We start from the raw sequence: 72,089 nt of genomic DNA on the forward strand, positions 1-72,089 counted from the left end.
TTGTGGTGAGAACATTCAAAGTCTCCCTTCTAGCTTTTTTGTAACATACAATATTTTCTGTTAAACACAATCACCCTACTGTGTACTAGAACACTATAATCTATTCCTCTCAGCTAATTGTAACTTTGTACCCATTGACCAACCTCTCCCCATCTTCTATCTCCTCTCCCTTCCCGAGCCCCTGGTAACCACTACTGTTCCACTCCCTGCTTATAGGATACTAACTTCAACAACTCCCCCCCCCTCCTCCCTCTTATCTTCCTCCTCCTCCTTCTCCTTATTTCTTTTCTTACCTTCTCTTTTCAATTCCACATATGAGTGAGATCCTGTGGTATTTACCTTTCTGTCTCTGGCTTATTTCACATAAGATGATGTCCTCCAGGTTCATCTATGTTGTTGCAAATGACAGGATTTCTTTCTTTTTATGATTAGTGTTCCATTGTATAGGGAGTGTCTAGAAAGTATCCAGCCATACAATATGAAAAATTATATTAACAATGGCTGGATACATTCCAGACTGCCCTTGTATACACCACATTTTCTTTCTTTATTCATCTGTTGATGGACATTATATATATATAAAAATAATTATATATTTGCACATACATATACTTATACACACACACACATATTCAAATAGAGTTTTAGCAAAAGTGAGAAGGCAATTCAATAGGGAAAGGAATATTTTATCAACAAACAATGCTGTATCAACTGTGTGTCTGTATGTAAAAAGAAAATGACTCTCAAGCCTACATTACATAAACAGTATTCTGAAAAATGTTTCATTGACCTAAAAGTAAAGTGTAAAACTATAAAACTTCTAGAAAAAATCATAGAGGAAAATCTTTGTGACCTGAGAGTAGGTGAAAATATCTTCAATATAACACAAGAAAGCACTAAGTTGTAAAAGAAAAATTGATAAAATCAGACTTCATTTAAAAATGTGATTAAATGTTATATCATTGTATTTACATAAAATTCTAGAAAAACGTAAATTAATTTTAGTGGCAGTAAGCTGATAAATGGGTTTCCTGGAGATAATAGTGGGCAGAGAACAGAGACATGGATTAAAAATGCACAAGAGAAAAATTTGGGGAGTGTTGGATTGTGTTAATGATTACACAGACACATGCATCTGTCAAAATTGATGATGTTGTATACTTTAAACATGTACCATTAACTGTATGACATTCTTTGAATAATAAAAGTTGTAAAAAGTGTGCATTATACCCTACTTCACCTCTAACCAAAAAGGATGGATGAAAGTGTCATTGGCAGGTCAAATAGCTACTCAGAAGACTGTGGGAAAACGATGTGAAATGCTTGACATGGAGCGGGAGGCAGAATGTTCAGCACTTATTCACTGAGCAGATCATCACTCCATTAAATAAATCGATTAAATAGTATAGAACATTTGGGAGCTAACAGAATAGTGATGATTTCCCAACATGGGTTTTTTTAATTTATTACATAACATATAAAGATGGGAATTAATGTATAAAATGGTGAAAATATCACAAATGTTTTGAAATTTATATTGTAATAAATGAAAGATTTATGCATATTTGTAGAAAAAAGAATGCATCAAAGTGATAATCTCTTACAATTTCTCCCCCAAAAGTAAAATAAAAAACAATTCTAAATGGATTTCATGTCTAAATATGAAAGAAAACAGTAAATAAGATAAACACATTCATAAACACAAAATAGGCATAGATTTCACAAATAAGGGATGGGAAGGACTAGTCCTTATTTAAATATTTGACAATTTGGATTATATTAAAATGAGACATTTGTTGTTCAAAGATATATCAAGAGTGTACTTCAAAGAAGTTGACTTTTTAATTTTTTTAATTTTATTTATTTTTAATTATTATGGGCACATAATAGTTGTATATCTTAATAGGGTACATGTGATATTTTAACACAGGCATACGATGTGAATTAATCAAATCAGGATAATTAATTCGGGTATCCATCACCTCAGGCTTTTATCATTTCTTTGTGTTGGAAACATTCCAATTCCACTGTTTTAGTTATTTTAAAGTATACCCTAACTTATTGTTGATTATAGTCACCTTGTTGTGCTATCAAATATTGTTCATTCTATCTAACTATCCTAACTGTATTTTTGCACCCATTTTTTAGTTGTATAGAAGAAAAAGATTACACTCAAAATATAAAGCTCTCTGATATAGTAATAAAAAATATAGATAATCCAGTAGAAAATGACAAGAATCTTTAACTTGTACAAAAGAATATTCAAATAGACCATAAACACATAAAAATTTGACTTAATCTCATTAATTATCAGGAAAATACCAATTAAGATTGCAAAGTACTACTACTATATAAGCATCACATGGCTAAAAGTACAAAGCACAGTATTAAGTATTAGAAACAATGTCAATTAAAAAAGATTCTTATATTTTGCCCCTGGTTTTAGTTGGTGCAAGCATTTCAGAAACATTAGGTGACATCCACTAATCTTGTAAGAGGTTATGAATTAGAAATTTGACTTTTAGGTACAGAAATCAGCATTCTAAGTGCACGAAGATACAATTATAAGAGTGTTCACAGATTTATTATTTGTAAGTGACCTTTCTCATTGCCCATCACCATAGGATGGTTAAACAAATTGTAATATATTTAAGTCATGGTACGTTAGTCAGGAAGAGAAATGAGCAAAAGAGAGATACAAACAATAACTTCTGTAAAATTCAAAAGAGCACGCATAAAATATATATTGTGTGATTTCATTTATATAAAATACCAAAACAAAACTAAAATATAAGACTTAGGAATGAATGCTTAGGTTCTCAAGTATACAGAAAAAAACAAAGAAAGCAGTAACTACTTCCGTCAGATGTTATAATAGAGATCACCTTTAGGGATAGGGAGAGAGTGAGATAATGAAGAAACACATACAGGGCTTTTGGGGAGTGAGCACTGATTGATTTCTTTATCTAGATCGCAGTTTCATGGTTGTTTTCTTTAAAAATTGTTTTTTCACTCTCTGCATGTGCATTATATTTTGAAAAGCAAAGGAAAAATACACCTGCATCAGTGGCTACATTACTTATTTGTTTCCCAATTACCTACATCAAAGATTAAATTGTAATTACTTATTCATAGGTAAGATAAATATACTACCTCACTTGTATTTTTTATTGAACTGTTCACTCTCACTAATTTTCCTGAGTCTAATCTTCTATTTTAGATACAGAAAATAATCCCTGTGTTATTACACACTGGAATTTTTTTCTACAATCTAATTATAACAAATTCTTCATTTAAAAACTTTTTTTTCCCATTTTATAATGTGTACTTTTAAGGCTTTACTGTTTGCCTTCCCTTATACTCCAGAGAATAAATGAAACCATGTATTTCTAAGGCTATACAATGTGCTTCTTTTTTTCTGAGAGACCTAGGTTGAATTTTTCTCTTTTCAGTTGATTTTTCCTAATATAAGTGTTTTGTCTCCTTTCATTTATGTAATTTGGTACATTTCTATACGTGATACCATAAAATGTGATCTTTAATTTACTCCTGATTAATCTGTGGCTATCATCATATTCTATTTGTTTTGGTTTCTTATTTGGGATTATCATATATGTATTATTTCCATTCATAGATGAGATATACTCATGTATGATAACCTCTCTTAAAGAATTCATATATTGACATTTTTTTCTTTTGGGCGGATGAAACCTCATCAGTTATTCATCCTGCACTATTGATGCCACAATTACTGAAATATTTAATGCTCTAATGCAGAGTTAAAATGTTTCTTCTATTATTAAATTTTTCTTATGTCATTCAGCATCTTTTTTATATGTGTTCTTATCAACTAGCATGTTTTATCTTTTGTCATTGTATTTTTCATTTCTTAAAAAACATAGTTCATGTTTACATAAACTTTATTAAAAACCAAACACATTGTGACTCAAATTTAATTCTGTATTGTGGACAAGGTTTTTTTTTCCAAAATTATATGTATCTATGTCTTTCTCTTGAATTATATTATTTTTGAATAGCAGAATGCTTTCTTGTATTATTTCTTTCGTTGACAACCTTTCTGTCCAAAAGTAATGATCCAGATGATTCTCCCTGTCTACCTGGTTCTTTTTTTAAAAAATCATTCTATTGGTTCTAATTCTTTAAGTTGAGTTGAAGAAATTTTAACATGATCGTTATTGCTGCAGCATCCTGAAAGAGGTTGAAGATGCAGGGGCAGAAAAACAAAAAACTGTCAAAAGAGATCTGAAGTCCCCGCTTTAGAAGGCAGTTTCTCATATGCTACTTATATGTTTGGCTCAAATATTATTTCAAGATTGCACATGATTCTTTTGTGTCCTCATCTTTCCTTTGTCCTAATAGTAAGAGACTGAAGTCTCCAGTGTGAAGATTGCCTGCATGAAGAGGTTGCATATTACCTTAGGGCCTCTAAATTTATTGCTTTTGAATATTTTGCTTAACAGCAAGAACATATTTAATGAATTCATCATTCAATGTCATTTTTACTGAAAATCTAAGGAATCTCAGGCACTGTCCACTCTATTGCTGATACAAGGGTAAATAAGATACGGTGTATTCAAGGTGCTTGTAGTGGGTCATAACTAACAGCAGTAGAGGTTGTCTATATGTTCAATTCTAGAACTTAAACCTGAAAATTTGAGTGAAACCCAAATTAGGAAAAAAAAAAGCAGCAAAATGTATGGTTCTAGAGGTATATTTAATACATAAATTCAGATCACTGTTTTTATTTTCCTAAAAACATGTACCTGTGATTATGCCCAATTATTCAAACTTTTTTTGCATTCTTTCCTGTGTGGATTCCTCAGTGTTTACAGTCTTTGTTTGCATTTCATAAGTTTTGTGTTACAGATATTGATATTAATGATTTTGTGTTATTTTTATATTGATAAGTATTTCAGAGAAAGTAAATATAAGACAGATACATGATTCATAATTTGTAAAAAGATGAATTCAAAAGAAAATATTAAAAAGGGGGATGTAGCCAGAATTGCAGGTATGAGATGGCTTAGCAGTTCAAAAATATTGATGTGTGATGTAGTTCTTTGACATTACCTGCAATCAAATGCTGTTTTCTGAAATTCTGTTTTCTACATGGGAGTAAGTGATGTGGAAAGCAATCTCTAAGTTTAAATGGATAGGTCAAAAAAGTAGAACACTAACTTCATATGAAATCTCAGTATAAGAGAATTGTTTTAAAAATATGAGTAGCCAACCAAGGTTATTGAGTGTTGAAGATGGTTGAGTGTCTCTTTTGATTATGAACATTTGAGATTTAAAGATTGTTTTAGACTTATATATTTTAGAACAATATCTTTCCATACATTCGAGTTGTTACTTAGAACCAATACAAAATCACTATAGAAAGAGTCACTAATGATCAAGTTACTTTTTGGAGAAAAACACTTTCACCACCTGGTCACGAATTTGTTTGGTCTTCACTCCATAGACAATAGGGTTGAGGAAAGGTGGGACTAACAGGTAAAGGTTTGACAAGAGGATATGAACATATGTTGGTATGTGAGAACCAAACCTGTGTGTGAAGAAAGAGAAGAAGGCAAGGAGGTAGAACTGTAGGAAAACACAAATGTGGGCAATGCAGGTATTGAGGGCCTTGGATCGTGCCTCCTTCTGGGGCAGCTGAAAGACAGTGATGAAGATTTGAACATAGGACAAGGTGATAAAGATTATGTCAAACCCTAGGATTGCAAAGGCAACGAATAGGCCAAGTATCTTGTTGACTCGGATATCTTCCATAGCCAGCTTCACAATGGCCATGTGCTCACAGTAAGAGTGAAAGACGACTTTAGTTCGGAAGAGTCTAAGACGACATTTGATAAGTACCAAGCAAGGTACTATAAGGACGGCAGCCCTGAATATTATCCCAACTCCAATATGAGTTAAGAGTTGTTGGGAAAAGATGGTGGCATGTCTCAAGGGGTCACAGATGGCCACATAGCGATCTAGGGCCATCGCCAGCAGGATCCCTGATTCAATTGCCTGGAGAGAATGAATAAGCCACACTTGCAGCAAGCAAGCATCAAAAGAAACCTCTTGTAAATGAAACCAGAAGATACCTAACATTTTGGGAAGAATAGAGGTGCTAAGTGCAATGTCTGTGGCTGCCAACATTGCCAAAAAAATGTACATGGGTATATGGAGGCTGTTTTCATATTTGATTATAATCAAAATCAGGGAATTTCCAATCACAGCAGTAAGGTACATGGCACAGAAGGGAATTCCAATCCAACACTGCACGGCCTCCAGGCCAGGAATCCCAATTAGTATAAAGACAGAGGGCATAAAGACTGAGCCATTGAATGTCAGCATGGTGATTCGTTCAGTAGAATACAGTAGTGGCATTGCTGTTTCATCTTCCATTCCCTGTCAAGATTAGATGAATTAAAAATAAGAAGACATTAATTTATTTTAGTTAAATTAGGAGTATACCACTTTACCTTTCTGTTCTACCCACTCCTCTCTAATTTTTTAACTCCTTTTCTGAAGTCACTGAGAGACCAACCAGCAGGTTCTATGTTCCTCCATGCCTTAATCATTTTCAGTGAGCAACATTAAATAGGGTAGATGGCTTTTTCTCTGATTCATGACTACTGGACCCAACAGATTCTGTTAATCTTATGTTTGCTACTCATCATCTGTGCTTTTCTTGTAACCTGACAAGTGGAATTTGGAAAAAATAATTTGATGCAGAGTAAAGATTTTCAAAAACTGGACTCCATCTACATTAGCATAAAGGATTCACAGTATTGGTAGACTATTCTGCCTTATAATCAGAAGATAATTTTTTTTTATCCTCTACTTTTTTTTTTCAGTTTAATTTTACAGAATCAAAGAGTCTAACAGTATATCTTGTTAGATACAGTATGTCCTCATAATGTATACATTATTTCTTGTACAATGATATGAAATAATATGGGAAATATTCATGATAAATTATTAAGTGAACAGTGCAAGTTAAAAACAATAGTTTCATATTTTTTCCCCACCCCCCCTTTCCTGAGTCAGCACCTTCAAGTGTTACCACTCCCCAAACGGTGCGCAATGCACTCATTGTGTAGGCATACCCCCATCCCCTCCCCCACCCCCCACCTCAGTCTGATGTCCAATTGGTGTCGTTCCCAGATTTGTATTTAGGTGATGATCAGGGAAACCAATTTTCTGGTGAGTACATGTGATGCTTGTTTTTCCATTCTTGGAATACTTCACTTAATATAATGGGTTCCAACTCTCTCCAGGAGAACCATAGAGATGTCGTATCTTCATCATTCCTTATAGCTGAGTAATATTCCATGGTATACATATACCACAGTTTACTAATCCAATCATGTATTGATGGGCATTTGGGTTGTTTCCACATCTTTGCTATTGTGAATTGTGCTGCTATAAACATTTGGGTACATGTGCCTTTGTTACAGAATGACCTTTTTTCCTTTGGGTAGAAGATAATTTGACTGGAATATGTTGCAGCCTTGGTAGCTCACTAGTTGGTTTAATTTCTCAGGTTAGTTTCTTCATAGTCTGATCCTTCTGACATAGACTCTGTCAATATTCTTACAACTTAATTTTCTAAAACTTTCAGTGTCTTTCCCAAAATGAGCCACATATTTTGCACCTTGTTCTTCTTATTGTTTGAGAAAATAAATGCAAATTACTAAATTCATGGGTCTTTCCCTCAGCAGTTCCTATTAGGGCTTCCGTGTCCTGCTGTTTGCACATCTCTTGTACTTAACATCAAGTACCAAACTATGATCTCTGTTTTTTTTGTTTCCCCAGAAATAGACATTGTTGTCCTCCTAAGGCTGAACAGTCATTTTTTTAACTGTTTGGAATTACATGTAACTCCCTATGAAATGTAATTCTTTTCTTTACATACGGTGTTATACATCTTCTATCTACTCAAAGTACAATGGCTTCCGCAGAGGTAAAGATGTTCTTTTGCACATTGTTTTGCATAGGACAATTTCCATCCTAGTCTCTTTCTCTGCCCTTCACCAGTCACTCCAACAAATGACACTACGGGCTTCCAGAGCCTCCTATCTCAGTTATAAGGGACATGTTTCAGTGTAGAGTGGCTTTGCCTTTTCATCGCCCCAAGCACAAGGGGCTCTTACTTGCTGCTGATTGCTTGCAATCTGAGCTCATCACTGCTCCAGGAAAATATTTCCACCATAGAATATACAAAATATTGATTAATTCAAAAATTACCCTTATTTTCTTTTGGTAATTGCCAAACTCATTTTCTGAAACTATTTAAACAGTATGAAGTAGGATCAGGAATAAAGACAGTAGGGGGGCTAAATCCACAGATTTGTAGCAGGAAAAATCTCACCATCATGCCTGTCCATCTCTCTTTGTTTGTTTTATTTTCCTCTGATACACTTAGATTGTCTCTGGGACATAAAAGGGCACCTATGACCCATCTCAGGTCAGTTGCAGGAGCATTTATTTCTTCCTTTTCTTAATACTTCTCCAAGTCTGAGGGAGGCTTTCCATTCTAAAACTCCTTGTTCACAAACTCTTCCTTTTGGAAAATATACAACATACTAAATTAGATTATCTTCCTCATATTAGATGGATGCATTACTATAAACAAATTACACGTTTATTTATTAATGATTTTATTCAACAAAGATTTATTAAACATCCACTATGTTCCATGTTCTATTTGAAGCAATTGAGGAACAAAGATAAATTTATTTATTTTATGTTTATGAAGTGTAAATTAATATGATATCAGCATTATTATCCAATTATATTAATGAAAAAACTAAGACTTATTGTTATAGGTAAATCTACTTGGAACTAAACTCTATGCTATCTTGACCGAAAAGAACCAAATAAAAAATTCGTGTCTTCTGAGATTTTGTAAGTACAATTCAGTAAATAAGAATAGGAGATATATATCAGAATGCAAGTAAATCAGTATGTATTTAGTATAACTCTATACTAAAGATTTTAATCAGGGTGTGCCTATTTATATTGTGGTAGAATTATTCCCAAATTACCTTAATTTACCAAATAGAAGCAGTACTTAGAGTATGGAACATGTTTATTATATGATAACTATCTGATATATGTCTACATTTTTTTTTTTTTTTTTTTTTTTTTTTTTTTTTTTTTTTTTTTTTTTGTTGAGACAGAGTCTCACTTTGTTGCCCAGGCTAGAGTGAGTGCCGTGGCGTCAGCTTAGCTCACAGCAACCTCAAACTCCTGGGCTTAAGCGATCCTACTGCCTCAGCCTCCCGAGTAGCTGGGACTACAGGCATGCGCCACTATGCCCGGCTAATTTTTTCTATATAGATTTTTAGGTGTCCATATAATGTCTTTCTATTTTTAGTAGAGACGGGGTCTCGCTCAGGCTGGTCTCGAACTCCTGACCTTGAGCAATCCACCCGCCTCGGCCTCCCAGAGTGCTAGGATTACAGGCGTGAGCCACCGCGCCCGGCCTATGTCTACATTTTTAACAGCATATTATCCTTATTACTGGCCAACAATCTCTGTGATTTGGCTTAAAAAGTATGTCATTGCTTTTCTCAGGAATATTAGTTTGGGAAATTTAACATGGCCCCATGAGTAATAGTTGACCTGGAAATTCCTTGAAAGGTAGCATACAAACTGAAACTCTGACAAAGCATATATTATGAGTAGTCAGAGGAAAGAGAGCAAAAAGAGAAGAATTAAACAAGTAAACAAAATGGCAAGTATATAAAGTAAAGCACGCCTTCAGTCTAAAAGACCATAGATCATTTTGAGAAAGCAGTTACCTTTCTTCCTGATAGTTTTCCATTTCCAACTCTCATGAGGCTTAACTGATATTTTTCTAGGGCAGGTTTTCTCAATCTCAGCACAGCTGAGTTTTAAGCCAAATAAATTCTTTGTTATGGGAGATATCATCTATATTGTAAAAGGTTTAGCAGAATCCCTGGCTCTTATCTATTAGATGCCAGTAGCACTTCCCCGTAGCAACAATAAAAAATGCCTTTAGGCATTGCCAAATGTCCCCTCAATGTGTGGGGAGGGACATGTCATTCCTGGTTGATAACCATTGTTTTAGGATCTCACATTGGAGGGGAAAATAAGTCCTTAATTCAATAAGGATTGAAGAGCTTAAGTACTCTTAATCTAATTGGGCAGAATAAGACTGGCTATCCAGCAGAATAATTCTTCAGTAGATTTTAGCCAGTTAAAGGAAATGGAAAAGAGAATTTCACAAAGAGGTCATGGTGTTTATCAAATCACAGATGTATGGAAAATATGCTGGAATTAGGAATCAATGCATATTTTACCATATAAATGAGTTCATTAGCAGAAATGATATTTGAACTAATGAAAAGGGAAGAAAAGTAAGTGTCAAGTTCCTATTTTAAGCTAAATAATGTAAAGTTTGTAGGTGGGAGGGCAGACCTTTCTCCTTTTAGAAATCCCACGTGCTAGCAGCTTGGTAATACCTTGAAAGACATGAAAGCTAGGGGTAGGAAGATCTTGTTAGAAAGCTATTTGCAGTAGTCCAGATGGGATATTATAAAGTGATGTGACAATAGTGAAGGGATAACAAGGAAGCAAAATCTGTGGGACTCACTGATGTGACATAGGGCAAATTGAGAGAAGGGACTAAGGTGTTCTTCGATTGAGAATTACTGTACTGGATGGCAAAAGGCACCGTGGGGAACAACTTGGTTTGCACAAATATGCAGGTGTTTAAAAGAGAGAGAAAGCTTTGTTAAGCCCTTGAAACCCCTGATCCAAGGTAAACAATCTGGAAATGTGTGTCTTCTCTTGTTTGAATAAACCCTGAATCATTAGTGATACCTACAACTGCAGTTCTCACACAGGCTGATACCCAGGATTAAAACGTTTTAAAGGATTTAGAGGTCTGAATCCACACTCCCTATTAGGTTAATCCACACTCCCTGCAATATCAGGAATCTCATCCCTCTATACCATCTCTGAAGTTCACCATTTGATCTCTACCTCAAACCATCCAGTAATAGAAAACTCTCATTTTTTTTTTTTCCTGAGGTAGTCTGCCACCTTGCAGGATAGCTCCAAAGTTCAAGTAAGTTTTCTTTATGTTGAGTCCCAAACTGGCCCTCTCCTAATTTATCAGAATGGTCCTAAATCTCCATTCCAATAATAGACATTGGCCATGGGTCACGGCTATTAAGAGTACAGAATGTGAAGCCAGTTGAGAGAGTTGAAATCCTGGATCTGCCATTGCTTTGTTTTGCATGCTCTTCAGCCAGTCGTACAACTTCTAAGTACGTCAATACATCAATTTCCCCACTGTTAAAATAAGGCTACTGGAAAGAGATACATCACAGAGTGACTGTGAAAATTAAATGACACAATCCATTTCAAGTATTTAGAAACAAAGATCAAATGTATTGATCTGCCAGCTAATAATCCATAGAAACTTACTCTTTCCTTCCCAGGAAACAACTTCAGATATTTGATGACACAGTGAGAATTTCCCCTAAATCTTCCCCAGCCTAAGCATGTATAATTTCTTGCCTTTTAGCAAATAAGCTTTCCATTTATTAATATTTATCAGTGCAGACAATCATTCTCTAGACTTCCTTCTACAAGGCAGTCTCAGTTTAAAATTTATCATCCAGCATTTCATTAACTGTTCCAGAAATATTCTGGAAACATGAGATACCACAAGATATAATCTTTCCAAACATTCAGCTGTTTTAAGATTCTGTTGCTTTTTTATATTCCTGGCATCCTATTGGATCACATGAGATATGTGTTCGCTTTAAAACAATTCCTCCATTTTCCCACATACGATGGAGAATCTCAAACCCAAAGACTTACCAGGTATCCTCCATGGGCATCTAAGTAGCAGCCATAGAGTGAGAATCTTTTTGATGTTTCAGGCAGTAAAGGATTAGTGTTTTGTACTATAGAATGCCCCCTTGGGATTGGGTTTCACCAGTCTCTGACCAGCCTTGAGTCCCACTTGGGGCAAGGGCAAAAAAGGAGGCATAATATGGTTCAGAACTTAAAAGATTAACTGTCTAATAGAAGTTCTGCATCTAGAAAAACAAACACAAAAACAAAATCCTCAATCTCTTTGGGATTTGGAATCAAAATGAACCCCCTTTTACAAATTAATAACAGATGACAGAGTTTCATGATGAAAATAAGTCATCATGGCACTTATTTACAAAAATAATGAAACAATAAAGGAAAATAGAAGCATCTTGAGATAGTCAGACTAATCAGCATATAGACACATGGTGACAGAGATGCTAGTATTTTATTGAAAATTTTTGCATCTATATTCATGAGAGAAATTGGTCTGTAGTTCTCTATTTTTGTTGCGTCCTTTCCTGGTTTTGGTATCAATGTTATATTGGCTTGGTAGAATGTGTTGGGGAGAATTCCATCCTTCTCAATATTGGAGAATAGTTTATGTAGGATGGGCACCAGTTCTTCTTTGTATGTATGGTAAAATTCAGGTGTGAACCCATCTGGACCAGGGCTTTTCTTTTTGGGAAGGTTTTTTAATGCTGTTTCGATTTCAGTTCTTGATATTGGTCTGTTCAGGTACTCTATTTCTTCCCGGTTGAGCCTGGGAAGACTATGTGTTTCTAAAAATTTGTCCATTTCCTCCGCATTCTCCAGTTTGTGTGCATAAAGATTTTTGTAGAATTCATAGATGATATCTTGTATCTCTGTGGCATCGGTTGTGATTTCTCCTTTCATCTTCCTAATGGAGGTTATTAGAGATTTTACTTTTGTTTTCTTGGTTAGTCTAGACAGAGGTGTGTCTATTTTGTTTATCTTTTCAAAGAACCAACTTTTTGTTTTATTAATTTCCCTTATAGTTTCTTTGTTGTCCTTTTCATTTAATTCTGATTTGATCTTAGTTATTTCTCGCCTTCTGCTGGGTTTGGGGTCGTTCTGTTCTTCTTTCTCCAGTTCTTTGAGTCTATTCGTTAGGTTGTCTATTTGCAGGATTTCTGTCTTTTTGATATAGGCATTTATGGATATGAATTTTCCTCTCAGGACTGCTTTAGCTGCGTCCCATAGATTTTGAAATATACCATGCTCGTGGATCGGAAGAATTAACATTGTTAAAATGTCTATACTGCCCAAAGTGATCTACAGATTCAATGTAATCCCTATTAAATTACCAACATCATTCTTCACAGACGTAAAGAAAATAGTTATACACTTTGTATGGAATCAGAGAAGACCCTGTATAGCAAAAGCAATTTTAAGCAACAAAAACAAAATGGGAGGTATTAATTTGCCAGACCTCAAACTATACTACAAGGCCGTGGTTCTTAAAACAGCCTGGTACTGGCACAAGTACGGGGACACAGACCAGTGGAACACAACAGAAAATCCAAATATAGAACCATCCTCATATAGTCACCTAATTTTTGACAAAGCAGAAAAGAATATACTTTGAGGACAAGAGTCCCTATTCAATAAATGGTGCTGGGAGAATTCGTTAGCCACTTGTAGAAGACTGAAACAGGCCCCACAGCTTTCACCTCTCACAAAAATCAAATCACAGTGGATAATAGACTTAAACCTTAGGCGTGATACAATCAGAATTCTAGAAGAAAATGTAGGAAAGACTCTTACAGACATTGGCCTAGGCAAAGAATTTATGAAGAAGACCCCCAAGGCAATCACAGCAGCAACAAAAATAAATGAATGGGACATGATTAAATTAAAAAGCTTCTGCACAGCCAAAGAAACAGTCACGAGAATAAACAGACCACCTACAGAATGGGAAAAAATTTTTGCATACTACACATCAGATAAAGGACTGATAACAAGAATCTATTTAGAACTCAGGAAAATCAGCAAGAAAAAATCAAACAACCCTATCAAAAAGTGGGCAAAGGACATGAATAGAAATTTCTCAAAAGAAGATATAAGAATGGCTAACAAACATATGAAAAAATGCTCAATATCCCTAATCATCAGGGAAATGCAAATCAAAACCACAATGAGATATCACTTAACCCCAATGGCCTTTATCAAAAAATCCCAAAACAACACATGTTGGCGTGGATGTGGAGAGACAGGAACACTCATACACTGCTGGTGGGACTGCAAACTAGTGCAACCCCTGTGGAAAGCATTATGGAGGTATCTTAAACAGATTCAAGTAGACCTGCCATTTGATCCAGCAATCCCATTACTGGGCATGTACCCAAAGGAAAAAAGGTCATTCTGTAACAAAGACACATGTACCCGAATGTTTATAGCAGCACAATTCACAATAGCAAAGATGTGGAAACAACCCAAATGCCCATCAATACATGATTGGATTAGTAAGCTGTGGTATATGTATACCATGGAATATTACTCAGCTATAAGAAATAATGAAGATACGACATCTCTATGGTTCTCCTGGAGAGAGTTGGAACCCATTGTATTAAGTGAAGTATTCCAAGAATGGAAAAACAAGCATCACATGTACTCACCAGAAAATTGGTTTCCCTGATCATCACCTAAATACACATCTGGGAACGACACCAATCGGATATCAGACTGAGGTGGGGGGTGGGGGAGGGGATGGGTGTATGCCTACACAATGAGTGCATTGCGCACCGTTTGGGGAATGGTAACGCTTGAAAGTGTTGACTCGGGAAGGGGGGCTGGGGAAGGGAGGGATATATACCTACATGATGGGTTCAACGCGCACTATCTGGGGAACAGACACGCCTGGAGCTTTGGCTTGGGGGGAAAGGCGGTACATGGGCAACGTATGTAACCTGCAATTCTGTATCCCCCATAACAATAAGATGAAATAAAAAAAAAAAAACCAATATATTATATACTTGAAATTGCTAAAAGAGTAGATTTTAAGTGTTCTCACCACAAAAAGTTGATAAATATGTGAGGTGCATATGCTAAATAGCTTGCTTTAGCCATTCCACAATGTAAACATATATCAAAACACAGTATTATATACCATAGATTTATACAATTTTTACTCATCAATTAAAAAAAGAAAAAAAAAAGCATGTATAGCTTTGGCCTCAAGTAGAGGGAGGAACAAGGTTCTCATGCCCTGCACAGTCCAAGAAAAAGACTGCCAAGACTGGATTTTCTGCATCTGCCTGAGAGACATGGCAATCTTACCTGGAGTTACACTGTTTTTGTCCTTTGTCATTGGGTGTGACCTTATTAAGTAGAACCGTTCTTTTTGCATTTAAAGAGCCATTGACCCTATCTTGTCATTAACCTCCCTAAATTATATTCCGCCTTGCAAAACCAATGCTATAGAATTGCAGGCAGTTGTGTTTTAGAAGAAGCTCTTACTGGCCTATGAGAACTAGTTTTAAGAATCTCTTCCTGGCTTTGTGTTCAGCGACTTCAAGTTGCTAGCTTCAAATCAGTTATAGCTGAAGTATTTACAATAGAAAAATGAGCACATAGTGCAAATAAGGATGCCAACTCCCTACTCTTCAAGTAATCACATATGGACCAAAAATAAAATGAAGTATTTTCAGGGAAAACCAGATGAATATTGTTCAGATAGAAAATGAAGTTGGCTCAAGTGAAATTTTCACACTTCTGAAATCTATACATTTTATTTGTGGAGTAATTAAAAAATACAAAACTATTCAATGACTCTCAAGATTCTTTTGGAAACATGTAAAAAATATTTAAACCTCATGGAATCATATTGCTATTGAATGCTAGAGACAAAAATATCCTCAGATATTATATAGTTAAAACCCATTGAAGCAATGGGGAAATAATCTGTTTTACAAATGATGTGACTTACAATTTTGGTGACTGATATAGATCTTTTGTACTCCTAATATTAAATAAAAATAAGTGGTATGATTAAAATGTTCTGGATTTAGATAATGATGATAGTTTCATTGTTTTTGAAATATACTAAAACTTATTGACCTGTACACCTTTAGGAGGTAAATGCTCTGGTATGTGAATTATATCTCAATCTAACAAAAAGACAAATTCAGCATGGTGTACGCAGATGATCCTGGAAAAACTAGTAGCTATGTTTTGAAATAAGAACCCATAGCTTGAATGTGAATGTGAAAATCTGTATTCTGGGTAGAAGGGACATATGACAGCCCTCTGTACTTTCCACTCAATTTGTCTGTAAACCTAAAACTGACCTAAAAAATAGAATCTATTAATTAAAAGATAATAAAAACATAGAGAAAAATCTTTATTTTAGGGCTATAAATACCATATAACTAGTTCATTTTAGTTTGGAGCACCTTTGTCTCCATGTGTCCTTCTGATTGAGAGAAATTTGTAAATAACTTCATTGCAAGAATTAGTTATGCAAATTTTGGCAGATTTTTAATATGCGTTTATTATCTCATTTCTTCATTCAATATGTATTTATTCATCCTTAAAATGGTTGAGGATTGAATTAAACTGACCCTGAACTACCTTTGGACTTTCAGTTTATCTTCTTTTCTGAGATTTTTGTTATTCTTGTTGTTGTTATTTGCAAAATAACAAAAGAAGGAACTTCTTCATATGGACCAGGAACAAACTCAAGAGAAACTGGGAAAAATATTTGCAACGCAAATGATAGTTAAAATTCCTAATATACAGAGAACTATAAATCAGTATGAAAAAGAAAACAACCTAGTATTGCTACAAAGGCAGACTATGTGGATAATCAGTTCATACAAGAGGAAATACAAATCACCAAAAACAATATAAATAGATACTGATGCTCACTCACTATAAGTTAAAGAAATGTAAATTAGAACAAAGGGAAATTGGTTTTCACTTATAAAATTGGCAAGAATGAAAAACACTGATATTACTTAGACGTGAGTATATACAGAGAAACAGACTCATATAGTATTAGAGAGAGTGTAAATTGTGATTTTCAACAGTAATTACATCATTTCTATTAATATTTATAATATTTATAGCTTTTAACCAATCAATTCAACTCCAGAAATTTTGTTATAAAAATATCTAATTAAGCAAAAATGTATACAAATATCTTGTAATATTTTTTATAATAGTAAAATACTAAAAAAGTCCAAATATTTGTCAATTCATGATTGGTTAAGTGGACTCATGGTACGTTTAGGAAATGGAAACAATTTATGGGCTTCATAAAGGATTATGAAATTCTACATGTTGCCAATGAAAGACGATTAAATTACATTAAGTGAAAAAAACTAATATAATTCGTTATGGTTATAATTTTTTGTAGAAAAGTCAGCTTATACATATTAAAATCATCTGAAAGGATACCATTATACTGATAACAGTGATTGATTATATGTGGGAAATGGGATTAGGGTTCAGTTGGGAAAGCCCCAATTCTGTCAGACACTCACATATATGCATATACACATACACATACATGTATGGACACACGTATACACATACATTCCTCACCACCACCAAGACCGCATCCTGCCCATCAGGTATTAAACTACTACTTTGGTTTCTCACATGACTCAACCTGTTTTCGTCCTGTTCCCTGCTCCAGAGCTGAAAAAGAGTGGGATGGTACGTGTTGTAGAAGATTCTTAAAACTGTAATAAAACTGACTAAAAGTTTGTTTTGTTTTGTTTTTAATGTGCCACAAACTGTGTGTAGGTCATGGGCATACAAATAAGTTAGACATATGCTCTTGGTGGAGAGAATAGTTACACAATGAAAAAAAACATAGGAGGGCAATGTGATAGCTGCTAGGAAATCTTGGAGGAGAGGGACAGAAACCAACCAGGGAAATAGCCAAAATTCTATAATTAAAGAACACATCTAACTAAATTCTAAAAGCTGGCCAGCAATCAGGCAAAAATGTACGAGCTTTAACATATATAGTATAAACAACAGCATACAGTTGCATACAACAGCTTATTTTCTGTAGAAAATGAAAGAAAAGCCTTTCTGAAGAATAAATAAAACATGATACATGAAGATGACAGACTAGATTTCAATTCTGCAACGCTAACTTTAGTAACTTGCTGAAACATGGCTTATATAAAAATACCAATAAATTAAAGATGAAAAATATAACATTTCATTATTTCATGTAAGATCTTATGAAAGATTGATACAGGAAAGAAGTTATAACTGATGGAGAGGAGGCAACATATTAAAGATCTGTTTAAGGAATCACTAGGACTTGGTGATTAAGTGGGTAGGTATATTATATGGAATTGAAGTCAATTTCAAAGAAAATGACTAGATTTCTGGATTGGTCAAGTGAGGGAATAGTGATACTCTTTCCTGAATCAGGGAAATTTTAAGGAACAGTGCCTTTTCTAAAACTTATAAAGTATTATTTTTTTTTAGCATATAGTGGATATTTTTTTTTCTTTTTCTTTTTATTTCAGCTTATTATGGGGGTACAAAAGTTCAGGTTATATATATTGCCCATGCCCCCCGATCCCCCCAAGTCTGAGCTTCAAGCGTGTCCATTCCCTAGACAGAAATGTACAAAGTAAAAAAGTGAATGAAGGGAACAATGAAGTACATCACATAGAGAATATACCAATGGAAAAAAAGACAACAGCACAAATATCTCACTCTGTTAAATGATAATTATAAGGAGAATCGTATTTCACCTATCAGCAATCAAAGATTAAAAATGCCAATAATGAGCAGCTCCATTGAGAATTCAGGCAAACCAGTTATTTTAGTCATTGTTGAAGTTGATGCAATCTCTTTGTAAATTAATTTTTGGATTTCTAGAAACCTGAAAAGTATTGTTTACAAAATATATTTCTCTTTGAAGCAATTTTATTAAAGCTAATTGTACTGGATTACCAATAGGGGCCGTCTCTTAGATAACATAGTTTCCTTAACAATAAAACTAAAATAGCATTAGAGGTTATTTCTTAATATTCTAGCCAGGATTCAGCAAACTTTTATATAAAGGGCCAAATAATAATTAGCTTAGGCTTTGTGGGCAAAGAGGCAAATTCAAGAGTATTATAGACGAAATTAATTTGGCTGTTAAATGTACAGACACAAAGTACAAAAGTGAACAAAGGGAACAATGCAGTATTTCACATAAAGAATATACAAATGGAAAAAAAAAGACAACAGCACAAATATTTCACTCTGTTAAATATAATTATAAGGAGATTCCAATAATTTTTCCAACAATTGTCCTGGTCCAAGTTTGTAAGAAGGTAGAAAGCCCTGATTATCCTCTTGTCTTTGCAATGACCTGTATTTTTTCTTTTTCCCATTTGTAGGTTTCAGTTTGGAGCTGATCCTGAAATTTGAAGACTGTTAACAATTGAGTAATCTGGACTCTGGGCTAGATATTTTATGAGATATTAATAATCAAAGTTGGTGCAAATACATTGTGTCCCTATGCTGGTCCTATATTCCCACATATTGTCATGATGACGGCCAGAATAAGCAATTAGTAGACATATTTTCAAAACTTCTTCAAGTAACCTTAGAATTACAGTGGGCAACCAAAAGTGGCCTGCTGCCTGTTTTAGGATAGCTTACGAACTAAGCATGGTTTTTACAGAAGAACGTTTGCAATCAATATGATTATAAGGAAATTCCAACTTTCAGCTACACATAAGCAAATTTTTAGCCTTTAGAAAAAATGAATGCCATTCTTCCAACTAGTAGACTTTTATTACATAAAATATGCACAATTATTATTATATTATTACCATTAATATATTTTTAATTTTATCAACAATATTTCTGTGGACATATGTTTTCTCTCTTATTACATAAATACCTACGTAATACTTTTGAATTTGCCTCTTTGTCCACAAAGCCTAAGCTAATTATTATTTGGTCCTTTATATAATAGCTTGCTGAACCCTGGCTAGAATATTAAGAAAACTTCTGATACTATTTTAGTTTAATTATTAAGGAAACTATGTCATCCGAGGAAAAAAAACCCTATTGGTAATCTAGTACAGTTAGCTCTAATAAATAATGATACTTGAAACAGTCTCAAAAGATTGCCTAAGATAGCCTCTGTATCCATAACATAATCATTCTCAACAGCCATAGATATCTGGTATGGCCTAGTCACCGAAACCACTCAGAGTATTCTTCAGCTGTGTGACAAGCAGTCCACTATTTCTTATATATGCAGTGATTTTAATCTGGTAAATCAAAGTACGGACATCTGTACACATGTGAATATTTTCTATAATCTTTAAACAATTATCTAGAACCTGAGGTTTTCAGGAACAATTAGCCATAAATTTCAGGTCATTAATCTCAGATAAAAGCACTCCACCTCTTCATTAATATAATAGCCTTAACTCATTTAAAAGCAGAATGTTTTCCATCCACTGAGAGGGTGTGCTGCCACGAGCCCAAGCAGACACACATACATGTGTCTTTCTTGTAGAGAAAAACCCTCCAGTGGCATATTAATGCTTTCACACTAAAGTCCCCCAACTTTGCTTAGCAGTAATGATCATTTTTGATATTTATATCTTTCTTGTATTGCCAAATTGTACCTCACATTCAAACCATATTGAAAAAACTATGTAGTTATCCTAAACCAGGCTCTCCAGTTTAAATCTCCTCTATCATCTACCTGCCATTGTGTATTCTTCTTTCCCTGGCCACTCCTTCATCCTTCCTCAAGAATCAGACTACATAATTGAAAAACAAAACAAAACAGAAAACAACAAACCAAATAGAACTCTCCTGCTTTCAAACAGATGTCAATGATTCATTCTTTTTCTTAACCCTCCATTTCATGCAAACCCCTACCCTCTCTCTCCTTCCCCTTACGCTTTCTCTCTCCTTTTCTTTTTCTAGCTCCCAGAAATATACAGCTACAACCTCATGAGATTTAAGCACTATGTGAAATTTATTACTATGTCACTATTCTCTAGAATAATATTAAATATTCATAATATTGTAGGTTTTGTATAACACTTGATAAATTAATAAATAAGTGTTGGAGGCAACAGAAAAATTATTAATAGTATAAAATGCAACACCTGGTTGTCATAAATTTTGTGCCTGTAATCCTTGGAATGACCGTGGAAATATACTTAAATTGTTGGATTTATTTTCTCATGACATCCAAAAACGATTTTTTTGAGTAAGAACACAGGTAAGATGCACTTTCTCTTATTTTTTTAAATCGCTAGAAGGATCAAGAAAATGAGAGTCAACAACTTGTTTTCATTGAGTACCTAGACACTCCAGAACAATGAGCCTAGGTACATTTAAATTCAGACGGATACATAATTCATACATTCTCCTAGACAAGGATTCTTAGAGGAAGAACTCAACCAGGGACCAAAATATAAAATAGAAAAATAAACTGTATACACTCCCCCCACACATATACCAATGTTCACTGTTTTGCTCCTTGTACATTTCTCACTTTGATTACTCAGGTAGGGTCCACAACCCCATTGATTGATACTTTTCATGGACTATGATGATTTGAAACCAAGCATCATACTGGCAAATTTCACCAACCAATTAAATGGACAATTCGAGCACCTCAAATAATGTGTATTTTTCCTTTATTATAATTTGAGAGACTGCAAAAGAGAAAGGCATAAAGGTGTTAATTGAGGTGGATGTTATGAGCAGAAAAGTTTTACCACGTGAATGCGAATCTGCTTAGTCTTGGCACCATACACAAGTGGATTGAGAAACGGAGGGACCAGTAAGTACATGCTAGAGAAGAGAATGTGGATATAAGGGGGGATACGAGAACCAAACCTATGTGTAAAGAAGGAGAAGAAGGCCAGGAGGTAAAACTGAAGGAAGATACAGATGTGAGCGATGCAGGTATTGAATGCCTTAAGCCTAGCCTCCTTCTGGGGCAAACGAAAAACAGTGATAAATATCTGGATGTAGGACAATGTGATGAATGTGAGATCAAAACCTGCAACAGTGAAGGCCACAAACAAACCATAGATTTTGTTGACTCGGACATCAGCTGCAGCTAGTTTCACAATGGCCATATGCTCACAGTAGGAGTGGGAGATGACTGTCGTGTGATAAAACTGAAACCGGCACTTTATCAGTAGTAGGCTTGGGGCTACAAGAACGGCAGCTCTGAGTACGACCATGACCCCTATTTGGGTGACCAGCTGGTGGGTGAAGATGGTGGCGTGTCTCAGTGGATAACAGATGGCCACATAACGGTCCAGGGCCATGGCCAGCAGGATGCCTGACTCCATACACTGAAATGTGTGGATGAACCACATCTGAAGCAAGCAGGAATCAAAGTAGATTTCAGGCACATGAAACCAGAAGATTCCAAGCATCTTAGGCACAATGCTGCTAGCAAGTACAATATCCGTGGCTCCTAGCATGCCTAAGAAAACGTACATGGGCTCATGGAGACTGCGCTCTGATTTGATAATGATCAGAAGCAAGGAATTTCCAAACATGGCAATGAGATACATGGCACAGAATGGAATCCCAATCCAGCACTGTACAGATTCCAGGCCTGGGATCCCTATTAGTGTCAAAACAGAAGGCATGTAGACCGTTATGTTGGAAACAGACATAGTGTCCTTGGGCCTCCTGATGCAAAGAAAAAAAATTCTCAGTCAATGCTATTGTTTCTCCACTTTTTTCTGATTTTATCCGAAGTCATCATATTAAGTCTTTTCAATATTGGCAGAACTCTAAGAACTCACTCGTATTACTGAAGGGAAAAGACAGATTCATGGAGACACATCACTGTTTTCAGGGAGGGCATCCACAAGCTCTGTGCCACAGTAAGGTGTTATGTGCACGGCAGGCCCACGGCACTGGAACCAGCAAAATCCTTCGGGTAAACAATTAAACTACTGACCTGTCTGGTATTCTCTTTCTAGACCTGTGGGAAAAAACATTAGATGTTTATTTTGCTAGGAAATTACATTTTAATCAGAGTTTACTGAATATTTCTTTATCCCACATTTCAGTTACTCTTCTTTTTTTTTTTTTTTTTTTTGAGACAGAGTCTCACTCTGTTGCCCAGGCTAGAGTGAGTGCCGTGGCGTCAGCCTAGCTCACAGCAACCTCAAACTCCTGAGCTCAAGCGATCCTCCTGTCTCAGCCTCCCGAGTAGCTGGGACTACAGGCATGCACCACCATGCCCGGCTAATTTTTTCTATATATATTTTTAGCTGTCCATATAATTTCTTTCTATTTTTAGTAGAGGTGGGGTCTCGCTCTTGCTCAGGCTGGTCTCGAACTCCTGAGCTCAAACGATCCGCCCACCTCGGCCTCCCAGAGTGCTAGGATTACAGGCGTGAGCCACCACGCCCGGCCTCAGTTACTCTTCTAGCACTTAATTATTCCCAGTGTTCTTTATGTCAGGAACAGTTAGGACCAGCAAATTCTCAGTCTCTAACCAGTACTTTAGTGTAAAAGATTCCCTATGAAAGAGAATAGAGATAGAAATATTAAACACCAAAGAATATAACATAGTTTTATTTGTAATCAGAAGAATGTGGAGGAGGTGTTTTAGAAAAGATAATTGAAATCTATGTATTTTTGATGAGTCTGGGCCAAAGTTCCTTGCCACTTTTAAAATTTATTGAAATTTAAATAAAACTGTATTTTCTTTTGCCCACATTTCTAACATGTAAAATCCTTGAAATGAGTGTTGTGCTTCAAAATTCTATAGTACACTTTATAGAATACCTAGAAAGGAGGAACCAATGGGAGGCAAGAGAATAGGCAGCAGCAAAGTATGAGGCAAGAGCACTCATTCCTAATAACACACAGATTGGGATAGTGGGAGAATGGGTCACTTAGCCAGAATAGAGGTGGGTTTCCTGGTTTTACATTGCTCAGAGCTATCATTAGCATGAGATTAGGCCAAAATAGGCTTATTACTTCTTATTGAAATATCCAAAACTTTTTAATAATTCTGTGAGCTCAGACACAAGATATCAATGGAAAATAAAGGGGTGAAAGGACAGATTCCTTAAAAGAAAACAAGAAAGGGAAGACAGAGGGCAAATGTGGGGATCCTAAAAATAATTCAGAGAAGGACTGTAGAATATCTGAAGAAAATGTAATCATTTAATTTCACTGATGAGTGAATTTTCTGAAAACGTGGGCTCTTATGCCTCATATGAAAGTTCTTTGATCAAAATCATCACTTTCTAAAAATGACATATTCTTAATCAAGAAATTCTCCAGCTACACATTAGAGAAATGATTGGGATCCAGTGAAAACTACAGTTAATTTATTTTATTCTTTCCTAGACTTTTCAATAAATTTGCTTTATTAAGTTGCAAGCACATGAATCAGGTAACCATATACTCTGTGTCACCAATATGACAGAAATTCAAAAAGCAGCCGTTCTTAATGCTGCTAAACCGCAAATGAAAGAATCAAATCATCAGGGAGCATTTTATGGGAGGAAGGCTGTATCAGATGAATACATTTATCATCTGATAATGATGTAAACTAGTCAGTCAACTACTGCACTTCTTACAGGTTTGCTCCTCAAAGTTTAATTCTATGATACCTCCATCCATAGGAAACTGACTGATTGACTCTTTCTAACAGGGGCAATATTTTCTCTTCCAAGGATGATCAGAATTATGATTGGAATCCTTTGAGAGTAATCACAGTGTCTGACTGATTCAAGAGCAGAGACCTGACAGATGAGCACAACCTGGCAGGCACAGATAGTGGGGTGGAAGGTGGGGAGCATGTCAGTTCCTGGTTAGTCTGATGGAGTGATTGTTATTGGAGAAGCTGATATTGACAAATTATGAGGGCGAATTCAGGAATCATGAGACTTACTCTCCAGTTGCTGCTGGGAGCTTGTCCTGCTCTTACCAGATACCTGAAGAATATTGTCCATACTTCATATCACTTTCACTCATCAGTTTTTCTCCTTGGAGTCCAGTCTCATTCCCTCAAGTTTGTGTTCTGCAGTGGTTCTATTTTCTATCTGCACTCTGTGCAACAGCACCCAGTTGATGCCATAAACTAGAATTCATTTGGTGCTGGGATGTCTGTCAATATGACATTGTGAACATCTTTGGATTAACTTTTCACTTTTCTTTTGTCTCTGTAATAAAGACAGTCTTCTTCGGTAAGTCTGTCTGAGACCATGCTTGTGTGTTCATCCTCCAACAAAACTCATAGCAAGATCTATAGCATTCTGGAACACAGAATGAATTTCCAGTGCTCAAATTGGAGAATAAAGCTGCTAGTCACCAATTTTAATGGTCCTTAATTAATGTGTGGATGAGAAGGAGTTATTAACATGGAAAGAGGGATTAACTAGTCACAAGCCAAAGCCGTGAGGGACATAGTAGATTTTTAGTCAGACCTCTTGGGGTCATCAGCACTTAATGTCTCTGTAATTGTTTCTATATTTGAAGAAATCTCCTCACTCTCTTTTTTTCCATTTTCCCACAGGCTACATTCAGAGATACTAATATGAACAAGCTTTATTTTTATAAGATAATCTTTTTCTGCTTTCCCTGTTTGCAGAAATCTAAAAGGCAACTTAAATGCAGACATGTTTCTATGCCAATTATATTCTATTAATATTTAAATAAATATTTTTGTGCTACTTTCTTTCACTGAGGCAAAGTTTTTGTCTTTCTTTTAGAAAGAAAAATATCCATAACTACTTTTTATCACACATAACCTCTTAGTCTCTGCTGCATCTCATTATTTTAATTTTTATTCAATTGATGTATTTTTTGTAATATCAGTAACACTTTCAGAGTGACACATTATAAAGGGCATGCCTAATTCCTACAATCTAAAGTTCCAAGCAAGTTGTTGAACATGTTTGTAAACTCATATCCATACCTCCCTTCCTCCCTTGCTACTTTCTTTCCTTTTTTCTCTTCTTTCAAAAATCAGTCATTTTATGCCTTCTATATGTGAGATAATTTTGTCATGTGCTCTTAGTGGAAGGAAAAAAAATAGAAATGGTACATTTCTTTAAATTAGTAATATGACAATATGAGTTAGTCCTTCATTTATCATGTACCATCTGATAAAGTCTAAGAAAAACTTTTGAACATGATATCTTTCTCCTTGATATTTTTCACCTAGTTTCTAGATTTGTATGTAGTTAAGTAAGAGATACTCAATGTAATGTTGAGACATTGGCAAATTTAGGAAGAATACTAATGGTGGACGGCATCTACAGTGGATTTCATGGAGAATAGGGAAAAGGATGAGAAGGCAAAGAACCCTAAATGTTCTTTCCAGAATTTCCTCTATGATGGAAAGTGAAACAATGGTACTGGTTCATGCTGAATGGAGTTGATTCATAGAGCAGATTGGCATCTGCGCTAACATTCACCTTATTTTTAAGTCACCAACATACAGTTTAGCCTAGCATATCATTTAGTTCTTTCCTCTTCTTCTCTTCTACTAATTTTGTTTAAATTTGGGGCTATCCGAAATTGTATCCTGATCCTTTTCACTTTCAAACTATTGAAATTTGCGAGTAATTCCATTTACTCAAAATAATTTAGTTGTTACCTTCATATGCCACCACCAATAACAATATTTGTAGCTCAGATTTTCTCTCTGTGTCTGGCCAGGTTGTCAAGTTAGAGCCCATGCTGTGGGGTCCATTCACGGCCTCCATTTTTGCCATCATGATTATAACCATTCATAAGAATATTGTGCAATCACTGATGTGTTTTAATAAGAGACACTAGCTGACATCAAATTTTCATGTTATTTTGTTTATAATTGTTTAACACCTCTTCTATGTGTTCTTTTCTTTCAGAGAATATCCTATAGTTAGCAATAATATGTAATAAGAAAGTATTCACACTCCGTTCTCACTCCCACTTGTCCAAAACATGCATCTAACCCATAATTTCTTGTTATTAATTCTCCAATCTTTCCCTTTCCAACTCCCTGACAAGGTGGTAGAATATTTGCCAGTGTCCACAAGCCAATGTATACTCTAACTAATAGTCACTTAATTTCATACAAAGTTGATGACTAGATACACTGCTCACAGTTCTGCTCATTAGGAAGATTTTCCATATCCACTATTTTCCCATATCATTCCCAATCACATACTATACATTTTAGGCTTTTACCCTCAAATCAAACTAACTACCGTAGGAACCAATTTGGGGATTTTTTTCCTTTCTGGTCATAACAGCTCTTCTGTATGGGATAATGTTGGTTGACAAAGAGGTGCTGGTACAACAATGAGAAATGACATGAGAGTCAAGACTACTCCACATGCAGATCAACTACACCTAGCAGACCTGCTTGTGGTCTATTTCTGATATGCCATTTTTTATCTTTTGCAAGAGCTTACAACTTAGGGGTTGTGCCAAATGCCAAATAAAGACAGGTACTTCTTCCTATATGGTTAATTTGTGTCCCATGACGAGAGGCTCTTTATCTGTACCAGAAACACATAGCATGTCAGGAGCTGATTTTCAAAATGTGTATAATTTTTCACTGCAGGTACATGGCCATGCTCGAGAACCCTTAATTGTTGTGTTATGATTCACCAGTTGGGGCTTGCCATTACTGTCTAATGGCATCTTTTCCAATCAGTGAGATGGTTCAGCAGAAAAGGCTGCTTTCACCATAGCCTAGGCCTGCTTAAACACCCTCTACTGTACAAGATCATACTCTGACCTAGAAGCTTTTTGTGTCACTTATTATATGAGTCAAAGAAGTATTCCCACATGTGAAATATGGTTCCTCCATAACTCAAAAACCAAGAGTTTTGCTTCCTTTTTCATGAGGGAAGATGAGATATGCATTCATTTTTTTTCCCTAATTAATAGAGAATGTCTCAGAATTCTCCAGGATAATTTTTTTATTTTCTTATTTTTTATTTCAAAATATTAAAGAGGTACAAATAAAAATGTTTTTGGTTACATGGATTACTTTTGTAAAGCTTGAGTCATGGCAATAGGTGTGCCCATTATCCAAACAGTGTTCATTATACCTGTTAGGAAGGTTTTACCTCTCTCTTTCCCCCAGCCCCACCCCCCGCTTGATTTCTGCTGAGTTTTACTTCCCTCTGTGTACATGTGTGCTCATTGGTTAGTTCCAGTTTAATAATGAGTACATGTGGTGTTTATTTTTCCATTCTTGAGATACTTCACTTAGGAGAATGGTTTCTAGTTCCATCCAAATTGTTGCAAAAGGCATTAATTCATCCTTTTTTTGCTGAGTAGTACTCCATGGTATACATATACCACATTTTGTTACTACTGAGTGATTCTTGTCAAGCAAGGATATTACAAAAGCAGGCCTTACTCTTTTTCTCTTCTTCTTTTTTTTTTTTAGTTGTTTCCTTATGAAGTGGTTTTTTTTTGTTTTGTTTTGGTTTTTTGCAAACTATTAACCCATTAAAAATAAAATGGTTTTCTAAAGTCAAGCAGTTTTCTGATCAAATCCTTCTGACCTGTTGAAAGTTATTTCTGTTTCATGGTAAAAGTTCAAGGAAGATTTAATATTAGCACACTGAGTATAATTTAAAAAACTTTTGTGTTACAGAAATTTTAAACCATACTGTCAATAGTTAGCTACTCTTCCAGAAAAACAGGCCCCAAGGCAGGATTGTCACAAGGGACTTGGAAATAATAGGAAATAAAACAATAATATAGATGGAGAAATGATTGAGATGGAGACAAAGTGCATTTTAAATGACGGGTGAGTTAGGGGGTCTCCAGCATTCCTGTGAGCTGTGAGGCTGCGAGTGAAGTCCTGCATCAGTATTTATTGTTACAGCAAATAGTTGTCTTTTGTTAGAGCAGTACGTGTACGGTTCATTTGTTGAGGTTTCCAGGGGAACCTTACCTAATTCTGTCTACAAGAATAGATGGTTACAAAATTTTTCTAAGATAAGCATGTTAAGCCCTAAGTTAGAAACAGACCTAGCTGAGAATACAAATTAAAGATAAAATGTATAAAATGAGAACACTGAGTCTGTGTACTACTCTATCCTACTTCTTCTAAACACAGAGACATGTAGTTAGGAGTGAAGCAGGAATTGCCTTGAAGTCTAGGATAGTTCCAGCTGCAGGTTATCTGCTGGGCAGACATTTTAATCAGCTTCTCCATCAAGGACCCAAACCGAGCTTCTGCCTTGCAAAAAAGCTCAAGGCAATGGCCAGCAGCAAAGAAGAAATGCTGCATTGCAAATGTCCTCTGACAATGCCTCCCTTGTTGGAAGTACCTTCTATTCTGTGAACTAACATGTTCACAGATTCCTTCAAGGCAAAGCCCTGCAAAGCCCCTGAAACTTTTCACCTCTCTTAGCCTATTTCCCAACACTGTACAAAGTAAACAGAATATTATAATGAACCTCCATGTATTCATCACACAGCCAAAATAATTATCAACATTAAGCCCTTCTTACATATTCTGTACTTCCACCCACTATGCAATCCAATCACCAGTACTGCTATTATTATTATTATCCTCATTATTCAGAAATTTTGAAGTAAAATTGATATGCTTTGAAATGTTCAAATTTTAGCTGTATCATTTTGACAAGTGGATACAATGATGTTACGTACATCCCTAACATAAGATAGAGTATTTCCATCTCCCCAGAAATTTCCTCATGTCTCTCCCTTCATTCTCCCATCTTTGTGCACATCAAAGGTAAGCACTGTTCTGATTTGTTGACATTAAATTGGTTGAACTTATTCTAAAATGGTATATAAATGGAATAATACAATATACACTATTTTGTGTTCTGATCATTTTCATGCACAATTAAGTATCACTAAGTTGAATGTACCCAGAAATGTAAACCTGCCTAGGACCCTATCTACCCATTCCCAGAAGGAAATCCCACTGAATTAATTAAGCATTCACGCATTTAGGTGGGAGGGGGTGGAGGGGATGGGTAAATTCACATCTAATAGGTACAGTACACACTATCTGGGGCATAGGCACATTTATAACTTTGACTCAAATTGTGCAAATAAATTTATGTAACCAAAATGTTTGCACCCCTGTAATATTCTGAAACAAACAAACAAAAAAATCGGCAAAAAAAAAAAAAAGTATTCAAGCATTCAATAGACAAAGGCTGTTCTTACCCAGGTCCCACTCCTTCTATAATTTTATTTCAAAGTAATGACATTCTCTATTCTCAGAGGAATGTGTGAAACTGTTTTCTTTTCTTCATCTCCTAAATCAAAAAGCTTATTAACAAGCAATAGTAAACTATGGAATTTTTCACATTTGTAAAGCTAATATCCAGGTAATAAAGTCTGATCCAAGTTCCTAGGTTCTTGGGGTATCGTCTGCCTCTGTTAGACCTCACTCCTCTTTCTGGATAATATACGGACCATGCTATTGCGAATTTCCTTGGTTTTGATGCTATAGACAATGGGGTTGACCACAGGTGGGAAGAAGAGGTAAACATTGGCCATGGCAGTCTGGAGGAGAGGAGGTAAATGCCGTCCAAAGCGGTGCATCAAGGAAAGGCTTATCATGGGCACATAGTACACAAGCACAGCACATACGTGTGACACACATGTGTTTAGTGCCCACCACCGCCCTGCTCCAGAAGCTATTCCCAGTACTGTGTGAAGAATCAGTATGTAGGAAACCATGATGAGCAATGAGTCCAGCCCAAATGTGGAGGTTATGACAAATAGACCCATGATGCTATTGGGGCGTGTATCTCCACAGGGCAATTTGGTCAGATCTGAGTGGAGACAATAAGAGTGTGTGAGGGTGTTGTGGCCACAGAAAGGCAGACGCTTCAGGAGAAACAACAGTGGAAGCATGAGCACCATGCTTCGTAGGGCAATGGCGACACCCATCCCAGTGATGCGGGGAATTGTCAGGATGGTTGTGTAGCGTAGTGGGCTGTAGATGGCCACAAAGCGGTCCACAGACATTGCCAGAAGAACATCTGATTCCATGAGGGTAAAAGAATGCATAGAAAACATCTGGAGCAGACAGCCTACAAAACTGATATCAGTAATGCCAAAGAGAAAGATGGTTAGTACGGTGGGCATAGTGGAAGCAGAGACACCAAGCTCAACAAAGGCCAGCATGGCCAGGAAGTAGTACATGGGTTGGTGCAAGGCCCGGTCAATCCGGATGACGTGAAGAATGATGCCATTTCCCAGGAAGATGATGGTGTACATCAGACAGAAGGGGATGGATATCCACATGTGTTCTGCCTCCAGCCCTGAGATGCCGACAAGAGTGAATGTTGCAGGTGTAAACTCTATGGACTCACTGAAAATGTCACGGAGAGACTTCATCTGAAGATATTGAGATGGAGATTGAAATATATATATTTCTAGTCAGTTATTGTACACCAAATTCTGAGATCCTGACAGTCATATTTAAGACATTTCTTCAAAAAAAAAAAAAAGGATAAACTTATTTCTGAAACAAAGGCACGTGTAAGCCACAGTGTATGGAAGAGAAACCTAATTAGACATGCAGAAGAGTATTCCAATATGAGCCACATGCCAAACATAGAAGGTATTAATAGAAATCTCAAGTTGAGTCACTTATGGCAGTGAAGGACAGTGATAATAAGCAAAGAGATGACATAGCCACATGCAAATTAGGACTGAAGGAGCTAGTAACTTGTAGTATATAAAGGGAGTGAATGAGTAGCAAAAGTAATATAATACTAGTAAAGAGCGTTTGTGATTCTAAAATTTAATAGACTTATGATCTTGGGGGGGAACTTAAGTTACCTGAGATCCAGATATTTGATACAAACACAATAATAATTATACAAGATAATATATTCATATTGTTTATCATTATATTTGGAACATAAAATATTCAACATATGAAATAAAAAGAACAATTTTAATATATTAGAACACAAGGATAGTTTCTCGTAGCATGGAAAAACTATTAAATTGCCAGTTCACTTTTTCTCCATCTATTTATGGAAGACTGGGAAAGCTCCTCTGTATTTTACAAGAGGGTCAGAGTCTTCTACTGGAACCTGGGGTCAAGGCTGAAAGCAACATCAGAGCAGTCAACATCTCACAAGCCATGTGTGATGGTGGAGCTGGGGTGTAGGGATAGTGATATTTGTCTGGGAACAAGTTTATTAACACTAAAATTCCACTCATCTGTGGCAGAGCCTTAGGTGTTAGGGTTAAGGGTCAGAGACAAAATTCAGGATCAGGCTCAGGGATGGAAATCGTGACTGAGGGTGAAAGCTTCCGCCCATGTTGGGCCAGGGCTCTTGGTTAGGTATAACCAATGGAGTGATAATAAATGTTTAACAATCAGCTCTTCAAATGAAAAAAATGCCTTGATTTGTAACAGTAGCCAATTTCTGTGGTTTAAATACTGCTACCATGGTCAATTTCAAGTTACCAACATGATGCCACTGAATGCAGTGCTGAAATGTGCATAATCAGCTTTTCCAAGTTGGTGCAAACCAGCAGCAGTATACCATTAGGCATGACTATAGCAGACCCTAGATCTCAGATACTTACTTATCTAGGTGGAACTGAGAGCGAGCACATCAGTCCATGTATCCCATTTGTTACTGTTTACTTCCAACAGGGCTACAGGTATAGTTGCTACCTCCCTTTGTATGTGCTTAGCTGACTGAGGGTGGGGGGCAAGGGCAGAATGAGTAAAGATCCCTCAAGGAGCAATTAACTAAGAATAATTATTTTCAGAAGCTGTAGGTGTATTATAGAGAAGGGGAGGGAATGATTCCCACTGACAAGCAGGCAAGGGAATATACATAAGAACATGCCAATTCAAAACTAAAAGAAACAAACAAATTATTAATTATACAAAATCATGAATTATAATTTTAATATAACACATTGGTTTATATTTGAAATATATTTTCCCTACCTCTTGCCTTTGAACTTTGTTAATTTTGTCATATAAAATTATGTTCTATGTAACTGTATGTAGTCCACTTAACATTTTTTTGTAACTTACACTTTTTATTCTGAAGAAGCGATTGCACACACAAAGTGAAAAACAGAGAGATACAAAGTTTTATAGATACAAATAGAGCTAGAAATATAAGTACAGATAGAGATAGAGTGATGTGGATAGTACTAAAGAGAGATAGAGACAGTAATAGTGATTTTAAAAAGACAGTAATAAGAGAGAAAGAGAGAGCAAGTGTGTGAGAGACAGTGTGCCTTGATTCCACCTGACATTTGTTTTGGGCACTTGGATGATTACAGGTTTTATTTAATTATTCTCAAATGTATAAACTGTTTTTTTCAGTACCATGTATTAAATGGTGGTCTGGTCTTTCCTCAACTATTTTGAGGGAATATATATTTTATTTTAAATTATCACATAAATGTGGATCTACTTCTTGTCTCTGTAGTCTGTTATTTGATCTAAGTATCTACTTAGTCACATCCACACACTGATATGATTACTATATTTTTAATATATGCTCATGTCTAATTGGTCAAATAATATTTTTAAGTTGTCATGCTAATTTTTTGTATTTATTCTTTCAGATAAGTATTAAAAGCCAGCATACAAAAAAAGTGGAAGATTGACCTAAATATGAGAGCTAAAATCATAAAGCTCTTAGAAGAAAATATACAGGTAAATCTTTATGATCTTTGATTTGACAGTAGATTCTTAGATATGACACCAAAAATATGAGTAACAAAGAATAAATTGGATTTCATTAAAATTGAACATTTTCATGCACCAAAGTATTTTATTAAGAAAGTGAAAAAATAACATACAGAATGACAGAAAATATTTGCAAATCATACATTTGATAAGAGTTCAATATCTAGAATATATGAAGAACTCCTACAACTCAAAAACAAAAAGGCATACAACCCAATTTATAAATGAGAAAATAAATGACATGAATGGTCATTCCCTCAAAGAAGGTATATAATGACGACTGGCACATGAAATGCAAACCAAAACCACAATAAAATACCATTTAAAACTTACAAGAATGTCTCTTATTAACAACAAATGAACAAAATGAAGCTAACCAGTGTCAATAAGGATATGCAAACATTGGAACCCACATACATTGCTTATGAGAATGTAAAATAGAGCAACCTCTGTGAGAAATAATTTGATGGTTCCTCAAAAATTAAGCATAGAATTGCCATATGACCCAAAAACCCCACTCCTGGGGGGGGGGGTGTGTGTGCGTATGTGTGTATATACAAAAAAAAAGCTGTAAACAGGGATTTGAACAGATGCTTGTACTGAAATGTTTCTTATAGCATTATTCACAACAGCTGAACAGTGGAAACAACAAAAATGTACATCAACAGAAAATTGGATAAGCAAAAATGGTATATACACACAATGGGACATATGTAGAAATAAAAAAGCATGAAGTACAGATGCACTAAGTCCTCACATGACCAGTGAGGTTTTTAGAAACTGAGACTTTAAGTGAAATTTTGTACTCAGGTCCTCAAATAAGATCACATCATTCAACGTTGTTTTGTTATAATGTTGATGACAAAAAAACTGGTTTCATTTACATTGTTTTGCTTTAAGTCACGGTTTCTAAGAACCTATCAAGGACATTAAATGAGGACTTACTGTACATACTATAACATAGATGGATTTTGAAATATTATCTTGAGTGAAATAAGCAAAACACAATACAACATATTATATGAATCTATTTATATGAATTTTCTAAAATATGCAACTTCATACAAATGTAAACTAGATTAGAGGTTACCAGGGGATTGGAGAGTTATTGGTTCATAGGTACAGAGTTTCTGTTCAGGTGATGAAAAAGGTTGGAACTTGGATAGTGGTGATCATGGAAGAACATTGTGAATATAATGCCACAAAATTATACCTAAAATGGCTAATATGGCACATTCCATTATATAATATCTAATATATTCTATTTGCATATTTTATCACAGTAACAGTTGAAAAACAAAATATAATGCAATAAAAATTATTATTTTGATTGAGATTACCTTGAATTTATAGATTGTTTTGGAGAGAATTATTATCGTTACAATAAACAATGAACAATTTCTATGTTTATTTTAGGTACATATATGTTTTTATCATCCTTTTGAATGTGACCTTTTTTCTATTTTATTTTGCTATTGGTTATTGTTGCTGTATAAAATATTAATAATTTTCATGTTGTCCTGTGGAACTCTGTTTACTTCCCTGTGCCTTATAATTAAATAATTATATCATCCACATAAAAGTAAAAATAAACATATAAACACATATATAAACACACTCCATATTCCAGATTTATCTTTTTTCCCTCAATACCTATACTTTTTGTTTGACTTACATAAGCTAAGACCTCAATTATAACACAATGTTTTGCAGTAGTATTGATCTTGAGTATCTTAGCCTTGATATCCTTCTTCATACTTTTGTATTCCTTATCTTAATACTCTCTACTTTATGTCACAGTTTTGTCAAGTCTAAGACCACTTAAGCCAGAGCAAAACCCACAAGGAGGAAGCTTTATTCTTCTATGTGGTCTTTCTGAATCTGCCTCTAGGGATAAGCTGCTATTCCCCCACCTAGATGATATAAATAACCTTTGAATCTCCGAATATTAGACTCTGATAGCAATTACCCAGCCTCTCACTCTTAGGAAGTATTATTCTCACTTTACCAACTGCTTAGCACCCATAATTATTGGTTTTTGTTTTTGTTAATTCTATCTAGAAGAGCATGTCAATTGTCCCTAAGTCCCTCTCTAGAACGCTCAGTTTCCAAATTTTGTGGTGTTCTGTCTTTTTGGGGTCATTTTCAAATAGCTGAAGGAGTAGAGGTCAAGGAGACAGCAGGACATCAAAAATCCTCTTTGTATGTTCCAGGGCAATGGCTCAGTGATGTGTTTTCAGCAGCTAAGCAACAAGAGCCATCTCCTAAATCTTTTCAGAATCGAAAAATTTCTGAACCCTCAACTGAAAGTTTCTTTAAAATTAAGGCTATGAATTCAATCATTTTTATTCCTTTTATTTTTTTATTTTTTTTTTCAATGTTACAAAAGGATGGCTTTTATTTTTTTTTTTTATTTCAGCTTATTATGTGGGTACAAAAGTTCAGGTTACATATGTTGCCCATGTACTGCCTATCCCCCCGAGTCAGAGCTCCAAGAGTGCCCATTCCCCAGACGGTGCGCAACGCACTCGTCATGTAGGCATACACCCATCCCCTCATCCCACCCCCCCCTCCCGGAGTCAGCACCTTCAAGCGTGCCCATTCCCCAGACGGTGCGCAACGCACTCGTCATGTAGGCATACACCCATCCCCTCCTGCCTCACCCCACCTCAGTCTGATATCCAATTGGTATTTATTCCTTTTAATTGCCAAAAACAGCATATATATGTAAAACTGCATAACCATATGTGCATATATCACTATATATAATATACTTGTTTAAGATAACATATTCCATACATTTTAGATGTGAAATTGGCATTTTCTTAGTTTCTCGCTGCCAAAATCAAGCATATAAAACCCTCATGCCTTTCAGTCAAATCTGTCATTATACCGTAACTACCTATTCTCTCACTCCCTTTATTCCTCAAGGAGTTTGCCCTTGAATCAGAATCTTGTTACCTGTTGCAACTTCTGCCAACATTTTGTGTGACTTCAGTATCTATGATAATGACCCATTCAAATCCTTTTTCTAAGAATTATTAGCAACAGGGATAGGTTCAGTTTGGTGGATTGGGTTCTTTGAGATCAACAATGTCTCTATTCATCAGAATTAATCATCATCAAAACCAGAAAAATAATTGATATTTATTAAATGAATATGTCATATGACATATTTAACTTAGTTATCAAAACAATGAGTAAGAAACTAATATAAATCCATTTTACTAATTGAAAACCAATAGTTAAGTAGCATGTTAATATCATTCAGTTAGTGTGTGACAGGCAAACTAGGTCTTCTTGCACCAAAGTTTTTTTTTTATTTGTGTTTTTGTTTTTACTCCCAAATACAGATACTTGTCGAAATTAAAGTGAATATGACATATATTATAAGCCAAGGTAATTATATGGGATTTCTAAGATCAAAGAGACATCCTTTCATATCACATATTGACTGTTTTTATTGACTTTTAATTTATCTCCTTGTTAATGTATGGACCTTCATGAAATGCTCACACTATCTTAATAAGTTAGTCTGATACATACTGAATTATATTTTATGTGTTTATAAAAAATGGTTCCATATTATTTGTAAACTAAATCCGTACTTTGCTAGTATGATGTAAAGACCCTTAAAGACTTGGCTCTTTTTTGTCTTGCCAATCTTACTATAATATAGTTTGTATATAACCCAAACAGCAGTCATTGTGCGTGTGTGCTTTATTCAGAAACACCCAATATTTAGTATTATTCTTCATTTTTACAGCATGTGCTGATTGGGGAGAATAGCAAAATCAGTCTATCTTGAATTTGTTTGGTCTTCACACCATAAATTATTGGATTAAGCATAGGGGGAACCACCACATAGATGTTGGCCACTAGGATGTGGATGTAAGAAGGGATGGTTTTACTTCCAAAGCGATGGGCAAAAAATGAAAAGAATGCTGGAGTATAGAACATAAATATGACACAGATATGGGAGCTGCATGTGTTAAGAGCCTTGAATCTGGCCGTCCAGGAAGGTATCTGGAAGACTGTGCAAAGGATCATTGTGTAGGACATAATGATGAACACCAAATCCATCCCTGAGGAGAATAGGGCCATAGTCAGGCCATAAATGACATTGACTTTGATATTGTCACATGCTAATCTGGCAATGCCCATATGCTCACAATAGGAATGGGGAATGACGTTTGTCCCACAATATGTAAGTCGGTATACCAGGAAGATGAATGGACAGCAGATGAAAAAGCTCCTGACCACAGCTGCTATGCCAATCTTTCCAATGACCAAGGAGGTTAGAATGGTGGTGTATCTCAGTGGGTAACAGATGGCCACATAGCGGTCAAATGCCATGGCCAGGAGAATAGCAGATTCTGCCACAAAGATGAAATGTATGAAGAACATTTGGGACACACAGCTACCAAAGGATATATCCGTGGAATGGAACCAGAAAATGGCCAGCATCTTGGGGGCCGTGGCTGTGGAGAGAAGGAAGTCTGCTGAGGCCAACATGGACAGGAAGAGATACATGGGCTCATGGAGACTGTGCTCAGTTATGATCAGGAAGATCAAGAAGATATTGCCTAGCACGGCCACAATGTACATAGAACAGATAGGGATGGAAATCCAAGTGTGCAAATCTTCCAGTCCTGGGATTCCAATCAGTACATACCACATATCCTGAGGATTGGTGTGATTGGAAAAGGAAGGAGCCATTGATGCAGTATATTCCAGGCCTAGTACCATTAATGAAAGACCAAAAGGCTGAGGATTTAGGAGCACTATCTTAAGCTGAATGAGGTCTGATCAGATTTTTTCTTTCCAATATTTTTGTCTCTGTGAAAGGACAGTAAGATGGATTAACTAACCTAAGATTTCACTCTTTCTATTGCATAATTAGTTCTTGCATCTTGAAAAAATTAATAGTTGCCATTTAATAATTACTTAATATATGTCATCATAGTACTTTCAAATGTGAACTTATTAAATTTTCACAATAGCTTATTAAAAAATCCTTTACAGCAGAAATCCACTTCCAAAGCCACGGACAGTAGCTGGAAACCTAAAAGGCCAGACCAGTGGCTCAGCTGGCCTTGATTGTACGAGACTGGGGTGCGGATAAAGGCCCGATGGGGGGATGGTGTCACTTCACTGTGAATAAAGTCGTTGTGAATCAAAAAAAAAAAAAAAAAATCCTTTACAATAACCCATGATATAAATACTATTATTCCTAAAGATGAAAAAAAATTCCATGGACTTTCAGCTTCTTACCCCAGGTCCCACTGGATTCAAAGCAAAACAAGGTAAATCTCAAAGCTCTGATCTTAGCATTGTCTATCAAAATAAAACTAAATACAAAAACATAGCATCAAATTTTTCACTGATCATATCCATGATGAAAATAGAGAGATATGAAATTGAGTTGTACTGCTTATGGAAGAAGGAGGGAATGAAGTTTGACAAAACAGATTTCAAGCAATATAACACATATGCACTCTTCCACCTTGATTGACCTCTGACTTGATGTTAAGCCCTGTGCTAGCCATTAAGGATACCTAGGTGAATTAAATTGATTCCTGTCTGCAAAGCAATCCATTCCTCAAAACTGTAGAACGGGGCATTAAAAATCCATTTGCAATGTTAACTGAGCTGTGTTCTTAATTGTATATGCCTAGTATATGATGAATAAAAATTATTCTATTCTATTTTGGGGTCACTGATTTAAAATTAGAAAATATATTTTTTATTATTTGTATAAATTTATGGGATACAAATATAATTTTGTTATATGGATATATTGCTAGTGGTGAAGTAGGGGTTTTTAGTGTGTCCATTACTCGAATAATGTACATGGGGGGGGGTGGATAATGATAAAATATACTTTGTATTTCCAAGTACCACCACAGCAGCAAATAATGCTTTCACATAAAGCAAGAGTGCATATTCCTTCAGTAAAAGGTGGGGGGGGGGGGGGGCGGCAATTTACTGATTATTAGTTCCAAAAATGTGGGTAGAAGAGAGAGTAATGTTAGGTGAAAAGGCAGGTTAGGAGGTATAACACTAAGGTAGGCAATAGATAGATAGGTAAATAGACAGATAGGTGGATGTACAGGTAGATAGTTAGAAGCATGGATAATGACATAGATACAAAATATGTGAATGATAGGTGGCTCCCATCCTCTCCCAGTCCTCTTTCTTAGATAAAAGCTGGCTGAAGTTCTTAGTTTTTCAGGTGGTAAATAGGCTTAAGCAATGACCACTCCTCCATTTCTTGATTCCATTGTAGTTCGGTATACTGACTATTGTATAGCATGTTTTGCTACCTTTACTTTTAGTTTTTGTTAAATGTTAAATATCCTGATCTTACATTTTATATGATTGAAATGTTTGAACCTCACTTTTTGAGTTATATTTTATGACATGTAATACCTACAAGATCCATTTGGCCTTGCCTTGAGTTGGCATGAGATTATTTAAAAATATTTTAATAAAATGTTAAAATATGTAAGTCTATGGGTCTACTTTATTGATATAAATCAATTGTTTTACCATTTAACATGTAGCCAACATTGTTTGAATTTTTAAAATGGAATTTTGATGCTTCAGAGAAAGAGAAGACTAATCTGGAAGACTGCTTGACACAGATCTATGCCAGAGCCCAGCCTGAGAGTAAAGTGTAGTCATGGAAGTGGATTATAGTGAGCAGGGATTCATAAGGACATTAGGGATGGGGAGACAAGAGTCTAAGCAAAAGAAAGGACCTCAGACATGGAAATGGGAGGGAAAGAAAATAAATTCTGCAGTTTTCTTCTAATTTTGCTGGTGATCCTTTGGAACACTAATGATCTTTTGTTTTATTTTATCTGTGTATTTTCACAACGACATTATTGCTATGATGACCTAAATTATAGGCCTGGGCTCCTTATAGCATTATTCTATGATATTTCTGGTGGCATATTCTGACTGAATCATGAATATATGCACAGAGATGGTGTGGAGTGATAGAAACAGAGTGGCTCTAGGGACATGCATAACTGAATTTAAATAATGGCTCAGTCATATTCTGGCTGTGTGACCCTAGGAAAGTTACCTAATTTAAACCTTAGTTTTCTTGCTTGTAAAATAAATAAAAATAAGCATCAATTAAAAATGTGAGCCCATTCTGAAGTTAGTATTTTAGGATGGTAGCTACTTAAATCAGATATATCTCTATCACAATAATAGTTGACACTAGGACATATACAAAATGACCATCATTAAGACCAAATAATTGTTTGAACAAGTTTGACTTTCTGGACTTAGGTTTATGATCCACTAAACTGAAATTGAATTGATTTAGGATACCCATAAAGACAAAGATTTATTTTGTTATACTGAGCATATATCAATTGGTAATCTTCACCCCAAATCTGCCATTTACTTTTATAAGGTACAGACAGTTCAGCATACTGTTGGACATACGGGTTTTGAAATGGAATTTTATTTTTGCCCCGTCAACAGTGTTACATAGTGAAGAGAGTTAAAATTCTCTTTCAGCTTCTTAATCTGTGCCTAGTCAAGTACCTGATGCATAATAAATAATCGGTACATTTTATGGAAAAAATGCATATACACACAATGACTACTAAAATTGTTTAACAACTGAGCCTTGTTTTTAACTACTAAGATATAAGTTTATTGTATCTATGCACAACATTCAGATCTGCATATCAAAGAAAAATGACCATTGTATAAACATAGTCTAAGAGAAAAAAATGTTCTTTTCACAGATGACCTATTTATGAAAGAACACCAAAAAATACTTCAGTTGCAGACCAACTCCAGCTAAAGTCAAGTCCAGTACCACTTGAGTCAGGTCTGAGGAAAATGTACAATGATTAAGTTTTTGAATAATGAGAAGATTCTACAGTTTCCTGACTTTTTCCTGGTGGTATTTTCTATATGCCTTCATTGAACATAACTTGGTTTACTTACTTGTATTATCTAGGATCCTGAAGATATTAAACAGGTTGAAAGGAGAGAAAATAAAAGCAAAGAGATGCCTAAAACAAAGATAGAAAATCTAGACCTATCTACTTTTACCTCTTTCAAGGCATCTCTTGGGCTCAACATTTTCAGTCCCAAAGGATTGAATTTTACTCCTCCCATTGAAGGAGATGGCCCAAAGGTGGTTGTGGCACATCATCCGCAGGGAGAAGCATCTCTGTATTCTCTTCTTTTATGATTTGGGAAACTTTTTCTCTGGCTAACACTCTCAGAAACCAAGCTCAGACATACAGCTACATATCCAGGTCCTATTTCCTTGTTGGAGACTCATAGTACCCCAGCCATATCCTGTTCCCATGGAGCCATCTGCAAACATAGGTTGTCAATGCCACATATGCGAGAAGGATTTTATGCTTTTTAAAAGACATCTAAAAATGGATTCTCTCATTTTATTTCGCTTTAAGTTTTAAAGTTCCCCTGCTTTCCCTTTTTTCCATTGGTCCCATGATAGGATTGAGCAGTGGGGAGAAAAAAAGAGAAAAAATACAAAAAAGAAAAAAAAAAAAGAAATTGGCATCTGAATCTGACTGTCTGGTGGTGACTAGAAGAACAAAGAATAGGATCCATGGGGTAGGTTTTGCTGATAATTATTCTGGTATTTTTAAATTTTGTGGCTCTAGAGCTCTAGTTGCCCCAATCCCTTAAAGAATCAAGTACTCTTTTTTAGATCAAAAGTTTTGGTAGATAATGATTTCAGGTAAATATAATAAGCAAGAGAGCAGTAATCTAACCTGCCCTCTACTAACTACTTTAAAACACACATGCAGTCCAGTAATATCCTATGCAGATGGAATAATCATTATTTGTGACCCTTGATAATCTAGTCTCCCTTACAGAGATCTGTAAGATTTCATTATCTGAAATTGTTTGCCCACGTGTTTTGGAAAAATCATTTTCGAGTTTTTATGAAAGTTACATGATCGTATTCTTTTTTATATTCCAAAATATTAAGGAGGTACAAATGTTTTTGTTACGTGGCTTGAGTCAGGGCAATAAATGTGCCCATCACCCAAATAGTGTTCCCTGTACCTATTAGGTCGCTGTACCTATTTCGCTGTACCTATTTCTCTCCTTGATTGCCAATGACTTTTACTTACCTCTGTGCACTTGTGTGCATGTTCTTGATATTGAGTAACAATATCATTGAAGTCTTGGTGAGTTCCTCATAACCATAGAGATAGAAATTTTTGCAAACAACACATGAATATTTAGAGAGAATAAATGAAGCTTATAAATATCTTCATTTCAGTTCATGTCAGGTGTTGCCATCACTTTAGGACATGTTGTGCCTCCAAAAGCTTCAGCTTTCAAATTTCTATGGAATTCCAGAAAATGGATAAGGGATTGTGGCCCTCTTGACCAAAATAGTGATAGAAATGCCTTTGGCTACTGATTTCATTTCCGTAAATTAAAGATGTTGGACTGCTTAAGAATTTTAGTTCTGTATTAATGCTGCTTTAATATGTAAGATTATTCAAACTGAGCCTAGTTAACTGTCTTATAGGCAAAACAGAGTCCTGAATGCTAGTACCTCAGGCAAAAAGTGAAAGAAAGCCAAATCAAATGAAAGCCTTCATCTTACCATGGGACCTAAGTAGGGAAAGTCCAACAGAGAAATCCCAGGTGGTCTTTACCTAGAATTAGTACTTTTGGTATAATTGATTCCTTGCTTTCCTCTCATTCATGAGCTAATGCAGCTGGGAGTTAGTACCAGGAAAGAGAACAGACCTGTTAATTTATTTCATTTTTGTTTGTAGGCTGTAGAGCTTTTCAGTGGTTGGCAGCAGTATTTCTGGAGCCTTGCAGTTTTTTCAAGGTAGATTGTCCTGCCATGTTGAAGAACAGCTTTAGCAATAACCACTATTCTTTCCAGGTGAAGTTGTTGAGCCACTTTAGAGAGGATTTATTTGGGAATAATCACTAACGTGGTATCTCTTAGTTATGCTAATGTAAGGTTATTATGTAACTTGTTTTGAGGAAAGATATACCAAGACTTAAATTAAGGCTTGATAAGTTTTGGCCTTTTTCTAACATATCATGATGTCCGTGTTGTGCAGATACAAACTTGCGTAGAGGCCAATGTGACTGCTTGTATTAAAAGAAACAGACTTCATTCCTTGTTTTGTTACATTTTGTTTAAATTTCATATATTTTATTGGATTTTCTTTAACTACAAGAGTAATGCATGCTCATAACAAGTCAAACAATAAAAGGTATGTAATGTAAATGTTAATAATAATCTCTCCCTCCTTCCCATGATATTCAGCATAATCAAGGTGAGAGGAATCATTTCATTTCTCTTTATGCTCAAAGAAACATGAAACTTTTATCTAAGTGTGTGTTATCCCAATGGGAAGATACTAAATATTTTATTTAGCATCTTAATTTTTTTCACTTAATATATAATGAGTATTCCCTAATTCAATAAACATTCATCTATTTCATTCTTTGTCACAGCTGCCTAATACTAAGTAAATGGATGTACTGTAGTTTATTCACTATTTGTCTATTCTTGAATAATCAGATTTTATTCAGGAATAATGATCAGGAGGGAAGGATATAAAGAAATATAGAGGTGGATGTTTTTAAATAACAAGATAAAACAAGTTAACAGACCAATAGGTGGAGAATGAGGAATACAATTAAAGAAAATGGATTAAACAATACAATATACTAAATATATTTTGTTAATAGTTTTTTCAAATTTGTAGTAGTATGTTTATATGTCATAAGAAATTTTTGAAATACTATTTAGTAGGAATAAATACCAACACTTAAAGGTTGAAGAAAATACTACCTGATCTGACATGAAAATTTATAAAAACCACCAGGAACAAACTGTAGTCTGGCAAAATCGGGTCTATTAACTCATTTCAGTGAGGAAGGCAGCACACCAGAACCAGAGGGCATTCCTCAATCAAAGAAAATGATAGTCATTATAGGATTCTGGAGAAGAATGAAATTTAGCTAGAATTTAAATAAGGCTGTGTTTTTATAGACTCAAAGTAAATCAGGGCTGTTTAAATGGGTCACCATCAGGTCTGAACTGCAAAGTTCAGTGTGGAATGATGTGTTCCTGTATCCCTTCTTTGAAGCTCTGCACCTGAGTTGTAAACCAAGGCTGCAGCACCATGTGAGAGAGCACATAGGAATCTCAGATTTCAGGACCTTTCCTCCCTAGGAGAGGTTTAGTTATTTTTTAAGTTATTACTCCAAGATAGAGACCTCTGAAAAACAAACAATCCAAACTACAAATGTTTTAAACCTGTCCCTTTCTGGGTAAAACCTAGTAATTATATAAAATTTACTTTCATCAGCTCTTTTCACTCATCATCCTTCCTTTGGCTGAACCCCCTTTATTGGGTCATGAATTTTGAAGCATTCTGAAGTTTATCATAAATCTTATCATCTTGTTACAATTATATAGCTCTAAAACAATCAATGATTTCTGACAATGCAGCTGGTTTTTTCATACCCTTTTTTCCCACTGCCATTGTTTCAAAATATTTTGGTGCATATTTTATAGGTTGCCACAATCTGAGGTACATACACTCATAGTATGAAGTCCTCAAATGAGCCTTCTCCCTCCGCATATGAAATATGACTCTTAGACCAACTCCAGTGTGTTACACATGTAATTCTATTCCTATAATGTAACATAAATTCAGTTTGATACTTCCCTATGACGGGCTGGAATAAAACATAGTGTCAGTTATTGAAGAGTTCCCTGCCCCCCCCCCCAGCTTTGTGTCAACTAGGGTAGGGGGGGAGATGCTTATTCAGTGTCAAGGCATTGAAGGGAAGCTTCTGTAGTCATTGAGAAATATGTGCCCAATGGTTACCTGTGAGACATGGACATAACAGCTGCAGATTCAACAGCTAACTTTTGTTTCTATTATAAAACTGGGCCATAGGAAGCTTGTCAGATTGGGCATGTTCCAGTCTGCCAGGATGGGTCATGCAGACATTTATTGCCATCAGGGAACCTAGTGCAGTACCTAGCACCTGACATTCATACTGATGTAATGAATGATAGCTATATGGTTATGCGGAAAAAAATAATTACATTGAAGTTAGTAGTTAGAACATAGTGATTTTTTTAATTTTCCCCTCTAGACCCTACGTTATACTCTTAAACTCAGGCGGCTGTAGCAGAAAGTAGACTAGATCCTCTTTGATATCAGGAAATTCACTTCTTTGACCTTTAGATTAAGCCTATAGGCTAACCCAGAAGACATAATTTATTGTTCTAGGGATAATTTCACATTTATCTTTCTAACCAAGATACTTTATTCTGTCCAGAAACTATTTGCCCACTTTGAGGCTTACGCTATTAGAAACCAAAGCCTGTATATTTGCTTTCCAGATTCTGAGTCAAGTAAGTAGACAGAGGCTACTTAATTGAATGAAGTACAAAACAAAAAGGAGGGAAAGGCATAAATATAGGGAAAAAATCTAGGTAGGTTTGGTTGATATCTAAAAAATATTAAGAAATATTTGCTTTGTGTTGTAAAATTACCCTGATGCATTAATCTGTCAAGTACTAACACTTACCTCCTTAGGTACCTAAGAGATTACAGAACAGTTAAAATGATTGTTTTCTTTTTATCCTGGCACAGTTCCCTACCAGATGTCCTTCTTTTCTTTCCTTCTCTTGAAGGCTAGTTAGCTTACTTAGAAAGGAACCTCTTTATGTTCTTTTATCTTTTTTTTCTTTTGAATTCATAATCAGTTATAAGCAGATACTCACATCTGTTCAGAACATCCATCCCTTTAGATATACAAGCAAAAGATCCACATCAAAATCCACTTCCAGCCTGGTGGTAGTGGAGTCCACATATAAAATCTAAAAAGTAAGGAGTCTAAATTAAATTAGACATGGTAAAATTTGAATCCAAAGTCATATTTATTATGTTTTCTTTATACACTATAGCTGCACTGTCCAATACAGTAGCCACTCAACTGTCCAATTCAATGGTCTTCAACATTTAAGTATAAATTAAGTTAGCTAAAACTTAAAATACAATTGTTCAATTATATAAGTGCTTAGTAGCTGTATGTTCTATGTTGGTCTTTACTATGCTGTATTATATGATATCTCCATCATTTTCGAAAAGTTCCATTAGACAATTCTGGTCTATACAGTTATTGCAACATTCCTGTGAGTTGGATATTTTCCCCATTTTGAAGACAAATTAACTAAACTTCAGAGAATTAAAGAAACTTCAAGTTATCTACTCTGAAACATGAAGACCTAAGCAAATAAAAACTCCATTTTTGTTTTACTCAAAGAAAATGCTTAAAAGTACATTTGGAGCTTGTTAACATTTTTTCCCATTTCTTGAATATGGTCATGCTGATGGAGTGACCTACATATGTCCAGGTTGACACAAATAATCAATTCTTGTTAAATTTATGAAATGTTTCAGATGAAGCTCCCCTGCCTGTGGCTCTAAGAGCAACCACTTCCAGGACAGAAGTTAGAATGGAACTATGGAACTTACTTGTAGTTGATTCTCAGACTACATTTAAGATTTGTGTTACAATAGGTGATCATGGACTCAGGGCTAAAGCTCTAATTCTAATAAAATTTATTTTATCTTTTTCTTCTTTTCTGCTTTTTTTTTTTTTTAGACCTGAGTATCTCAAAGTCTTTTTGAAGAAAAGAGTCTGAGTATTCTGGTACGAATCTGTTGGGTCTTGACACTGTAGATGATGGGGTTCATCAAAGGTGGAAAAAGGATGTAGATGTTTCCCATAAGAACGTGGACCATGGGGGAGAGGTGCTTGCCAAAACGGTGCACGATTGTGAGGCTAATGACGGGGATGTAGAACACAAGAACAGCACAGATGTGGGAGATACAGGTCTGAAATGACTTATGCCACTCCTCTTGAGAGGCAACTGTCAGGACTTGCTTAAGAATCAGGACATAGGAAAAGAGGATGAGTACCGCATCCAACAACAGTGTGCAAATGACCAGCATCAGAGCATAGTAACTATTGAATTGGATGTCAGCACAGGCTAAGCGGAGAAGATCCTGGTGCAGGCAGAAAGAGTGAGAGAGAATGTGGGGACGACAGTAATGAAAGAATTTCAGACGGATGATGGGGGGGTGTAATAAAGAAGAAATTCCTACCTAATATGGTAAGCCCAATTTTGATAATCCTAGAATTAGTCAGGATGGAGGAATAACGCAGTGGATTGCAAATTGCAATATACCGGTCAAAGGCCATAGCGAGGAGGACAGAGGACTCCATGAAAGACAGTCCATGGATAAAATAGGACTGGGTAATGCAAGAATCCAGAGTGATCTCTCGAATGAGCCCCCAGAGGATCCCCAGCACCGTGTGCACAGTGGACAACCCCATGCATAGGTCAGTGAGGGCCAGCATGGCCAGGAAATAGAACATGGGCTGGTGCAGCCTTGGCTCAGTCCGGATCACATGGAGCACCATGCAGTTTCCCAAAATCACCATGGCATAGATAGAGGAGAAGGGGATGGAGAACCAGGGATATTGCTGCTCCAGGCCAGAAAATCCAGTGAGGAGGAAAAAGGACGAATTTGTGCTGGGACTTACCGAAGCGAGCATCCTGGAATTGAGATACTGAGAGAATTGTTCAAAGAAAAGGTTCTAATTTCAGATGAAATTTCTAACAAAAAAAAAAATCCTAAAACGTTATTACATTTTAAAAATATCGCTGAGTAGTAATTCTCTTCTTTAGAGATGTATTACTTGCTGCCTTTGAGAAAATAGTCTTCTTCTAATGTCATTTAGAGTCATTATTCATACTGGCAGGATGTGGATATATCCTTAGAAGCCTCATATGAAAACAAATAAGGAAGAATGAATAAAAATAGGAAGCTATTGTTAAAGAAAATGTGTTCCTAAGACATTCTCCCGGGAATAGTGGTGAAAATTTTAAACGAGTAACGTTAAAAGCTGATGTACTCAAAAAATTATTATTTTCTTCCTTCCAGTTCATTAGGCATTTGAAGTGAAGAGTAATCTTTGGGTTTTGATTATTATAAATCCATTTAAGTAGTCACTTTTTACCCATCATTTTCCATTTTCTGCTGTCTCCAAGTGTATTTTTTCTCCAAATAGAATTTATTGAGGACATTCCTGTTTTCTTTCATTTCTGATGACATAGCCTTTTTCCTTTTTCTTCTTCAGTGATAGGCAGAGGGGGATATTTATGCATGAGATCTTTAGCAAATAATTTCCCACAGGAGCTCTGGCCCCTTGAGATGTTCAACTCTTCTGTGCCCTTGTGATGTAGAGACTTAGACTGAAGACGCTGAGGCTCTGATAGCAGCTCAGTGTTCCTTACTCCTTGATTCATTCAGTTAATCAGTCTATTAAGCATTTATTTAATAATCATTTATTCAATTTACTGGCCAGTGTGTTTTCTTCCTTAGAACCTGCCATTCTGTAATAATAAGAAGGCCAAGGTTATGATTGCAAAAGCCTTATTATAACATAATCAATTGTCTTCTTCTTCACATTGTTCTGCTTTCAGTCTTGTCCCTGGGAATCACCACAAAAGATTTAAAAACTCTAATAATGTGGACAGATGTTTCAAAGACCACACTCACTTTCATGTTTGATTGAATCATTCAAACATGTTAAGGTACCTTCAGATTCTGGCTTCCTTTTGTGGTCTCTTCATTTTTTTTTTCTTACTTGCCTCAGGCTAACTTTCTTATCAATGTACCCTCTACACTAGTCTGAACTCTTCTAGGAGTCTATCCATTGGTCTTTCTTGCCCTGCCCCTTGTCAGCATTGAACAATTTATGTATTTTTAATACATTTCCTCCACTGAATGCTCGGATTTTCTTTGCTCTTTGCAGAAAAATGTGTCCATCTTTTGAATACTTATGTTTTTTCATTTGTTGTCCAAAACTCATTTCTCTTCTTTCATAAGATTATTCACCAGATATTCTAACTGCCTAAGATATTCGCCATCTTTCCCTCACTTCTTCTAGCCCTTTATGAAATGATGTTGTATTTTTCCTTTGTAACCCAACCATCACTATTCAAGACACCTCTTAAGTAGGACAGATTCCCCCATAGAGCTATTGTTTTGTATAACATTTTATTTTTAAATAACTTATTCAATTTATAATTTGATATTTATTAGCTAAATATTTGACTAATGTCTCTGTTACACACTAAATTCTAAATTCCCTAAAGTGGAGACTGTATCAATTTTTTTCTTACTATTTGAGACTAACATTTATACCACTACTTCCTGACTGCCCCTGGGAGCTCGAATTCATATATACAACTGCCTACTTGATGTCTCCATCTGGATACTTAATCGCAAAATAAGAATAATGCCCCCAAAATACTTGATTTCCTTCCCAAATCTATCTTCTCCCCAATTTTTCCTAATATCAAAAAATTACTCCACCAAGAACATGATTCTTAAGAAAACTCTTAAAATTCATTCTTGATTTCTCTTTATCTTTCCCTTTCCTCTCTCCACCAAATCTTCCATCAATTTCTATCACTTCCACCTAAAACATATCCAGAATCTTCCCACTTTTCACTTATACACTGATGCAGTCAGTCTTGGTTTACAATATTGTCTTGCTATTGTAGTAATTTGTTAGCTTATCTCATTATTTTTTTCTGTTCGTCCCCTAAAAAGATATTCTTCCCAGAGAAAGCAAACTTTTCTTCTACAAACATCTACTACATTGCATAAGTCCATGTGGAAAAACCACTCTGATAGCCTTTCATTCTCCCTAATACAATGCAAAGTCTTTATCATGTCAAAAAGCCTTATATGACCTAGCCCATCTGCCTCTCCCAGTACATCTCAAGCCACTGTCGCCTCCACTCTTTAATCTCTAGTTATCTTTCTCCTCCTCAAATCAAATTAAATATATTCTTGTCTCAGGATCTTTGCCCATTATCTTCTCTTAGCTCAGAAGTATCTACCCCAAGTATTTGCACGGAAACTTCATTTATCACTTTTCAGTATCACTTTCAGGATCACATTTCAGTTCAAGTGATACTTCTTCAGGGCATTTTTCTAATACCACTCCCATCTAGATTATCCTATCTCTTCAACCCTCTCAACTAAGTTACTCTTTTCCCAATACACTGGTTTATATTTACACCGCTTACTATATACTGATTTTTTTATGTTTAAAAGTCATATTTCTGATAAATATTTTACATTTAGAATACATAAAGAACTTTTAAAACTCAAAAAATAGCGAACAAATTAAAAATAAGAAAACATTTTATACAATAATTGACCAAATAATATATGTGGATGTCATATGTAAGCACATGAAAAGATGCCCAACATCACTAGTCATTTTGTAAAATTTAAGTTTAAATCATAATAACATATGACAATACTTTGTTTGTATTGTCAGTTTTTAAAAGTTTGTTTCATTTTAAAATTTCAGCATTCTATATACTGATTTTTCATTAGATTTATTGGAAGCTCTAGAAGATTAGGAATTATGTCTGGTTTTTGCTCACTGATGTGCAAAATGAGATGTAATGTAAAGTGGGTACTTATCAAATAATTTTTAATTAATTAATTATTCTGTGAATTAAGAGCTGTGTGATCACAGAGATATAAAGATAAGATGAATGTGAACACTTGTATCTTGTAAGTATGTGTAAAATCATTTGTATACAACTGGTCCTTGCTGGCCATATACTACAAATCTTGGGTCATCATATACTAGGTTTGTATGATATATAAAACAGGTGCCACCCTAAGAATTCTTGCTGGCCTTGGATACAACACTCAGATTTCAAACATGGTTCTTCTCATTCCCCGCCTGATACAGACATATAGACAAGTGTGATTACTTGCTGGGATTAATCACAAAAGACATAGACACTCTGTGAATGTAACTGGGTGTTAAAAGTACATATTTTCATTCAGGCTTCTGCAGACTGGCTACAAATGTTAATGGTGCCACCACAGAGAATATAAGCCTTTTAGCAATACAATAGCAAGAAATGTTGGAGACTTTTTTTTAATGTATTTTGAGAGGTAGGATGGAAGTCAGGAAAATGTGGTGTTGATGTGGCAAATAAAGATAAAGATTTTTAAAGAGGAAAATGGACATTATGTCAAATGCATGAAATTTTCCAGCTATATTTTAAAAAATAATGCCCACAGTTTTCCAAACCATGCTATGTTATGTTAGCTCAAAGTCAGTGGTTGTGATATTGGACTTTCCAGCAACCAGAATGATGACTAGCATAAAATAAATAAGGAAGACAAATAGCATTGAATTTGAGTCTGGGGCAATAGAATTATGCCATTCCTTCTGTGCACTGTTTACAATATTTACTTGGAAGAAAAGTCAGTGATTAAATTAAAGGCATCATTCTTTCAAGGTAATCTTTCTTTTCTTTTCTTTTCTTTCAAAATAGTAAGGGAGTACAAATGTTTTTGTTACGTGGATATCTTTTATAATGCTTATGTCAGGGGTCTTAGTGTGCCCATCACCCCAATAGTGTCCATTGTACCCGATGGGAAAGTTTTTACCTCTCTGCTCCTCTCTGCCGCTTGATTTCCAATGCCCTTTACATCTCTCTGTGCTCATGTGTGCCCATCGATTAGCTCCCAATTATTAGAGAGTACATGTGGTGTTTGTTTTTCCATTCCTGGGATACTTCACTTATGATAATGTTTTCCGGTTCCATCCAAGTTGTAAAAGACATTATTCATTCTAAAGGGAGTCTTTTCTTAAGCACTCTGACTAAAACTGACCTACATATGCAGACATCTCTGTCTTTCTTTTTTTTTTTTTTTTCTTTTCTCCAATTAGAAACAAAGGAAGGACAGACATCTCGGTCTTTCTTCTTTCTTGTGGGTATAATTCCCTGTGTGATTATTTACTGTCTTTTTGCGATTAGGCAGAGTGATGATCAATAGTCTTTGCTCACCCTAAAAACATAGAGGATGTCTGTTCCTGTTTGCCAGGACAGTCCAGCCTTTGCTTGTTCTTCCAATGTAATTGCTGAAAGACATCCATGCATGTCCTGCTTTGGGCAAAAAAAAAAATATTATATGGCCACCTTTGGAAGGTCATTCCTTTAATGGTCCCTTCTGGACACCAGTAGGGGTCACAAGTGGTTCATTGAATTTTTTCCCTTCCTACTTGAATGATGCATAAGGCAGATTTGTTTTAGAATTATATCAGTGAGGACAGGCCCTTAAGAGTCTTGGCATGGCTAATGAGAAAAGACTGGTCCAAAGAACTGGGTGTTTATAGGTTCTGCATGTGCTAGGATCAGAGAAAACTAATTCACCACAAACATGAAGTAGTCTTAAAATTCTAGTTTACCTGAATTGTTATGACTATTAATTCTATGAATGGTCTTTTATTAAATTTATTTATCTATCCTTTATTATATGTTTTATAAATTGTCTGTAAATAACATCCCCAGCATGACTGAAATATTTAAAAAATGTAGTCATAACTTAGAAGCATAAAAAAAAATCTGACATGAATTTTTTAGATGTTTCTACCAAGATTTTTTTTAATTTTATTGAACTCTGACTTAAATCATTTCTCTCAAGAGAATGTATTTATTTTGTTGGCTTTAATATTTTCCCTTTATTCAAGAAAATGTGAGACATCTTACAATAAAACCAACTGCCACCAAAACACTGCCACCAACTGGCAAACACTGAATGAAAGATGAAAATTGAGCAAAAAGGGAAAAGAGGAAGGCAAATCTATTTTTTTAAATTATTTTTATTTTCAATTGACAAATACTAATTATGTATATTTATGTGGTACAATGTGATGTTTTGATTTATGCATCCATTGTAGAAAGATCCTATCAAGCTAATTAACATATTCATTATCTTTCAACTTATTATTTTGTGGTGAGAATGTTAAAGATCTATTCTTTTAGCAATTTTGAAATATGCAATATATTATTATTAACTGTGGTCACCATGCAGTGCGATAGATCACTAACACTTATTCCTCTGGTCTAACTAAAACTTTGTACCTTTTGATCAACATCTTTTCTTCTTACCCCATTCTTCTCCCTCCCCACCCCCAGCCTCTGGTAACCACCTTTCTATTCTCTGTTTCTATGATATCAACTTTAAAAAAAAATCCATCTTTAATTATACTAAAGTGAACAGTTGAATTTATGATAATAAACACTAAAAATATTGCACGTATTTAAAATTGTCCCCTGAAAATTTCAGAATAGGCCAATGCAATCTAGCTCAATTCCCTCATTTTTAAGATAAAGGAAATTGCAAAAACTTCCTAAGAAATATAGGAACTTTTTAGGCTGCTAGACTCCAGGCCCAATTATTCTCCAGTGGGTTTAGGGAGGCCATCTATAATCACCATCTCCATCACTTCTCTTGTTTTCTGATTCCCATATAGTTGATAAGAATAATTTTGCCAGCAAAAAAAAAAGTAATGTCATATCAAATCAGTAAAATTTTAAGACAGAAACCTAGAAAAATTATGAATATTATATAGAATTATATTAGAATTAAAATTATTTTTTGAAATTCACATTACCATGATCTTTATATGTCTACTACAAATATTATTAATAATAAAATTTTGAATTTATATAATAGCATTAATTTTCGGTTCCAACGTTCTCTTCAAGAGGAGGATATCAGGAGAAGTATATTAGTGCCTCTGATTTTCCTGCTTTATCCCCAACAGAGGAGACCACTACCTTCATTAAGAAGGGAGCCCAGGCCCAATCAACTGGTTACTGCAAAGTCAACTGTGTCCTCAGAACACAGGGCAGAAGGATGTTATACACCACAGAGTGCAGGATGACTAGCAGTGAGGGATCCAAATGACTGCCTAAGTCTCCTACACAAGAGGGGGACCCAGTCCCCAAGAAGGGATCATGAAATGTACCCCAGGGAATCCCTGGATGACATAAGTAACTGTCCTGTTGTCACAGAAATAGGGCTATTGGCTGCAGTCCCTGGCCTTGATCTTAGGATGGGAAGTGTGCTGAGGCAAAAAACTAAACTCACCCAGTGAAACTCTAACCTAACTCAAACAAAAGAAGTCTGGGGATGTAGCCACAGTATCTCAGGAAAGGCATTTTTTTATATCGCAATTCATCAGGATATTATAGCTAGGATGTGTTGTTACAGAGACATCCCTGCAGAGATTATACAAGGCAATCAGGCTAACATGGCCCCTTAGCTTTCCCTATATAGCTCTCATCTATTCTTCTAGATACAGTGCCCGGAGGCTGCCCTTGCTGTGACTTTTGACACCAGATTTTTGAATTGTGTGACAATAATCCATCTTTTATTTATGTGAATAAAGTTCCAGTGTTTATTGGCCATTGTTATATTGTGAAATTATAGTAGATGTAAAATTTTTATGTCGTAGATTCCTAGAATTTCTAGAGCTGCAGATGTCTAGAATACCCCAGAGGTGATAAAGATTTATTATCTGAGTCACCAGAGGTAGTTATTTTTGGAAATCAGAATGTCTTAGTCTTCATGGCCTTACAAATCAGGTATGAGCCAGGCATGTCTCTCAGAGTGGAAATGGTAACTATTTAGAAGGAACCATTGCCCTAGAGTGGGGCAAATATATAATACCCAGGAAGACCACTGGTGCCATAGCAGATAGTATGTTCATCCAATTCTTCATAGCCATTTCATTGGTGTTTTATTTTTTATTTTCTTTTTTGTGAACACACTATGTTCAGTCACCTCTGTGACTAGAATGTATCTAGGTTATGTGTCACATGCTAAGAAACATACAGAGTTTAATTATTGGTTTCATATTTAAAGCTATTTCAGTACTCAGGGTTCCCACTGGAGACACCTGGACCTGAACCATGAGTATAATACTTTTCCAGTTCATTTTTTTGACAATTGACCAGGCTTTCAGTGGGCATATGCTTAGTTTCAAAGATATTAGATATTAATGTTAATATTAACTACTCAGGTTGGCAGAGGAGACCAAGAACAATAATAAATTTGTGCAGAAATCTCCTAAATGCCACATGTATCTGAGAAAAATAAAATGATAATTGAATGTCTTTAAAAAGAGGAGGCAACTGGACTAAATTCCTCACACCTTTTTTAAGGGCAAAAATCGTATCATCATTACTTTTTACCTCCAACATCTACAACAGGTTGTTTTCATTTAATATGTGGGAACTCTGTAAATGCTTGCTGCATAAAACTGAATCAAAAAGAGGTGCAGGGTAGAGCATCATAAAATTACTTTCATGATGCACATAAAATTTAACATTTTGATACATTTAAAAATGAGCTGATCGTGATTCTACCAGAAGGTGTGTGAGGGATAGACCAAAAGAATGGCAAGGAAGAATAGAAAGGGAGAAAAGAACTTCTACACACTCATGATTAGGTGTGCAGTTGTGGTTTTTCATGATTGATCTGATACAAAAAAGATAGGGAAAGAGAAGACAGAGAGGCTAGGAAAAAATATACTACCTTACCAGCAGGCCAGATGAAACTTTCAGCAATTCTGCCAGTTATCTTAGGCAAAGAAAAGTAGACATTCTTTATCTGAGTGCACTTTGAGTAGAATCCTATCAATCCTTGCATTTCACTCAACCCTATTTTCCCTCCCCAGAATATTCTGTGGCTCCAAAAGCCCCTTCTTTGTGAAGACTATTTTGCTTCATTTAGTTATATCTGGATCTGTGGCTCTGTGGAATTCCCAGAAATAGAGAAAGCTAATTCAAACTCTGAGGTCTGAAGACGATAGAGAAGACCTTTAGATGGGTGTCATTTCACAGGCTGAGAAGTCATGAAGGGTCCAAGAATCTGTTGGAGAACCTGCCTCTAGGCCCTTCAAGGGGTTTGGACCTCTGTTATAGTATATCAGCAGCAACACTTCTATGTTCTTAATATCTGTGTTTTGTTCTTGGAAATACTTAGCAACGAAAAACATAAAAGAAAACAATTGGCTGATCTATCAATTAGCCAAAGGACTTACATTTTTTGTATTGATTAGTAATGTCTTTGACTCTTTCTTTTTGTTTTAATTAGCCTATTTGTTTTCAGACCTCTTCCTATGTTTAATCATTTTCACCTCTGATTTGACCTCCTAGTTGTGAAATATTTGACTTAATGGGAGACTTTCCACTGGCTTATTGATTCCAGACGTATACAATTCCAGACAATTCAAAATGCTGACATACACATGTTTTTCGTATTTTTCCGTATGGTGAATTCTTAGAAATGGAATTACTGGATAATAAAAGGTTAACTTTGTATGTGTCACATGTGCTCAAGAAACATTAGCTTTTCAGAATAGCGGCAGCAATATATGGGAGCAAGTCGTCACCCAATCACCCCATCATCATCTTGACAACATACAGTATTATGCATCTAAGGCAGTAAAGTAAGCAGACCATATATCCTTTTGAAAGATATATTTTCAAATAACTGATGAAGTTAAAAAGATTTGAAATTTACTAGCAATTTCTCTTTCTTATTTAGTATACTGTTTTCCCCCCCCTTTTTTTTTAGTTGTCTGGGTAATGTGATGCCTCTGGAAGGAGATGCTCTTTTTGCTTAAGATTGCTTTGGCTATTTGGGCTCTTTTCTGGTTCCAAAAAAAGCATAGGATTATTTTATCTGGGTCTGTGAAGTGTGACTTTGGTAATTTGATGGGGATTGCATTGAATTTGTAAATTACTTTGGGTAGCAGGGGTCCTGAGTGGATCTGGCTGCCTGTGCCAGAGGATTAGAATGGCATCAGTTACAGAAAATTTGGATTGGCAGGCACCAGATCGCTGTTGCACCTGCTCTCTGGTGGAAAAGTCTCTGCACAAACTCTGAGAAGTTCCCTGATCAAGCTGCCTGTAACTTTTGTTTTTCTCCTATAAAGCACTGCCCCCTTGGGTTTCTTCTATCCTGCTATCTTCACCTCTTCCCAGCAGTGTGAATTGTAGTGGAACCCCCAGCTTAATCTCTGAGATAGTGGTGAATGCTTATGGGTAAGAATCAGCCACACCCTGTTTGACTGAATTGGTAGATGCTATGAGCTGCAGAGTTGTTCTCCCTGTCCGTTGTTGATGCTTGCAGGAAAGAGCCAACTGAAGAGATCTTCTTTTATGCCTGTGATAAGCTCTAGACCCTTAGGTGGAGCAATTGAATGTCCCAGGCTTTGGGAGGGGCCGTGTAGCTCCCAGGGGTTGCCTTAATCTCCACCATAGCAGAGGTGGGTGGAGGAGCAAGGCTGGGTATGGTTAGGCTATGAGCACTTGGAAGGCTTTGCAGATCCTCGGCAGGTCTCAGAGGCAGTTTTCCCAGCTGCCAGGGAAAGCTGCTGGGAGGAAGGTCAAGGCAGCCTCTCCAGACCAGGAAGACTGCCTTGAAGAAGGGGTCACAACTCCCTGGGAGCCTGAACCTGTCACACTAGGTTGACATAGCACTGTGGGTTGGGATCTTCCCCAGCGGATACCCACCCTAGTTCAACAGTGTGGCTTTCCTGTGGGGGTATTGGTTCTTACCCAGATCACTGTGTCTCAGACTCCAGCAGTATTCTCCCATCAGTTCTGCCCACATGGACTCCCCTCACCTCCTGTGTCCAGCTTCCAAACCTCCCCCGTGTCCCCCAGCAACCCAATCAAGTCCTGGGGGCATGGGATCTGGCCTATGTATCTGACCTGCTGGCTGTTAGGTCTGGAGCCAAGAGGGAGACACACAAAGCCTCATGTGTAGCAAAATGCTGTTTATTTTGGGTACACATGGGTGGAGGCGGAAAAGAGTGTCACCACGAGCCAAGGGAAAGCTTTGGATTGTATAGAGAGTTTTTCTGGAGGGAGTGACCTGGGCCAGAACAGCTGCTATAATAAATTCTTTTCAAACAACCAATTTCTAAGACCCCTGCATGGGTCTCATCCTGCAGAAATGGGGGGGTGGGTAGCTTTGTCCTTATGAGGGGGGATAGGACTGCCAGTGTCACTGCAACTGTCTGTGGTCAGAGTTAGATTCACAACCTCCAGACTCTCCAGACTCCTGCAGCTATTGTTTCACTATCTAAGTTTTCCATTAACCGCATTTCATCCTATACATACTTTTCGGGTTCCCACCCTGAGCCAACCTAACACTGGCCTGTGTCTATGAGAAGCCCCAGTAGGCAGGGAGCTCCCAGATTGGGCACCCCAGATAGGGCACCCCAGATTGACCACTGCAGGTCCTCAAGGGGAAAGGCCAGGGCCCCAATCTCTGTGGAAACCTCAGACTGGAGGATGCACCAGCTAGGGAGAGGCAGCCGCTCACCAAATTCTCTGCTCAAACTGCTCTCCTTGTTGCAGTGGGTCGGGAGGAGCAGGGAAGAATAAGAGTCTGAACAGAAGGAAGCCAGCTCTCCAGCCTCTCTGGTCACTCTCTTTGGAGGGGAACCCCACACAGAATGTCCAAGCTCTGGAATTATGCAAGTTCTCCCCACAATTCCATAGTTGCCACAGTGCTTGGGCTCATGAGGGTGGAAAAGCTTCCAAGTAACTTGGCTGCCCACTGATCAATAAAGGAGTGTGGGAAGGAGAAAGGGATTCCCCTCTACCCCTTCACTGGGCTCCGAGTCTCTCTGGGTTTGATCCTCACTGATACCTTTTCTTCATTTCTCCTCTTCCTTCTCTGCTTCGCAATTTTCCTCCTTGAGGTCCACAGCAGGCCTCTCCCCTCTCTTTTATGTGAAACCCTTCTTTCCCTCTGAGATGGTCTGACAAGAGATGTCTCTGGTCAGCCTTCTTGCCCGCTTCCTCTTTCCCTCCTTTTTGATTTGAATGACAGATTTTAATATTGGAACATGAATCATTTCTGTCACACATCTTATGAGTATATTTTGTTTTACTGCTTACCTGTTACTTTCATTCATGTGATTTTATTTTTCACATAGAGAACTTTTTAAATGCTTTTATTGTTGAATAAATTCAACTCTCCTTTTATAGTTTCTACCCTAGGTTGATAAATTAAAATATCCCCCCTTTATCTCTGAGGTTGTATATGTTTCCACCATATTTTTCTTGTAGTTTTTTCATGACTGGATTTTATTTTAACACTTAACCAAGTAATTGATTGTGGTGTATGCAATTAGGTAGGCATTTCCTTTTACTCTTTCCTAAGAGTGTAGTTGTTCAGTTACTATTTGTCAAGATTTGTTTTCCATTTCCATGCTAAATTTAAAGGACATATTTTTATATACCAGATTACAATATTTTACTGAGATCTGGTTCTTAGATTTCTATTTATTTTACTCTCTAATTTGCAAGTTAATGAACCTCTATGGAAAACAGTATAGAGATTCCTCAAAGGACTAAATGTAGACCTTCCATTCTATCCAGCAATCCCACTACTGGGTATCTATCCAAAGGAAAAGAAGTCATTATATCAAAAAGGCACCTGCACAAAAATGTTGATTATAGCACAATTTACAATTGAAAAGATATGGACTCAACCAAATGACCATGAACTAATAAATGAATGAAGAAAATGTGGTGTGTGTGTATGTGTGCATACATATATATACCATAAAGTACTACTTAGCCATAAATAAAGAATTAAATAATGCCTTTTGCAGCAACTTGGATGAAACTGGAGACCTTTATCTTAAGTGAGGTATCTCAGGAATGGGAAAAACAAATACCATATGTTCTCACTTATAAGTGGGAGATAAACAATGTGTGTGTGTGTGTATATATATATATATAGTCATAAAGTGGTATAATGGACATTGGAAACTAAGTAGGAAGGAGGCAGGGGGAAGTGATAAAAAATTACCTATTGGGTACCATGTACACTATTCTGGTGACTGCGAAAGAGAGAAAGCCCCAGGGAGACCAGCACTGCAGATTCTTCATCACTGTTAGAATAAGCAACCCACCTCCTCCTCCGCCACCCCATTTTTCCTCCTTCAAGCGGATCTTGATAAGACTATAGAGGCAGCTAATGCTAAGCTTGGTCAGGGGAGGAAGAACGATGTGGCCAGTACAACATGGAAGGAAAATGTTAGGGAAAAAGTATCTTTTAGCAGGAGAACTCAGTGGAGTAGAGGCTATGAAATTCAGGACAAGCGATTGGAGAGAGAAAAGACATTTATGAGGAAGTCTAAAGAAAATAAATAATTAAAAAATAGCAAAATTCTACCCCCATAATCAAGCCTCCACCTGAATCGTTTTTTGAGGAGTGGTAAGGCATCGGCGGCAGGGGCTATTGCCCACACACATTAGTTGTACACAGACTCACAGTTGTATTGTCCCAAGGTCTGAACTAACCCCTCATTTCTTTATTTCTTAAATGCCTTGCTTTTTCATGTGCCCTTTTGAGTGAGAGATTCAGAAATAAACACACTGAACACATTTCGTTGCAGTGAAAATAATTGTTCTTTATTAGCCAGAAGCCAGATGCTCAAAGTCCTTTATAATTTCCCTATGTTTTGTAGTTGGGCTCTGGGGACAAAGGGACCTTTAATCAGAATTGAGCAGCAGGAAAGGGAGCTCAGTGGTACTTGTGAGCCAGAGCATTGGCCACACCAGCCACCACCTTCTGAAAGGCAGCCTGCACCGCCGGGCTGAATGCATTGCCAAAGTGTTCAGCCAGCACAACCACCAGCACGTTGCCCAGGAGCTGTGGGGAAGAGACGAGAGATATGGACATGATTAGTAGAGGGACCCAGCTTGGACTCAGAATATTTCAGCCTCATCTCAAGCTGTGCTTAGCACTGTAACCATAAAACAAAAGCGGAACAACTGCTGGATCTTAGCTGCTACTACCAATATGACACCTTCCATATCAGCCATGATTTACATGCAAAAAAGTCCCTCCCTATTACTATAACCTAGAAATTAAATTGTCACTGTCATTCTTTAGAATGATGCAAAGCAGCATGATATGGTTCATAAGAAGTAAGACAAAAAACCAAAAAAGTGGACTAAAAGAAGAAAGGGTTTTTTAAAAATCACAAATGTCAAATTACTTTGATTTGGTCATTACACCATGTATATATATATATGAATCAAAACATCACACTCTACACCATAAATATGTACAATCATTATGTGTCAACTAAACATAAAATAAAAATAAAATAAATAAAGTAGGTAGATTATTAATATCCAAACAATACACATACATATCAAATAGCAACATACTAGGCAGACTGTTTAAGTTCTTCAGGGTTTTTTTTTTTTTTTTTTTGGTCACTTAAGTTATCTTCTAGATATTTCCCCTTTGTTACATAAAAAATTAAATAAAAAAAAACAGAATAAATGACAGAAAAAAAAAAAGAGGAAAACAAGAAATAAATAATAGAAAACAAAGGTTGTGAGCAGAGAATAAAAGAAACTAAATAACCCTTAGGGGCCCACAGTGATGCCACCAGGTGCCTCTTTCCCATTCTAAACTGGACTTGGTACCCATGCCCCTCCACATAACATGAACTTGGCAATAGAGAGAAAGAAGAAGAGAAACATTGAAGGTCCCATAGACTCACAGTGAAGTTCTGAGGATCCACGTGCAACTTGTCACAGTGCAGCTCACTCAGTTGAGCAAAGGTGCCCTTGAGGTTGTCCAGGTGATGCAGACCTTCACTAAAGGCACTCAGCACCTTCTTGCCATGGGCCTTCACCTTAGGGTTCCCCATAACAGCAGAAGGAGAGGACAGGTCCCCAAAGGACTCGAAGAACCTCTGGGTCCATGGGTAGACGACCAGCAGCCTGAGGGGGTGAAAGCAACCCAGGAGACAGAGAGAGTCAATACCTGTCAGAAACCCAGGAGTCTACCCTGGCTCCACAGGCCCAGTTTCCGTTTGTCTCCTTAAGCCTGCCCTATAACCCCGATACCAACCTGCCCAAGGCCTCGCCACCAACTTTCTCTACATCCACCTTGCCCCACAGAGAGGTGACGTGAGCATTCTCTTCAGGACTCAGCAAAGTCATGGTGTCTGCTGTTGCTAGTGAACACAGTTGTGTCAGAAGCAAGTGTAAGCAGTAGCTGCCCCCACCCTGACTTTTATGCCCAGCCCTGGCTCCTGCCCTCCCTGCTCCTATGAGCAGATTGGCCAAGCCCAGGGTGTGGATCTCCAGGGTGAGGCCTGAATGGTGGCAGCAGTACTTGTCCTTGGCAGTTCTGAAACTGGTTTAGGAGTCTAACTTCAGACCCTCAGCCCTCCCTCTATGTATCTCCTGGTTCCATCCGAATAGCATGAATTGCTACTAAAAACATCCTCCTTGGCAAGTTTACTCATACAATTTTGGGAATCACAGCCTGGTAGGCCTATTAGAGATTGCTTCTCCAGTTTTCTTATTACATGAATGAGGAATTGAGGCACAGAAAGTGGAAGGTATTTATTTGCTAGATGTGGTTCAACTTAAGAGTATATATCTCTTCCTGTGTCTCCAGTATATGTAAAATAGCTACAAGGACAGAATGGACAAGGACGGAATGAACTACAAGGACAGTTCTAAGTATATCTTCCTTTTCCTGGTTTGGATTAAATCTTCCTGGTAAGAAAATAAATATTCATTCATTCATTTGTTGTTATTGTTTTGTTTATAATAATTTGGTCATCTAACCAAATAAGTGATGTTTAAAAAATAGAATCAATAAATATGAATCACGTGTGTCCTGTACAATAGTTATTCTAATAGGTTTTAGGGATACAGAGATGGAAAAACAGAAAGCATCCAATGCAGTAATAAATATAAATAAGTAAAAAGTCAATTACAACTCAAAGTTGTGAGTAACACTGAGGTAAGAAATGGTTTCAAATGGGAGTCTAAGCAGGAACATCTGACTGTTTCTGCCTAGACTAATCTGGAAAAGTGTCTGGGGGAACAGAGAAGATTTTGTGATTTAAAAGTAAAGGTGGGAATGTGGAAAGTCATTCTAGCCTTGGCTCAGATTGTATTTTTTTCCTAGGCCACTAAAAATGCTGTGTTTTAGAATCCTTTCCTCTATTCAGATTCCCATTTCTGTGTATATTTTGTTTGTTCGTTTAAACCACCTTTTACTAAAATGTCTTCTTTTGTCTCTATAGATTTTCCAATATCCTCCTTTCTCCCACCTTTTCTTTCTCCCATGCAGTGACTTAACTTCTCAAGCTAGGAAAAACTTCTGAAGTGTAGAGTTCTGCTCCTTGCTGTTAAAAGATGCAATGAAAACAGCAAAGGCAACAAGTGAGCTGAGTGTAGGCCCTCAGCAATTCCTGAGAGCCCTGCTACTCATCCCCCCCTCCCCCACTTTCTATCATCTCTACCTTCTGAACCTGTCTCCTGCCTGAATTCCCATTTCTTGTCAGCAAGGAAAGGTCATATGTCTTTTACTCTCCACGTTTCTCCTCACTTGGAACCTTCTCTGGATTCAGGCACCCCAATGTCACAAATGATCTTTCTCTCTCCTTTGTCGTTGCTGACATCAAATATTTACCAGAGACCTCTCATTCTTTCAGCTCTAACACTCTGAAATTCCAGTTACAAAAATATTTTGAGGCTAAACAGAAGAAAAGGGATTCCCTATGTCGATACCAGGCTGGGCCTAGTCTGAGTATAATTAAGAGGATGGATATTAATTTCTTTCAAGAGATTCATGACACTCATATATACGGGTGAGATTGTCTCATTTGTTTCAAGAATTTCACTCAAGTAGAATATTTTCTTACATGCTCTAGTGTTCAACCTTAAATTCCTCAGTGGGACATTTTAGCAATCTAGTCTATATTTTCATGGGTCAAGCACAGTCTAGCTACTTACTACAGTTTTCTGTCCCAGATGCACAAACTCTTGGTTACCTCAGCTTAGCATCTTCTCAGAATTAATTAATTAATTAAAATAAAATAAAAATGCTCTGAGAAGAGTAGAATTCATAGAAACAAACCACATACACACAAAAATAATCTGGGAATGGAATAGTTTAATTCTAAGTAGCATCAGCACCAAAGGAACTCTATACAATGGTCTTATTATTCAGATTGTCTTCTAGTTCCAGAAGTTCTAAGATAAGAAATAATTATTAATTGATTGATTCATTCATTATTTTATTGAATAAATATTTACTTACTGCCTATGGAAAAATTTAACACAAGGCATAGTAGGCATGCAAGATAGTACAGAATAGTCAGAAATGTTTATAGAATATGGAGTGTGTGTGTGTGTGTGATGAATAAGAAGAAATATGAAAAATGAGTGGATGGGTAAGGTTTAGAAATATTTCCTTAGACAGTATAAGAAAGTTCACTCAGGCTGAGGTCAAGAAAATGCACAAGTAATATGTGAGCACTGAATTTTTTCTAAAATGGGGGTAGAGAGAATAAGAAGGAATTATTTTTGGAGATGTTTTAAGGCAAGTAAGAGAGGGAGGTTATTTCTTAGAGCAGGAACACTCGATAAGAGTGTAGCATTATGAACTGCAATATGCAGACAAGGGAAATAGGAAGAAAGGAAACATAACAGTGTCTCAAGCAGTCATTATGCCCCTAATTGATCACTTTATTTTCTCAGTAATTGTTGGAGGTGGATCAGAGCATTAGTCTTGAGGCTACGTCTGAGGTTTGAGATCTCCCCTAGAGCCTCTGCAGTGCCAGTATTCTCTCTGTATCAAACATTCTTCTTGACAATTTCTATGCTTTGGAGGTAGAAGTGTCACCCATTAGTGTCTGTGTCTGGCTCCCTTCCTTTTCTCATTTCTCTTGACCTTTTGTATAAGACATGAGAACTCTCTATCTGTAGACCCTCAGGGACCTTCTCACATTCCCAGACAAAAAATAAAATAAATCAGAAAGTTGAGCTGAAAGATCTTTATTAGGCAGATGCCATACCCTTGAGGTAAGCACTATTTCCCCAATTGCAGAAGAGAGAATCTGTGGAAATAGGGCCTTTCACTGGTCACCAAGAAATGGTCCAGGGCCTCAGTGATACTTGTGAGCCAGGGCATTAGCCACACCAGCCACCACCTTCTGATAGGCAGCCTGCACCTGTGGGGTGAATTCCTTGCCAAACTGTTCAGCCAGCACAACCACCAGCACGTTGCCCAGGTGCTGTGGGGAAGAGGTAAGTAGACACATAGGTATGGTTAACAAAGAAATCAATATTGGCTTTCTTTTTCTGCCCATGTCCTAGCCCAAGTTGATCTCCATGTCATTCACACCAGCGTTAAGTATATGTATGTATATATGTACATAATACATATGTAATACTGGATACTTAAGTAGTATACAGTATATATGTGTGTACATATATATTATATACAAATAAATTGATTAGTGTGATGACAGTCTGCCTCTTACCAAAAACTGGTGCCCTGCTTCCAGTATGAACTTCTAACCTTTCACCCTCAGATATTTACTTTCCATTTCTTTCAATTAATTTATTCCTGAATTTATAAAATTTCAATTATTATTCATTTTAAAAATGATTTATAGCTTCTAAAACAGCATTCTGTGCCTCTCCTCTTTGAGTTGGACCATCTTCTACCCCCATATGAAGAGACAGAAGGATTTTTCAAAGTGTAGAACTAGCAGATGAGAACTGATATGCATAATTTGGGTTGTGGTTGGAGAAAAAAAAATAAATGGGGGGATGGGAGAGATACAGGCAAATGATAGGATATTAAATTTAAAATTCAATAAAAAGTAAGATTGTGCAAAAGGAAAGAAGACAGAATGTTGAAAGAAGAAAATTGACAAAAATTTGAAAAGTGTTAAATGATGAAATATGGTAAAGTAAAAATGAATGTGTAGAAAGAACACGTAGGTAAAGAACTAGGGTGAAAAACTAGAAAGAGAAAGGGAAAAAACGGAACATCTCCCAGACTCACCCTGCAGTTCTCAGGATCCACATGCAACTTGTCACAGTGCAGCTCACTCAGCTCAGCAAAGTTGCCTTTGAGATCATCAGTGCACGTAACAGCTTTTCCAAAAAGGTCAACTGCTTCTTGCCATAAGACTTGACCGTGGGGTTGGCCATTAGCACAGAGCCAGAGGACAAATTCCCCAAAATTATTGAAGAACTTCTGGGAACATGAATAGACAAACAAGCAAGAACCTATGGGGCAGTCGTCACAAAACAGATGCAAAGTCATACTGTATAGGATAACTGGCTATCCCCTCTTTCAGGAACACTTTCTGCCTTTCTGCCCCTGACCCTGGCCTCCAGTGCCTGCCTGCCCAGGATCTTGCCTCCAGCCTCCTCCACATTCATGTTGCCTGGCAGGCTAGCCACAGAGCCTTTGCCTCCGCAGTGAAATGCACCACGGCGTCAGGTCTGCAAGTCTGCTGGTGACCACAGATGAGTTAGAAGCTCACCTGTGCTGCTGCTTCTCTCCATGGCCTTTTATTCTTCATCTCTGGCCCCCAGCCGTTTGTCTCTCCTAATGAAATGAGGCTATTGTTCAAGGGCAGGTTGTGATCCCAAGGGTGGAGTTTGGGCAAGGGAGGCTTTATGAGATGGATATTTGTGTCTCAGGGTGGCCCCCTCAGGGGGACTCTGCCATTCAGGATCAATTTTAAACCTCACTTCTTTCCCCTCTTTTTTTGGTACACTATCCCTCACCATCAAGTGTGCAATTTATTTCTCAAGGGCCCCATCACCACTAGCCCACTATAACCTGAAGGCTGATTATGAGGAATAGATTAGAACCAAAAGCAATAAGAAATATAAATCTCTTAGCCATCACCTCCTGGGTAAGGAGTTGTGACAGTGTATTATTCTGTTATCCAGCCAGGCTGTATGTGGAAGAAGCCACCGTCCTCCTTGGTCCCTAATTCTTTTAAGACTACATTGAGGGCACAATTTTATCACTTTTTAGAATAGAAGCAAATACCTCCATCCAGCCTCGATTTGGAAGCAGGATAGGAAAAACTAGCCAAGTAAAAGCAAGACTGGGTGTTATTCTTGTGTTTTTTAATCTATTTAATAGTCTGCACTTATCTGAGCAAAGCGTAGTGTCTCTGAGTCTAGACAATAGTCTGTGTCATATTCCATGTACCTACAAATTTGTGTCAGAGAATAAAGGTGTGTGGTGTTGGGGGAGAAGGGTGCTGCTGTGTACAATGAAGAGAGTAAAAGAAGATTCCATGGCAAGGACGGTGGGGCATTCAGTGATTTGTCTCTTGCTCATGTTGGAGCTACACTGTTGCTGTGTTTAACTTTTTCTCATATCTAATCAGGCAGAGGCAGTCTTCACTGACAGTATTCCACATGCCATTGCCACTGTGAATCTAAAATGCTTTGGATTATTCTCCCTGATGATCACCTAAATTGTTTTGGTCTCGCACATCTCAAACAAGGCATTACAGATTAGCCTATTGTCTCCATACTTAGTGCTCCAGGAGGCTAATTTGTTTGTTTTCCCCTGAGATAAAGAATTACAAGAAATAAAGTTTAGGAAGTCACCTCTGTGGGTACTTAGAGGATACTATAAATTTCAAAGCGCTCAGCCTAGTATATCAAACCTGCATTTCTGATATTAAAGAAATAATCTTTAGATCTATTGAATATAGTCAAGAGGCTGTTACCTGTTTTACTTAGGAAAATAAGAAAGATTTGTAGTGAAAGACAGATAAGAGTTTTCCAAGAAAACCAAGAATTTTCTCTTTAAGAGCAGAGATCATGAAATGAGGAAAAAGAAGTAGCAACTTCGGTAATATCCAGGAAACATCCTTATATTCAGCTGTGGGGACTAACCTGAGAAGATAGCTGAGGTACTGACTCTCTAATGGCCCTAAAACTGATCCCCAACAGAATATATGTTCATTGCCACACCTCATACTTAAGTACATACATATGCAACCCTGCATGTCAGTGAATAGCTGCCCCATCTTCTCAGCAAACCACACAGATAGATTCCAACAGTAACTGCTAACTCATGCTTTTCTCTCACCCTCTATAGGTAGCAGTCTTAGAAGTACCGACTCTTTCTTGTTTGTGGCTGTTCTACTCTTCCAAGTGTTTTCTATACTCACTGCTTCTACTGTGGTCTAGACCCTCATGATATCAATACTCAGTCATCATCACAGTCATCAAAATTTCCCATTCATTCTTCACACATTAATTCAACAAATATTTCTTTTAGCTCTGTATGCCATCCACTTTCTTGACACTGGAAATCTTCGATGAACTACACCGACAGCTTCTCTGGTCTAATGATCATTACAGTGAGCAGAGGAGACCGACACATATATTTAAAGAAACGAATGAGGAAGAGAATGTCAAATGGTATTATATGACATGAAGAAATGCACAGTGTGAAAATGGTAGTGAGGGACTGAAGAAAAGTAGTATCAGGATAGCTGTCCTAAGGGAAGTTACATTTGAAGTGGGACTTCTGTGATATGTAGGCATAAGAAGTTCCAGAAAGCAGGAAGGGCACATGTGAAATTCTGAGGCTGAGAAGAAAAAGAAGAAAGAAAAAAAGAAGAAGAAAAAAAAAAAAAAAACACAACTTGAAATTTCACTGTATATAAAGACTAAGGCCAGAGTAAAATGTATTAAGGAATCAAAGTTGGAGACATGGGTCCAGGCTTACTATTTGAGTCTTGTCAATAAAAGTAGTAGAGTGGATATTTTATTCCAAAACATGGGAAACCAGTGTGTATTTGCAAACCAGAGATTAGCAGGCTTTCTAATCCACGCAGCACCCAAGTTTATTTTTTCCCTTCTCTATCTGCCTTAGTCAGCTAGAGGTGCTGTAACAAAATATAATTCCATGGACTGGAAGCCTTGAGCAACAAATTTTGTTCTCACATTTCTGGAGGCCAGGAAGACTAAGATCAAGGTCCCAGCCTATTAGGTTCCCAGTGAGGGATCCCATCCTGGCTTGCAGATGCCTGACTCCTCACTGTGTCCTCGGAGGGAAGAAAGAGAGGTCTCTGCTGTCTCTTATTATTATTATAAAGAAAATAATCCCATGATGGGGGATCCACCTCCATGAGCTCATCTAAACCTAATTACTTCCTAAAACATCACCTAAAACTAAGGTCACATTGAGGGGTTGAGTTTCAACATATGTATTTTGGGGAGAGACAAACCTTCAGACCATAATGCCTTTACATCACACTCTTGCTTATAAATATGCATTAACTTCCAATTATACAAGCATTCCAGTGAATCTGCCTTTCCAACTAATGTACACAAATCCTTCCCAATTCCTTTTGATCTCACAGTGCTGCTCTGTTGCTAGACATGCAAGGCTAATGAGGGCATGTCTAAAGTTTCTAAGCCTTTGCTGGTTCATTTCCCCAATATAAATCTTCATCTCCTCCCGTAGCTTACAGTGATATCTCTTCCTTGAAATGCTGTAGCCAATCTTCACACATGGGTATTGTCTCTCCTGAGGGCATGGGACCAATTCAACTTCCTGGGCATGCATGAACAGTTAAAACATAAAGTTCCTCAGTAAAGCCAGATACAGTCCTTTGGGGTTATCTTGGAAAAGAGCTATCCTTGCTCTGGTCTTTAAAACCATCAACCCCCAATCTAGCCTCACAAAGGCTGTGAAAAGACATTTGCCCTTAGAAATCGTGTCGCACTAAATAGAATAGAATTACAATCTCTGCCTGGACCTTGACTTTTTAATGCCTGGAACCCTTTTGCTCCATTGAGTCCCATCCTTGCTACTCTCCTTCCATTTATCCCCTGAGTTCTTCTCTGAAGTCACACCCTTGTCCTCTCAATTGTCTGTTTCTGAGGAGTCGCATCCTATAGAGCCCTCCTTCCACCAGAACTCCTCCATACCTTTTACTTTCCCTTGCAGAGGTCCTATGTGCCTGTTTCTTTATTGTCTTGTTCTTTCATTCGCTCATAAAAATTCACATCTCACGCAAAAACAAATGGATATCATGCACACCACACACACACACACACACACACACACACACACCCCTCAACATCAAAGCCCTTGAGGTTCATACATTTAAAAGAACACAGGGCAAGAAGAACTGAAGACAAACATGTGACTTCATAACAGAATAGTTTTATTATTTATTACTTGACAGTTCTCCCTGAAAACTCTGCACCATGGGCAGGGGGCTCAGTGGTACTTATGGGCCAGGGCAATGGCCACTCCAGCAACCATCTTCTGCCAGGCAGCCTGCACCTGCGGGGTGAATTCCTTGCCAAAATACTTTGCCAAGACAATCACCAGCTCATTTCCTAGGAGCTGTGAAGGTGGAAAGAGACAATAGAGATGAGGAAAAAATGAGCAGAGAGGTACAGGCTGGTCTCCAGGTATCTGGACACCCAATTCCCACTCAGAATCAAGAACTTCTCATAAACCCTGAGGTTTTGCCTAGCCATTAAACAGAGGTAATTTGTTCCCCTTGCAGCACTAATCACTGGCCATGATTTAAATCTTTCTACCTTCTTACCACCAACAGCTCCACATTTTGAGGGCTGAAAAATATTTTTTAAAAAATCTCACAGCTCTCTTTCTAAACCCTGTGTTCCAGTTGTTTCTCTTTCTCAAAGACTCTTTGCCCCCTCCTGGAATTATAGGAAGTAAGTTTGAAAAGAGAGTTTAGCAGCATTTTATATACATGTCTAACAGTACAGAAATAGCCTTAGCAATATATGTTTGGTCACCTAGGTGTCTTCCTTTTACTGAGTCAACATGTACCTGCCTACATGTATCTTTTCCATGGCCATTTTTTTCTGCCTCCAGCAAGGTTTGTTAAAAAAAAAAAAAAAAAAAAAAAAAAAAAAAAGAAAAGAAAAAAAAATACGGAAAAAGAAAAAAAGACAAAATTCTTTTTAAAGGAGCCCAATTAGCAAAAGTCATTTCCTCATCTTTACCCAATCTTTTCTCAAAGCCAACAGAATGCAGACAAGTCCCTCTGGACTTCTAAAGCCACCCTTTAGGCTCTACTACCTCTTGGTCTCAGCTCTGTTAGTCCACGGAGTTTCTTTACTCCCAACCGTAGTATCTCCAAATATCTCACACCCTGAAGGTGGCCTCAGTTATAGTCAGATCAATGCTCAGTTATCTAAATCATCCCAAGATTAAAGTCAAGAGGGCTTTAACATCTCCTGGACTTACCTTAAAGTTTTCAGGATCCACGTGCAGCCTGTCACAGTGCAGCTCACTCAGGTGGGCAAAGGTGCCCTTGAGATCATCCATGTTCTTTATAGCGTCTCCCAAGGAAGTCAGCACCTTCTTGCCATGGGCCTTGACCTTAGGGTTGCCCATGATAGCAGAGGCAGAGGATAGGTTGCCAAAGTTGTCAAAGAACCTCTGGGTCCACGGGTAGACAACCAGGAGTCTATGAGATAGGACAATAGCAATTAGAAACCCAGAAGTTTTCAGTAGTCCTGAGAAGTATCCTGTATTTCTGCCATATACAGGTTCCTTCTATCCCTCCCTTGTCCTGGCCCCCAGAGCATACCTTCCCAGAGCTTCTCCTCCAGCCTCTTCCACATTCACCTTGCCCCACAGGCTTGTGATAACAGTCTTCTCTTCCGCTGTAAAATGAACCATGGTGTCAGGATCAGGAGCTTGTC

The 72,089-nt window shown here is 36.7% G+C and overlaps 7 protein-coding genes and 1 pseudogene across 7 annotated transcripts; all 8 read right to left on the minus strand.

The window, feature by feature from the left end:
- Positions 1-5,421: 5,421 nt before the first annotated feature.
- LOC138384110 (olfactory receptor 52A5) lies at positions 5,422-6,366 on the minus strand. The gene has a single exon (XM_069469381.1). It carries the CDS (start codon positions 6,364-6,366, stop codon positions 5,422-5,424), a length of 945 nt encoding a protein of 314 aa, XP_069325482.1.
- Positions 6,367-21,590: 15,224 nt separating this feature from the next.
- On the minus strand, positions 21,591-22,529 carry LOC138384111 (olfactory receptor 52A1). The gene has a single exon (XM_069469383.1). It carries the CDS (start codon positions 22,527-22,529, stop codon positions 21,591-21,593), a length of 939 nt encoding a protein of 312 aa, XP_069325484.1.
- Positions 22,530-30,255: 7,726 nt separating this feature from the next.
- Positions 30,256-31,185, minus strand: LOC138384113 (olfactory receptor 51I2-like). The gene has a single exon (XM_069469384.1). The coding sequence runs from the start codon at positions 31,126-31,128 to the stop codon at positions 30,256-30,258; it is 873 nt and encodes a 290-aa protein (XP_069325485.1). The 5' UTR covers positions 31,129-31,185.
- Positions 31,186-37,306: 6,121 nt separating this feature from the next.
- Positions 37,307-38,278, minus strand: LOC138384858 (olfactory receptor 52Z1P-like). The gene has a single exon (XM_069470521.1). It carries the CDS (start codon positions 38,276-38,278, stop codon positions 37,307-37,309), a length of 972 nt encoding a protein of 323 aa, XP_069326622.1.
- An 8,975-nt stretch (positions 38,279-47,253) lies between these two features.
- Positions 47,254-48,172, minus strand: LOC138384114 (olfactory receptor 51V1-like). Its single transcript, XM_069469385.1, is given in 2 exon segments — positions 47,254-47,736; positions 47,738-48,172. Coding segments are annotated over 2 exon segments (831 nt in total). The 5' UTR covers positions 48,086-48,172.
- Positions 48,173-61,028: 12,856 nt separating this feature from the next.
- Positions 61,029-62,564, minus strand: LOC138384115 (hemoglobin subunit beta). The gene is made up of 3 exons (XM_069469386.1): positions 62,446-62,564; positions 62,093-62,315; positions 61,029-61,227 (listed from the first exon to the last, which is right to left on the minus strand). The coding sequence occupies exons 1-3, from the start codon at positions 62,535-62,537 to the stop codon at positions 61,099-61,101; spliced, it is 444 nt and encodes a 147-aa protein (XP_069325487.1). The 5' UTR covers positions 62,538-62,564; the 3' UTR covers positions 61,029-61,098.
- Positions 62,565-65,503: 2,939 nt separating this feature from the next.
- Positions 65,504-67,422, minus strand: LOC138384859 (hemoglobin subunit epsilon-like; annotated as a pseudogene).
- Positions 67,423-70,623: 3,201 nt separating this feature from the next.
- On the minus strand, positions 70,624-72,075 carry LOC138384116 (hemoglobin subunit gamma). Its single transcript, XM_069469387.1, has 3 exons — positions 71,975-72,075; positions 71,629-71,851; positions 70,624-70,752 (listed from the first exon to the last, which is right to left on the minus strand). The coding sequence occupies exons 1-3, from the start codon at positions 72,064-72,066 to the stop codon at positions 70,624-70,626; spliced, it is 444 nt and encodes a 147-aa protein (XP_069325488.1). The 5' UTR covers positions 72,067-72,075.
- Positions 72,076-72,089: the final 14 nt, after the last annotated feature.

Source organism: Eulemur rufifrons, chromosome 6 (genome assembly GCF_041146395.1).
Source record: "Eulemur rufifrons isolate Redbay chromosome 6, OSU_ERuf_1, whole genome shotgun sequence".
Lineage (NCBI taxonomy): Eukaryota > Metazoa > Chordata > Mammalia > Primates > Lemuridae > Eulemur > Eulemur rufifrons.

Excerpts from the sequence above, each read along its gene's own strand:
- LOC138384111 (XM_069469383.1), bottom strand. The coding sequence starts at position 22,529 with ATGTCTGTTTCCAACATAACGGTCTACATGCCTTCTGTTTTGACACTA.
- LOC138384110 (XM_069469381.1), bottom strand. The coding sequence starts at position 6,366 with ATGCTGACATTCAATGGCTCAGTCTTTATGCCCTCTGTCTTTATACTA.
- LOC138384115 (XM_069469386.1), bottom strand. The coding sequence starts at position 62,537 with ATGACTTTGCTGAGTCCTGAAGAGAATGCTCACGTCACCTCTCTGTGG. Across the intron at positions 62,316-62,445 it reads GGTGGCGAGGCCTTGGGCAG|GCTGCTGGTCGTCTACCCAT; the intron begins GTTGGTATCGGG and ends TCACCCCCTCAG. Across the intron at positions 61,228-62,092 it reads TGGATCCTCAGAACTTCACT|CTCCTGGGCAACGTGCTGGT; the intron begins GTGAGTCTATGG and ends TCTTCCCCACAG.
- LOC138384116 (XM_069469387.1), bottom strand. The coding sequence starts at position 72,066 with ATGGTTCATTTTACAGCGGAAGAGAAGACTGTTATCACAAGCCTGTGG. Across the intron at positions 71,852-71,974 it reads GGAGGAGAAGCTCTGGGAAG|ACTCCTGGTTGTCTACCCGT; the intron begins GTATGCTCTGGG and ends CCTATCTCATAG. Across the intron at positions 70,753-71,628 it reads TGGATCCTGAAAACTTTAAG|CTCCTAGGAAATGAGCTGGT; the intron begins GTAAGTCCAGGA and ends CCACCTTCACAG.
- LOC138384113 (XM_069469384.1), bottom strand. The coding sequence starts at position 31,128 with ATGTGGATATCCATCCCCTTCTGTCTGATGTACACCATCATCTTCCTG.
- LOC138384858 (XM_069470521.1), bottom strand. The coding sequence starts at position 38,278 with ATGGCTCCTTCCTTTTCCAATCACACCAATCCTCAGGATATGTGGTAT.